This window comes from Anarrhichthys ocellatus, unplaced genomic scaffold (assembly GCF_004355925.1).
Source record: "Anarrhichthys ocellatus isolate YVR2014 unplaced genomic scaffold, GSC_Weel_1.0 scaffold2, whole genome shotgun sequence".
NCBI lineage: Eukaryota > Metazoa > Chordata > Actinopteri > Perciformes > Anarhichadidae > Anarrhichthys > Anarrhichthys ocellatus.
Window position 1 is genome coordinate 4,978,311 of NW_022280032.1, and position 60,948 is coordinate 5,039,258.

The 60,948-nt window shown below is 43.3% G+C and overlaps 2 protein-coding genes across 7 annotated transcripts in view; one reads left to right on the forward strand and one right to left on the reverse strand.

Moving 5' to 3' along the window:
• The window catches only part of ppm1h (protein phosphatase, Mg2+/Mn2+ dependent, 1H), a 26,109-nt gene extending 4,080 nt beyond the window's left edge, over positions 1 to 22,029 (forward strand). The window contains exons 2-11 of one of the 2 annotated variants that reach the window (XM_031861432.1): positions 2,815 to 2,980; positions 4,310 to 4,357; positions 6,106 to 6,462; positions 11,802 to 11,914; positions 12,060 to 12,144; positions 12,359 to 12,477; positions 17,092 to 17,155; positions 18,876 to 18,983; positions 19,693 to 19,844; positions 20,209 to 22,029. In XM_031861432.1, the coding sequence (XP_031717292.1) occupies positions 2,815 to 2,980; positions 4,310 to 4,357; positions 6,106 to 6,462; positions 11,802 to 11,914; positions 12,060 to 12,144; positions 12,359 to 12,477; positions 17,092 to 17,155; positions 18,876 to 18,983; positions 19,693 to 19,844; positions 20,209 to 20,356 (1,360 nt within the window). In that variant the 3' untranslated portion in view covers positions 20,357 to 22,029. The remainder of the gene's footprint in view (positions 1 to 2,814; positions 2,981 to 4,309; positions 4,358 to 6,105; positions 6,463 to 11,801; positions 11,915 to 12,059; positions 12,145 to 12,358; positions 12,478 to 17,091; positions 17,156 to 18,875; positions 18,984 to 19,692; positions 19,845 to 20,208) is intronic. The other variant, XM_031861423.1, reaches the window with a different exon arrangement.
• A 6,401-nt stretch (positions 22,030 to 28,430) lies between these two features.
• On the reverse strand, positions 28,431 to 60,560 carry mon2 (MON2 homolog, regulator of endosome-to-Golgi trafficking). Of its 5 annotated transcripts, XM_031860653.1 has the most exons (37): positions 60,323 to 60,560; positions 59,301 to 59,923; positions 54,226 to 54,289; positions 52,353 to 52,480; positions 49,628 to 49,759; positions 49,144 to 49,273; positions 48,709 to 48,806; positions 48,201 to 48,326; positions 47,809 to 48,000; positions 47,355 to 47,479; positions 46,653 to 46,792; positions 46,316 to 46,469; positions 45,169 to 45,359; positions 44,770 to 44,851; positions 44,311 to 44,492; positions 43,518 to 43,630; positions 42,527 to 42,631; positions 42,155 to 42,235; positions 41,965 to 42,038; positions 41,449 to 41,539; positions 41,136 to 41,237; positions 40,066 to 40,068; positions 39,037 to 39,147; positions 37,362 to 37,537; positions 37,041 to 37,203; positions 36,205 to 36,498; positions 35,858 to 36,056; positions 34,562 to 35,199; positions 33,892 to 34,035; positions 33,146 to 33,163; positions 32,489 to 32,617; positions 31,049 to 31,239; positions 30,905 to 30,965; positions 30,703 to 30,826; positions 30,228 to 30,435; positions 29,193 to 29,275; positions 28,431 to 28,713 (listed from the first exon to the last, which is right to left on the reverse strand). In XM_031860653.1, exons 2-37 carry the CDS (start codon positions 59,406 to 59,408, stop codon positions 28,550 to 28,552), a joined length of 5,124 nt encoding a protein of 1,707 aa, XP_031716513.1. In that variant the 5' UTR covers positions 59,409 to 59,923; positions 60,323 to 60,560; the 3' UTR covers positions 28,431 to 28,549. The 5 variants fall into 5 exon arrangements, with proteins under 5 accessions (XP_031716513.1, XP_031716506.1, XP_031716522.1 ...); XM_031860646.1 differs by having other exon boundaries at positions 59,301 to 60,560; XM_031860662.1 differs by lacking the exon at positions 40,066 to 40,068 and having other exon boundaries at positions 59,301 to 60,560.
• Between the last annotated feature and the right edge of the window lie 388 nt (positions 60,561 to 60,948).

The window sequence follows — 60,948 nt, forward strand, 5'->3', positions numbered from 1 at the left end:
TTGTTACGCACTTGCATAAGAACACCGTCGGATCATTCTTATCCTTATCTTAAATGACTTTTGTGAAAACTGAGACATTGCAGCAGAAAGTACAGTAGAAAAATAGATGCAAAGGAATATAGCAAATAAGTATTATTTAAACATAGCTAAAATCTGCAATAAGAAGTTATGCAAAACATTTAAAAGGGCCAATATAGATATAAAATATGTGGCAATGATATTGGAATATGAAGATAGGTTTCAGAATGTCCCATAAACGACCCGGTGGTGTCTGATAATGCCTTTGGAACAAAACTTCAGGTCATGTGTTGCCGAAATAGAAAGAGACTCCCACAAAGCAGGCACACGGTAGTTTACAGCTCTGACAGAGTAATTAAGGTCATGCCATCGTCTCAAATGGGAAGAAGTGAAATGGGGTAACCAAATATGACAGCCCTGCTCTCGGACACAACCCGTGCCTCAGGGTCTGGATGGCGTCTCCTCTCACATCAGAGATGAAAGGCTCCAAAGCTCAACTGTCTTTAATCTTGTGACCGTTCCAGGGTCAAATGACCGCGGCTCCCTGCAGCGCTTTGGTCTCAGACACGCATGATGGTGTCTGAGGTTTGTGGCCTCTATTCATCGTATGAAGTTAGGGGAAGGAGTTGAACACATTACCTACACATCACATACTGTATACTTGCATAATGTGACATGACATCATGATAACGTTATAATTGACACACCCAACACACGTTTTTACTGAATAGAGCAGGAACGCATCATGACATAAATGCATTTACAATGTAGTATTATCAGGGATCGGTGACTAGAAAGCATTAATGCCGATCTCTTGATCGCATATTTCTTACTGAATATCTACCAGTGACGATCGTCAGTAAAAGTTTATTTCACACTATGATGGTTAAACTGTGTATACACACTGTGATGGAGGATCCATACGGCTCACTGATCAACTATGGTCCGTGACACCACTGCTCAGTAGGCAAATTCGGTGTTTCATGTAAACCTGTCTTATTGACACACCGCAGGGAGTGTGTGCTATTATTAGTTTTCAGGACAGGGAAGTGGTGAATAGCCCATTGTGTAAGACTCTAATTAAAATCAATCTTACTGAGCGAAGGTCTGCCCAGTCAATATCCTGTCGCTTTTACAACCCACGGTGTTTTCTTAGCTGGAGACAGAGGGTCTGTGCTCTTCATTCCCAGGACCAATTAGGATTATTTATATAAGATCCTCCACAGGGAAGTAATCATGGCTGCCTCTCATATCAACAGGTAGCCTTATAATGTCTCATTTATTTGATGTGAGTCTCACTTGAGACATTGCTTAAAGAGACACACTACCAGTCTCTGAGTCTTAAAGCATAATAACTATGTATTTTTATGACAAATGTCTGTTGACATAAAAAGTGATAAAATTCCATTAACAAAAATATAAATTTAGATTTCGCATTTTGTCCCTGTCCATCTAACTTCTTGAGCTCCAATTATATAAGATACCATGTGCACCGTTTTAATAGGGCCACTGTAGACTTAGCATCTCCTACGGTGTGGCTAAATCCAGAATGCCCGGAGTATTGTGAAGCAGCGTGTGTTTGTCTACGACTACAGCAGCTCGCAGCAGCAGTACACCATCTGCCAGGGGTTGTATAATACATATTTACGTATCTTTCTGTCCTCTCACCTACATGCGTGGGTCTCAAATTGAAATGTGTATTCAAAGAGTGTGTATTTAGCTGACTTCATCTCACATTGTCTCCCTTTTTATTATTGGAAAAAAATATATGCTTGCCATGAAGGGAAACAGAAATTGAGTTTGTAAAGGGTTTATACTCCTAAGAATGTCATGTGGATTAAAGGTCACAGCTCGGAGGAGATTGCTATATGGAGGATATTGGAGCCCTTGAATTACCTGCAGCTGTGTCTCACCTTTCACCACCAACATTCAGGACATGTGCAAGTATAATCCAAGGCAGCTGTTACCAAACTGTTTTTGTTTCTGATGTGCTTGAAATGATTTGAGTGGTTGCATGCAAGGGGAGAACACTGTATTAACCATTTCTTCCTCTAAATACCCTTTTGATTTTGAATCTGTTTTCCAGTGCAGAGAAACGCAAGTCTTATTGAACCACAACAGTGCTGTTTGGCTCTAAATATAGTGGGAACCCGATTTGTTGTTGTACCCTCTGCAGTTAGATTGAATAGGTTCAAAGGGTGTTTTGTTAGCTGATATCGCCTGATCCAATTCCAATAGTACTAACCATCTATTTCCATTTGAAGTCTTAAGTGCAGCTTTGCTAAAACAGCATTGCCTGTTAATATTTCAGCTTGTTATAGGCATTATTGTACACTTGACACTGAAACAGGTAACTGTTCCTGTCTTGTCTTGTTGCTCAGAGTGCTTTGTCTCTTTCTGCTCTTTCCGTTGACCGAACCCTTGTTCTGTTTTTTAAAAATAATTTGAATAACTTTTCATAAAGAAGACTTTCTTTAGCCTAGAAACATGGAAGATCATTAAAAAATATTGAGTAGTCTTCTCAGCCATCTGATTGTGCGGAGTATTGTATTTATTATTCAAACTTCTGTTTAGTGCACACATCACTCCCGCCTATCTAGCACTACTAGATTTAGGGATTTCGTTAATTTATATGGTCAAAGGTATTGTAATATATAAGGCTTTTTAATGTCATATCCCTAATTTATTTAATATCATCTTATATTGATTTGTAATTAATTGTTATTATCTCTTTATCTTTTATGTTATGTGTGTTAAATTCCCTGTTTTCTGTCATTTTATCCCCTCTACATTTAGGGTGATCAATGCAGGAAAAAGCACATTAAATGAGGACCAGGCCTGCTGTGAGGTGCTGGTGGTGAAAAGGAGACCTGCAGGAATCTCCACACCCAACCGGACCCCTACGACCCGCAGGAGGTCTTCCCTGCCCAATGGAGAGGGCTCGGGCCCCCGGGAGTGCCCGGTGAGTCAAACACACAAGTCTGGTTCCATCAGGAAATATCCAGCTTTTCACCATCTCTGACATTCTGCGGACACATTTTATGACCACGGGAGGTGAGGAGTGAAAACTGGAGAACCAGCGTGCAAAATACCCGGTGGCATCGGGGGGGGGGGTGCCTAGTGCTCCAGTGTTGTGCTGAAGTCTTACACAGAGCCATTGTGAATAGATTTCATGGATGCAAGTCAACGCAATCAACTAGGCTTCATACGCTATGCACACACATCACCAAAGCTAATATCGTTAACAATACGGCCACGCACACAACCGCTTACTAATTAACTACTTGCAACAGAATTCACACAGCACCCTCACCTCACTCTCTCCCAGCAGGTCTATCACAATTCAGTCACAGCAACCATGGGCTAGAGATCGTAAAACATTCTGTTACCTTGAAAAGATCCACTGTTTTTAAGGTTGTACGGGGCAACATTAGGTTTTATAAAATACACAATATTCACACTGCCTGCCATTTGTAACAATGCCACCCACGGAGGAAGGCCTTAACAGAACCAACCCGGTATTCAATGGCAATTTAAGAGGAAACAGATCTTTCCCAAGACGCCCCCAAAGTTGAACTCTTGAGACTTTCAGAGGGTCTCGAGAGTCAATCAAAGTCGTATTTCTTACACTGTGGAGAATAAAATACAAACCAAAGTAAGATTAATTGCTTGGCTTGTACGTGGACAAATATGCATGCTGCTGACATCATGATTTCTGGGTATTGAAGAAAAATTTGAGAAAAAAACAATAAAAAAACTTCAGTGAGGTGAAAATTTTCTTTCTAAAAAAAATAGTTAAACAAGTCATGTTATTCCTTAATTTATTACATTTTTAAGTCGAAATTTTAAACATGGCTAAATAAGAATTTAAAAAATAATAATTTAATGTTTCAGTTCAAGTAAAAATGTTAATCCTGAGCCATATTTTTGATAACATGTCAATAGGGTCACAGACTCAAAGCGTCCACATTTTAGCATTTATTCACTGATGAAATCCAGGTAATGGTCAGAGTGGATGTAGTCCTTGAATGCCCCGGGGGGGTTCTGCTGTTGGGACCCACTGTCTCCTCATCCAGTCCCATCAGCGGTTTACTGGGGCGTACAGCACAGCGTCCTTCACACATCGCAGCCTCGGCCTCCAGCAGCTCTTGACAGCCACTAATATGGGCAGGCGGATACGAGTACATTTGCTCACAGAAACACACAGGCTTTAAAGTTCAACACGTGTCCTGCTGCAAGTACAGTATGTTGTGTACAATAAAGTAATACTGCTGCTAACATTTCTCCTCAGCCCACCAGTACTTTACTCAAGCCCAGCCAGAGCCTACAGCAAGCTCATGCAAGTACCTCATGACTCACTACTGCAGTGATACTAGACCGATAAGAGTAGTGTAGAGCCTTTGTAGTGCTTCTTTGCTTGCTTCATAGGCTCATGTTGTAGAACCTGCCTGCACTATATTTAGAAAATCAGATTTTTAGTGTGTGCAGAAATGTATGCTAGCAATGATCCCCACACGGTGACCAGAAAAAAGCAGTATAAGCTCTGCCTTTGCAGAACAAACAGCCCTCTATTTTCCACTTTACATAATTGTTATGTCATGATGAAATATGTGCAATAGCAACTCAATGTCTGTACTTTAATGTTGTTTGACGTAGAAGGGAGTTAAATGTGCATCTTAACAGAGTGGACAAAGCATGGCCATTGGCTCCAGAAGGGGGGGAAGGGGGACGGGAAAAATCACAGAGTCGCTGCACTTTTTGAAGGCGGCAAACTTAAAGATGTGCGACGATTGAACTGGATCACAAGCCACATTGTCTAAAATGCTATGTGGGAGGGAGCACTTTGTAGATCACCACAGATGACAGTATCCAGCTTTGGAACACAAAATCTGCGTATTTCAGCATTGATCCCAGAGCATTACATTAACATTAACATCATAGCAGACCAGGTTGGGCAACCGCTGCTGGATGAAGGGTACTTTTAGATCACAAGACGTCATTGAATGAGAGCCTCAAAGCGTTCCCTCTGAACACCTACAGCATGGGATGAATTTAGATGCAGTGTCAATAGAATGGAGCTTTCGCCCATGAAGTTTGTGCAACGTGTGTGAATCATTAATGTCTGCCTGAGGCGGCTTTGACACCTGGAGCGCGTAGCTTTCTGTTGGAGTCTCCCTGCACTCGGGGCTAAAGTCGGTCCAACCTGGCATTGAACAAGAGATTCTATTCTTCTGGTCACGGAGACGGTATACATCAGTGTTTCCCAACCTTTCTGCTTGTGACCCTTTACACAACTATCTATTCATTACCACCCGCCACATGTTGCATACTAAATGTTTTGTGTCGTTCCCCTACATGTAGAGTGCTTAAGAAGTACAACTATCCAGTATATCGCAATAAAAAAACAAAGTTTAGAGAAAAGCCACGTAGAGCTGAAATATGTTTGTTTTGTTTTTCTTATTTCCTATTTCTGAAATGTACAGTATCTTGAGATTGAATCCCTCCAGGTAAGTAACCACAGCAGTCATTTTGGATGATGAGTTAATACATTTCATTCATTTTGATGATCGTGAAAAATACTAATACAAACCTAACTCTTGGAGTAAGAAATATTTGATTGGCTCATGTCTACTTCTGACTGTTAGAGAACCTGTTGAACATTATTAATAGGGAACCATGTAGACACTGATTATTTAATTTTTTTGTGGACTACAGGTGACAATAAAGACTTCAAATACAATCCATGACTAGTATTCTCAGCTGACAAACGTAATGATCATTCACACAGTAGATGATGTTTCTCCATTGAAAATAAATGGATTTTCAGTCGCTAGTTGGATGAGAAGTGAGAATGCAAGGCCTGACAAGGTCAACAAGACAAACTTTTATCACGGTTGTCTGTGATTGTGATGCGTGTCGAGATGGATGCCTCGCCTTCTATTGCAAATCAAGTCTACTTACGGGTACAAATAAAAGTAACCTGACAGAGCTCCTCTGATTACATGACGCATCCCGTAGATGCAAATATTGACACAATGGATTAACGTGTCATCGTCTGATGTGTGTTTGACTCCTATCTGTATCCAGGAAAGCTCTGACAACCTCACCTTCATCTACTGGGCGATGTTTGATGGCCACGCCGGCTCTGGGGCGGCTGTAGTGGCTGCCCGCCTTCTACATCACCACATCGCCCTGCACCTTCAGGAGGTGATGGAGATCGTCTGCAATCCGAACCTGACGACCCCCACGTGCCTCGGGGAGGAGCCAATCAATCACCACCTCACCCCGACATCCCAGCGCGCCCTCACCAGGGCCGCGTCCCTCCGCGGCGCCGCAGGAGCTCCCGGCTCACCCAGCACCCCACCCACGCGCTTCTTTACCGAGAAGAAGGTCTCACACGAGAGCCTGGTGGTCGGAGCCATCGAGAATGCTTTCAAAGACATGGTAAGAGGCGTTTGCAATGAAAATACCGTGCACACCATTAAAATTACAGAACACGGAGGAACATTGTTCCCTTAAAGTTCCTTGTGCTACTTCAGTTAGTGATTTCTTTCAATTCCCAGAATAACACTGGACATCCCCCCCCTGTTAAATCGCCCAGAGTTGCCTCCATTCCTGGTTATATGTGTATTTGGAGAAAAAAGGCTAGGCATGCCCTTTTCTCAAAATGAAATTGCTTGGAAGCAACGATATGCTGGAAAAATGAAAGACACAGAAATGTCTGTTAAATGCAAGCCTGCAATCAAAACTGTAAGTGTTAGTCTTAGGTTTTTTTGATACATGCATTTGCCATTTCCTTTACAATGAGGATTCAAGCTCCACCTCACTATTGTTTTTATTGTGGAGTAATCCAGTGATTATTGTCTTGTAATCATTTACCAAACATTGCCCATCACAAGTTCACAGAGGCCATGGTTTACTCTCATGGAAGAATAACCAGAAACTATTCACAATTGAGAAACTGGAAACAGTATTTTTTTCTCATTATGTTTAAAAAAAGTACTTCAAACGCTAAATTGATTATGAAAATAGCTAATTTATATTCTGTCCATTGATTAAATCGACTAATATACACAAATTTACAATACATAATGTATTCATGAATAAAAGTGAAAAAAAATGAAGCAATATGCAGACTTTTGGGTATGGCATTAAAAATAGAATAAAACTATATTAACCAAATAATAAAATCATGAATAACATCTATTAGACGCCTACTTTTGTGTTTGACAACAGATCAAATGTAATCTGTGATGTCCTGCTGCTGTAAACCACAGCCGCCTGGTCTTAGAAACAGGTTACACCAGACACACAGAATTATCTTCCAGTAAGGTCAACACTGCACCAACGCTTTTGAACGTTTGTGTTGTGAGTGAGATCACTGGGGGAGGTTAAATCAGATCTGGCAGCTCAATCAAATTAGAAAATACAATTGCATAGTGTTTCCACCTCTTTACCACTAGATGGTAGTGTGCAATTACCTATTCTTACCAAAGTACATGGCCATAGAAAGGGAAATAAGAGTATTGGGGCAGTTATGGCGTGTGTAGGTGTAAGTAATGGTTGTATGAGGATCAGTTAATTAATTGAGGTCTATTGTGAATTTATGGTTAATGATGATGTGATTTTTGCTTCAGAGTCATGAGGATTGTGTGTTGTGAACTACAGTTGCACACTGTTACGTCACGATGAAATTTGTTAAAATAGCATGGCAGTAATCTGCACAATTCAGTTTTTTTTACATGATTCAGCATAAAGATTCAAATGTTACTGGAATTAGGATCCACTTTTAATAGTAAATAGTAGTTTCTTTGCTGCTTCTGTGTTTTTCTCTCTTTGTTTCCTTGTCAGAAACGTATCTACTCACGGCTCCGAGCTATCAGCAGACTTCTATGCCTCACTCTGCTTCCCGTCTCTTCACTCACGTGCCTCTCTGGCTCTTCGTCCCGCTCTGAATCTGCACTCTGTACCCTCTGTGTCCTCTCTCTGTCTTTAAGGGGAATTGCACTGAAATCCACCATTTCAAACGTTGCAGTCACAATGTACCTCAATCCCTGCAGCTACAAAGCTCTCTAATGGTGGTCTAAAGTTGTTCTTCAGAGAACTATACTTTCCAGTGCATTGCTCAGTGTCTCACTAATTGTAATTGGAGCCCATAGGCGAGATAAAATGCTGTAACCACCTGGAAAAACAGTGTCTACTTTCCTCCACAGCTGTCATTTATTTTTATTTCAGTAATCATTTTTGTGAAAATTGCAAACTGCTCCACATGGTACACATCTCCACTTGGAACCCAACTTCTACTTTTGCTCAGTAACTACCCAAAAGTAGATTTTGGCAGCATTCCCCCCCCCCCCGTCTTATTTTTTTTTAATGAAGCTCATTCTTTAAGAAAATGTCACTAGAATCCTGGGGAGGTTTGGTATCACTCTAAATCGTTGTGTCAGAGGTCACTGAGTCTCTTTATCTTATCAGCAGGATCCGCCTTTAATTTCTCACTGCATTCCTGTGGCAGTGGCCGGTGTGTATGAGGCGGCTACTGAACACTCAGGGGGGGGGGGGGTGTAAACACCAAAAACAACTCGGAAACAAAAGGTGGGCCCGTTTCAGAGAGAGGGGAGATGATTTCACCGGCCTCGTATGATCGTCTTTAGTATAGAACATTTATTTGTAGCCTCTCTAATTGGTATTGTGTATATGCGTGTGTGTGTGTGGGCAGGTTGAGCTCCACTTGTGCAGACTGCCACTTGTTGACATCTCACCATCATGGGAATGTTTGATGCCTCACTTTATGATGTGTGCTATCAGCATTCGTTGAACATTTTGGGAAATTTGCTTATTGGCTTTTATTCAGCGGACAGTTAGCTTAGCTTAGCACAAAGACTGGAAACTGGGAAACAGCTAGCCTGATCAGCCTATAAAGCTCAGTATGTCATGCCATATCTTATTTCAATAATCTGTACACAAACTCAAGTGTGAAATCATAGCGGTGACTGCCGACTATGCACATAGCCACTATACTGTATATGACAATAACAAAGTAAAAGGATAGATGACATTTTTTGGTCTGACTGTACAAATGTCTGTTGATTTTACTCATTTGTTAATTTTTGACAAGTAAATCTGGCCATTGGGCGAGTAAAACAAGGGCTTAATGTGAGGCCCTGTCCTACTAAACATAGAAACGTCAAACCTGTCAGTAGATCTATACAAGTTGGCTGTGCTCTTTTTCAATACTTCAATACTTGATCAGCGTCAGTCCTGGAGGAACAGGACGTACGTAGTCCGACAGATTAAACCAGACGCGCCATAAAACACACAAATCTCAGTTTTTTATTTGTCCCGCCCTCTTCCTGACCTTCGACCAATTACCACAGTTGACACTGACTGATACTTGCAGATAAATATCTCAAAACTAAAGGCACAATCTGTGTTTTTTTTTGTTACCACATTGTTTAGAACTGTTTCCTCAACTATTTACATCCTCCCTTGTTTTTATGCTCTATGTTAAAGTGGCTTTATTCCACATTCAGAGCATCATTATAGCAGCAAACAACTTGCTTTGTAAAGATATAGAGTGCTGCAGCGATGATGTATTTTTTTAGGCCAACCCGGAAGTTGGCATCGCCCTTAATTGCCCTTGATGAAAAGTGAAAGAGATTTTTCCATTGGATTTTGAATTATTCCTAACAATGTGTGTTATTGTGCTCTATATTAAAGGAGCATTAGCCGGAGAATTTGCCCAAAGGTGCTTCTGGCCCCTTCAAAAACAGCTGATGTGCCGCCGATTTATCAGTTGGAATGATTGATTCAGTTAATTACCGTCAGCAGAGCTTTCCATCTTTTCTGACGTTCGACCGGTTTTTCTGCCGTTGCTCTGTTTTCTTTCTCTGTTTTTAGAACTAATAGCTTTAGGTTTTTATACTGCAAACTCACTAATGGATAACGCAGCAAACAGCATGGAGACGGGTGTTTGGCCTGACCTGTGGCTCATAGGTAGTACGGTGACTCAACATCAGCTTTTGCCAAAGCAGTCGAACCTTCTCTTCTTCTTTGTTGCTGGTAAGCAGAACAGCTTCTACGAAGATGGTGGCCTTCAAGACAATATGTTGAATAAAATAGTTTATAAAAGCTATTAAACATTCACTCACATCTTCTATGAGCCATTGGACATAATGAGGGGTGTTCTTTGGTGTGTCCCTGACGTAGATTTCAGTTTACAGTTTACTACAGACTAGTTATTTTTGTTGTAATGGATGATGTGGTCATATGATGTCATGTGGGACTCTTGTGGAATTTGGTCATTCCTGATTCGTCAGTCCTTAGTCGTTGGTGTTTGTTTTTCTTCTTTCAAGGACACAATAAAGAGTTTAATTTGAAGAAGTGCAGACACCGTTTCGTCTCCACCTTTGGGTTGTTTAGCTCGTTGGATTCCTCTTGGCGGAAGTGGGGAGGAGAAAGGTGTAGATGTTTATGCAGACATTTTCATTATTGAAGACTTTGCCTGCAGCAAGAGGTATTGCAGGATAAATATGTATGGCTCGCTACAGATTCATAATTCAATTAGGGTGAAGGACACATTTGTTCACCCTCTCCAACACACACACACACACCGTCCTCCATACTCCTTCATGCCCCCTCCCTCTTTGAAAAATGTGCACAGCAGCAACAGTGGTATGTGCGTGTGTGTGTTTGTTCTGTAACTGGACAGGAAGATGGAGTGCAGGCCTTCAAAAACACACATATGCACCCAAACACACGCCAATTCTGTCTCGTATAAAACAGTCAGCACAAAAATGCACACAAACGTCTGAAGTCGCACGCACACACACATCCGGTCCCGCAAATGATTGCTTTCTATGCACACACATGCAGAACTGTCTACACGCACTTGGACTCTCACACATCCGTCTTTTCTGCCAGACACAAACACACGTACATTTATGCCCACGATCCACCGCTGTCTCCTGACTCTGCGCACACATTCACACGGTTGTAATCTGATACAGGTCGTCCGCAGCGGGAGCAGAAGGCGACGTGCTTTAGTTGGGGGTGACATCCCTCTTGGGAAAACTGGCTAGGGATGGCCCTTGCTGCAAATGTGTTCGCCAGCATTTTACATCCTAACTCAATCTGTTGATGGTTGTTCGTGACGGAGGGATGCGAAGGAGGAGGCGCCAGAGGGGGTCATGCATTTTTCCGGGATTACTTCCTGCGTCTGTTTTGCCATTAAAGGCCCGTTAGCATCAACGGTATCCACAGAGAGCATAAAGAGGGTTAAACCACGTGTAAAAGCAGCTTGGTTCAAATGTATGTTTGCATTTTGATTAATTTTCTGACAGGTTAATTATTCATCTAATTAATGAATTGATACAGTAGCATGGGTTTTTTTTTTTTCTAATCATTTTTTTTTTTTGGTTTAATTAGCAACAAATGAATCTGGGCTAATTAACCGGTGTAATGACCAACGGCTGTTCCAAACTTTCCCTCCTATCCCTTTGGTTTCCATTCTGCTTTATTGCTCCTTGACTTATGACGCTATTGATGAATGAATTCATTATGGTGCTATAATTAATAATAGCATCATGGTGGGTTTTAAGTACCAGCGTAATATTTGACTCGGTATCAGGTTCTTGCTGAAATGCTTTGTGGCGCTGCGTGATAGGAAAAAAGTTTTTGAAGGCTGTGATGATTAGAAACATGATGATGTGCAGAGTGTGGGTTTGGATTATGTGCTCTTGGTATTAATATGTGTGTGTGTGTGTGTGTGTGTGTGTATTTAGGATGTGCAGATCGAGAAGGAGAAGGCGGTCTACAACGTCTCAGGTGGCTGCACTGCTCTGGCGGTGGTGTATTTGCTGGGGAAGCTCTACGTCGGGAACGCTGGAGACAGCAGGTGAGACACTCGCGTGGACATAATGAGTGCACTTTCGCACATGCACAAGCGTCTTTTCTCTGTCGCTCACCTCGTCGTGCCCTGCAGCAGTCAGTGTCCCAGTTTGAATAAACAGAGATTTGTTGCGTCTGGTCCTCTCCCTCAGAGCTATCATTATCCGGGCCGGGGAAGTCATCCCCATGTCAGCAGAGTTCACGCCGGAGTCAGAGAGACAGCGACTGCAGTTCCTGGTAAGAAAGAACCTTTCTCAGCTGTCGGATATTAGCAGAGCTGACCTCCCCTCCCGTTGAGATATACCAGCTATGCTTTGCTCTGTCTCTCTTACACTGCCTGCTCTCTTTGCCAGCTTAATAGACTGGAATTGTTTTTCCTATCCCCAGGGTATGTCAATCTTATTCTTTTTCTGTTTTTTTTTTTTTTTTCTCCGTTCTTTCCGTATCTCAGGCCTACATGCAGCCCCACTTATTAGGGAACGAGTTTACACATCTGGAATTCCCGAGGAGAGTTCAGAGAAAGGAGGTCGGGAAGAGGATGCTGTACCGTGACTTCACCATGTCAGGATGGTGCGTGACTGATTTGTTGATTTTTGACTGATTTACAGATTGAATTCTTCCCTTAACGTCAAATGCAAAGCACAAGTGACTGTTAGGAAACTACACTAAAACATAGTTGTTAAAAATATGGTTACGTTTTTTACATCCTTACACTTCAAAGTAATTTCTGCTTGCCAACCTCATATAATTATGCCTTGCCAAAACATAACTTTGTGATATTATCTGCATTTGACGGATTTCCTATAATGTACCCTTTATGGCCAATCTCCATCCTATTGAGTGTGCAGCAGTGTATAAAAGCCATTCAAAGCTTCACTGTCAGAAGGAGCTCCATGCAGTCGCCTTGACATTTCTGCTTCTGTGTGTGAGAGGAAGGTAAGAAGGAATGTGTGGGCACATGAAGGACAGCTCTTTATCTTAGAGTGGAGAGAGGGGTGAGAAAGGAAGAAAACAGCGAGGACACAAGGACTGAGGTACAAATGGAAATGTGGAGAGGAGATAAAAGGAAAGGAAGAGACAACAAACTGAGGGAGGGAACGAGTGCAGGTGCAGCTTGAAGTGTAAAGTGGATTTTTTTCTCTTCAAAGTGGAAAGTTAACCTCCGTTACACACGCTGCTACTGAGGTCACTGTAGCTTAAATGATTATCGGCTGCATTCTCAGCAAACAAAGATGTTTAGCATTCAGCTCTATGATCTATGTCTGTGCCTGAATTGTACTTGGCGCTTTACCACAATAAGAAATACTCCATAACAAGTAAGTCCTGCATTCAACTATTTTCTCCCAGTAATAAGAGATGGTTGTAAAAAGTAAGTGTATTTACTCAAGTAATATATTTGCAGATGGATCTGAGATACTCTATGTAGATTCATGCTACTTCTACTCCACTCCACTACATTTATGACAGCCCGACCCTTGAGGCCTCCTTCTAAAGCCACTTTCCCAGAATTATCGTTATGCAAGTAAACATATAATAATGAATTTAATCACAAACATGGCTATTTAACGGGATCTCAGAGAAATATGTGAAACGACCACAACCTCATAACAGCACATTACGTGATGGTGACACGGAATGTGTAAAATTATGAGCCACCACCACAAAAACAATTTAACTTTAGCTTTAAGCAACAAAACCACTTAGTTAGGTTTAGGAAAAACATCATGGTTAAGCTTAAAAAAAGGTCTGTCAAATATCTTAACATGTCACGAATGTAACATCGCAGTAACTCAACATGGGACACGAACACTCGTCTTGAACAAGATCTCCTGGTTGAAAGTCCTGTGTTTATTTTTTCTTTTCTTTTTCTTGTCGGAGCATTTCATTCATTGATTGCTGTCGGTTTGTAAAGAGAATTTCAACAAATATAACTAGACGGGGTTTCTGTAATACATTGCCTACCGTAGCTTTAAGCACAGGACTTGGGTACCTGCACTTAAGTACCCATGTAGAACATGTGTTATACACGTACTGTATGTGTATGAGTGGGAGGTGCAGGCGACTGAGGAGAGATGAACAGAATGTGTGTTTGCTCGGTTCAGCAGATGTAGGTCAGTCAGTGGCTGTGTTCCTTTTCGGGCCCAGGACTCTCAGCCTGCCGCCTGCTTACTGTCTCCGCAGCGCAGACGGCCTGTGATGTATTTTTAATCAGGTTAAACCCATAACCCAGCTCTGCTCGTACCACCCGGACTAAGTCTGGGTCTTAAATTAGTACCCTGTCAGCCGGAGGGGCGGATTGCTCTGATGTGCGTGGGTGTGACATAATTGTGTCATCTTGTATAGGTGCAGTTCAGACGCTCTATAGGTACAAAGGATCTTCTTCTTCTTTTTTGTTTTTGTTTTTTTTTCATGCCTCTGCAGCTTTCTGCAGTACACTCTCCCGTCAGTGTGTGCAGCCGATGTGCCCACTTGCTGCGTGTGTGTGTGGGTGTACGCAGGCATCCAATTCCCTCAAAGGCATCGATGATCAAGGCCACGCTCTAATGAAGGCATACAGGCCACGCAGCCCACCTCTCTCTGTCTTCCACCCTCGCTTTCTTTGCCTCACCCTCCCTCGGCCAGTTGGACGCTTCCGCGTTGCGAGCTGTAATGGCGGTCGCTGTCCAGGATGGAGGGCGGCGTTGTATGTACGGAGTGATGGATGTTGAGCGGTCGGCCGCGGCCGACGAGATCCAAGCTCCACGGCAACGAGGAAAGGTGGGGAAGAGGGTGAGCTAGAGAGACAGAGAGAAATGTAAGCTGCAAAGATAGAGGAGAGGGTTGGGGATGGTGTTATAGGAGGGCAGTTATAAATGACAATGCACGGTGCTCAAGCTGTCTCTCTTTGGTGCACACGCCCAACTCCTGTAGACAATGAATGTCTCCTGCTCCTCCCTCTCTTCTTCCCTTCTTCTCCCATTATGCTTTCGTACCGATATGACTGATGCTATTTGGAGAGTCGTTGGATCACTGTCATTAACTCTGGCCTCGCTGTGCTCCGGAAAGCACCACTCAATCTTACACAAAAAAAAGCCCATCAAGGTTGGCCAGAATGTTTATCTGAACCCAGCTGTCAATTTGTCCGATCCATCCGGCACTGACACAGGCCCTCCGCAATGTCACCTCAAAGTCTGTCGACGCCTGTGTGTGTGTTTGTGTGTGTGTCTCTGCTTGTGTGCGTTTCTGAGATGTACAGCACACGTGCAGATCGGGACGCTGAGCACACGCTGCTAATGTTTCTCTGGCCCCCCTCCTTTGCGCCGAGCGGAGGTGACATCACTCCGCTCCTGCCTGTCTCTCGTCACCTGCAGAGAGAATGATACAACCCCCGTCCCCGTCCCTGCATCCCTCTCTTCCTCTCCCATCCCCCACACTCTCTCTCTCTCTGTCTCTTTCGGTCACACTCTGCAACGTATCAGGCGACCAAACAGCCCTCGGATGTGAAAGCGCTCAGTGTTGTGGTCAAACAGTGCGGTCCCTTGAGCAACTCTCCTTGCTGTTTTTTGGACTCCGTGCCCCAGAGCGGGAAGCAGGTATCATAACAGGATTAATGTGTATCCCTCTCTTTCTGTCACACACTCGTTATCTCAGGTCTGACAGGATGGATTGGCTGTAAACACAAGTCTCCAGAGGGAGACTGTCCCCGCCAGCAGGCTCTGGGGATTTCAACCAAGACCTCTTTGAAATAAGGACATAAAGAGTGTGTCTGGTTGTATTTTTTTTTTTAGGAGACTTCACTTCTTGAAGGTGAAATACTCCAATGAAAGAAGTTTTGAAGTGATATGGCAGGAGAAAAGGTGTTTACCTTCCTTTTATTTAAATACAGGGCGAGACCTGCACCAGCTTAATTAGAGCCTCTTTCAATGCTCAGTTCAAGTTTTGCATCATCAAACTGCTGTTTTTAGAGGTTTTTCCACACCATGAATATTGCAAACGTTAGTGAGGAAACTCTTCTACGACTCACCGCTCTGAAGAGTCTCAGGCCTGCAAACTGTATTTCTGTGTTTGCGGGCTGCGTTCGCCGCGATAGTCCTCGCTCTGCACACTGTTAAAAAAAAAAAGTGCTGAGTGCAGCAGTACAGCGCTCCCCTAAGGTGGAAACATATGGTGTCTCTGAGTGGAACTAGCAGTAATGTAAAAAGCATCCAGGTCCCTGCTAATCTGCTTCACAGCAGCTAAAATACATTGGATAAGGTGTGTGGGGCTGGCCTGGGTCACATGATATTTGCAAATGAGACTTTAGGTTTATTTGAATCAGCTTCTCAGACTACATTTGTAATGCTGTTGTTTCTTTATTTATCTAACATCAAAAGCATTACAAATGTACTGTAAATATTTGTGTGACATCTCTTCTTACGTTTCCTCCAGTATATAATAAAGAATAACTTCTGTTTCTAAATGTTATTCGATCCAGGTGAGGAGGCCAGATTTTTCTTGTGGGAGTTGTGAATGGAAAACTTTGTGCTGGCAGCTCTTCTGGAAATTGGCTCAAAATTTGCAATGTTTCTGGTACTTTATAGTAACACAGCTGCTCCTCTGAAGTAAAACTACACTCGCTATGAGCAAGACTGCTGGGTTTCTACTGAGCTCCAGTAATAGAGGGGGAAGTGTATCTTAATTAAGACCTGGCATGAATACATACAGTATTATACAGTCTTTTTCCTTGTACTGCAGCTCTGTCTGGTCCCAATCTGAAGACGGTATATTATTCATCAGATGGGGAAGTTTAAACACTGCTGAGAGCAGGGGAATGTAAACGTGGATACTCTTGCATCATTTAGCTGCTTTACATCCAGACCTTCAGACACCCACACACACATGCAGTCTTAGAAATTCCAATATTAAACCAAGAGTGTCTCATACATGCATAGACGTCTCTGTATTTGTCGCTAGGGAGACTTTTACAAGATCGGTTTGAAAGGAAAAAAACTATGCTAAAATATGCTAAGGCTCTGTGATGTCTGGGTGGATTTTTTTTTTCCCCCCTCGCCGTCTCTCTTTTCCCTCCTAGCATACTCTTTCTCTCTGTGCCAGTCGGCTCGGCAGCAGGGCCTACGGGGGGGCGATGTATCTCCAGGGCACGTGTGCGCTGCCTGTCGTAAACCAAAACCCCATTAAAGTGTCCTCTCTCTCTCCTCTGTGCAGGGCGTATAAAACCATCGAGGACGATGACCTAAAGTTTCCCCTGATCTACGGCGAAGGGAAGAAGGTAAGAAGTGCTCGGCGGCCGCTTGAGTTATTCCCTCAGACTTGTGCGCCTCGCCTGTAATCAAAGCTCACCAGGGCACCATTAGTCAGCCCCCCCCTCTCTCTCTGTGAGGAGGAGCCAGCCAGTGGAAGACCTTCCCGGCCTCTTTCCACAACGATTCCCATCCTGCACCAATATGGCACAGAGAATACCTCCGCTCTAATGGACTTTGTGCTTTTATGTCCCTCAGCAGGTAAAAACAAAGCACTAACACAGCTGAGAGTCAAAAGGTGGGACTCTCGCTGGAGCCACCCGTTAGATGTGATGAAAGGAATAAAGTGACATATGTTAATTGGAATATAACGTCGCTAAAGCACTGACTTGCAGGAGAATCTCTTTAGTGTAATGACACGTAGCACAAAAGAAAAGGTCAAGCTCGGCACAATGACATTTCCCCTCTGTGATGCTGCACATGAGGTGGCGTGCAGCATCTTGTCCTTGTTGCATTGTAAAGGTCAGAGGGGAAACATGATGGATCTGAATATGTTCTCACGGTGGCCTTCCCTAGTTTTCTATTTAACACAGACAGACGGTAGATTTATGGTTGAATGATGACAGGGGCAGATGTCGCACCACAGTGCTCTCCGCCTGCAACCACATTCGGGTTTACCCCTGCACAGTTGGCCGTGCCCACGTCGCGTCCCTCTCCCTTTGAAGTGAGACACGGAGATGGATGGCTAGATAGAGCGAGGGGGGCTTTGTGCGAGGCTGAGGAACGCCAGAGCACTTCAAAGCCCGGCGCGCAGCCTGCTGGGCCCCAATGCTCAACAATTAATCCCAGGATGTTTCCCCTTCTTCGCCGGAGGAGCTTTGCCGCCACTTTGAAACGCTCTCCCTTTCACCGTGTCTCCTTCTCTCTGCCTCCACTGATCCAGGTCCTACCAGGCCCGACTCGCCCTCATACTCCTATCCCCGGCCTTATGTGCTGCCCTTTCTCATGAGCTGTACAGTAGATTCAATTAGCCCAGTTCCCTCAGCCCTTCGCCAGCATCCGTTTTTAGAGGCGTCGGTGGCGACCTGTGCCGACAGTAGGAATCAAAAAGGAGTTTCGCACAGCTTACAAAGGAGTCTGATGGCGTCTGGGGCTCGGGGAACGAAACTTGAAGATGCCGACGACGAGCTTGTGTTTATCTGCCTGAAATGCTGCTCATCCATCCAGATAAAGATTCCCACTGAAAGCCGCCTGTATCTGTATGTATGTGTGTATATATATGTGTATATGTATATATGTATATATGTATATGTATATGTACACATACATACATATACATACATATATACATAAATATGTATGTATGTATGTGTATATATGTATGTATATGTGTATATGTGTATATGTATATGTGTATATATATATATATATATGTATATGTGTAGATATAGATAGATAGATAGATAGATAGATAGATAGATAGATCTATCTATATATCTCCAAATAAAATGGTTTGATTGTAATTTGGCTCAAACTGTTGGCTTGTCTGGTCGTCTGACTGCTTGTGTTTGAGTTCATTATAGCGATGAGAACATGTCCCCACATCTCAGAAATCACTCAAAGTACGATGTTATCATAACCGACAGATATGACGGCCATCAAAATATCAAGCATCATCAAAGACAAAATCATAGTTCTAATAAACTCTTCAATATCCGTTAAGCTTTACATGCCTCTGATGTTTTGCAGGCTCGTGTGTTGGCGACCATCGGGGTCACCAGAGGTCTGGGGGACCACAATCTCAAAGTGCACGACTCCAACATCTACATTAAGCCCTTCCTGTCCTGCTGCCCAGAGGTAGGAGTGAATTCTGTGCTTCATTATGTCTCGTTCACATTATCCTTTCTACATAACATAACATAAAGAGTGCGACTACTAATTTGAGAGATTGTGCCAGACAAGAGTTGCCACAGTAACATATCTCTTTGGATATCTTTGAAAGATTGAGGGGGAAATAATCACAGCGTAATCTGAACATTCAACGTAGAATTTATGCCGCATTTACGTCATGTTGTTGCAACCGTAATAGGCCCCTTTTTCACAGCAGCCACTTTGCCATTAATGCAGGGTAAACAGGTGTAATTAATAGAACTGATCATGGTCCTGGACGATTTATTTAATGTGTCACAGTCATTCCACTGAGCCAGCATGCACAACACCAGAGCCATGGCCCATCTCAATGGAACAGGGAATGTAGAAAAGAAGGTGAAAAGATCCACAGACATGCAAACAAACTGGTGACAGACTGGCTGCAAATGCACCACTGCTGGCAGCTACATCACAATTAAATCCAATATTAAAACTAATACAATAGATTCAGATATTCTATTCTATAATATTATTTCCTCTTGTATAATGCGTGAACACTTCCCATCCTGCCAACTTTGCGTGAATACAGCAATAGTGTCTTGTGTCACAACTTCATAGAAAATTCATAAAACAGGTCCAAATGATTCCTAGAAACCAAGCATCTTTCATCCCTTGCCCCCCCCCTCTTCACCTCCAGGTTAAAGTCTACCCTTTGGCGCAGTGCGAGCATGGAGCTGATGACGTTCTGGTGCTGGGAACCGACGGTCTGTGGGACGTGCTCTCTAACCAGGAAGTGGCTGAAGCGGTCACTTGTTTCCTGGCAAACTGCGACCCCGACGACCAGCACAGGCACGTTCGCTCATCACACAGCCGCCAGCCGGGGCTGAACTTCCTCTCACCTAGGGTCTTATTTGGAGAGGATGAACACTGTTATCTTGTTGTAATTATGCAAATTTTCAAACATTTAGATAAGCAATTTCTCTAATGTTAAGGAAAAGCTTATAAGACTGTTAAGGAGGTGCTCTGACTCTTCTTCTCCTGTGAGCTTAGTTTTTCAAAGTTCAAAGTCCCCCCCCCCCCCCCACATCTGTCTGCTCTCAGATGTACTTAGTTAAATACTGTGCTTAATTATAATCAGATTAGACCATTTATCTTATTGTTTATCACCATGCTATGACTGTGCCTTAATCATTTATCACTTTTGTTCTGGCAGGTACACAATGGCAGCCCAGGACCTCGTAATGAGAGCACGGGGGGTTCTGAAGGATCGGGGCTGGAGGATATCCAACGACAGATTGGGCTCTGGAGACGACATCTCCGTCTACATCATTCCCCTCATGTACGGCAACAAGCAGAACTAGCAGAGCTACGAAAATACAACCACCACCGAAACGTAACCCCTCCTTGACCCCCGCAGTTCCCCTCACCCCTTGGTCTCTTTATAAAGTGCTCTAGTGTGGACTTCCTCCTCTGCTGAGGGATCCAAATGTCTCTGGTCAGAAATGGGATTTTTCTTCTTTTTTTTGTCCAGGCTGTTTTCAGATCATCCTCAATTAGGGTGACCTCTTTGTCTGGTCCTTTTTTTTTTATAGTAAAGAAATGTAAAAAGAGCTTGAGTTGAAGGTACTAATCCCCCCCCCCCCCCCAATCCAGAGGAAGCCATCATGAACCTTGTTGCGGGGCGATGCCTTTAAGGCTGAGAGCATATAGACTCATGGAGGAGATGGTGATGTGCATCTCAGGATTGCAGTTACTAACTAATGCACAATTATTTATAAATGTGAAGATGTAAATACTCCAAGGTAAGACATTTGATAAGTGTGTTTACCTGTACAGTGTAACCCCCCCCCCCCCCCAAAAAAAAACACTAACCTGAAGACTGATGTCCTGCATATATAAATCACACCTCCTCTGTTCCGTGTAGAGCTGTTAAATTAGCCGCGTTCAGTCATCTGCAGTCGTGAGTCTGTTGTCCAAAAGAAAAAACGTGAAATCCTTCCATAGATAGTACGTCAGCTGTTTTTCCTGATACTGCATATTTGTATTCATTTGCACGCCTCGTAATTTGCAATTCAGTGCTCGCTAACTTAAGAAAATTCCTTTGAAAATGAAGAAACACATTCATGAAGAAAAACTGTAACGGAAGGAGCTACGAGACCCTGCTCTCATCATAGCATTACATGTAGCCTTTAGCTTTTACATTAATTCAGTTTTAAGGTGGAAACACAAAGAAGTCTTTCTGTTGCACTCATTCTCCGTCTGCCATCTACCTCATTATTTACTTCCTTTTATTGTATTACCCATTGTCCTCTTTGAGTGGCTGTTTGAATGCTACGTCAGGTGCATCAGCGGCTGCTTCCTGTGCCATTATTCAGCCATGATTTGCTCCCGTACCGGCACCATTTGTGAACTTGTTTTGCAAAAAAGCACTGAAGGAAAAACGTCCTCACAGGGAACTGTGGGGGTGTAGTGTACGAAATATATATTTGTATACATATTATGCTCAAAAGCCCCTTTGTCATGCACTCATGTTTACCTTTCCTCAGTAACAGTTGGATATATTGTCCCTATAAAGATAAAGATAAACCCATTCTTATGAATATAAGGGGCCTCTGAAGAGAATTGCTTTGATTTTGAATGTGTCATTTTACAGCAGGTATGAATAACACTATCAGTGCAGACAAATGTACAACACGTGTGTGTCTACAATCAATATTGTTGCTTGATTCATTGGTTTTCCACATTTCCGTTTGTTTAGTTGTAGTTTTCAGCTTCTACTAATTGTGGCACAAAAGTCTTAATGCTGTGCGAGTGGCTGAAGCTGGTGAAACATGGAACAGAGTGACTTAATTTAAATGTAAAAATGTAAATAATGTTTTCAGTGGAAACTTCTCTTTCTTTTGCTGTAAGCGATGTACATCTTACTGAAACAAAAGACGTCATTTGCACTGTTTTGGAAACCAAGGAACAGTGTAAATAATGGTTTAAATGCTCACTTTTCTGCTCTATTAAAAAAACGTTACCTTTTTTTCCACATTACTCTGCTGTGTTATTGAGACAAAGTTAGTGGACTCACTGTATAGTAGACAGAAAAAAAAACAGATACAAGATTGATCCTGGCCCAACAACAGCAATTGGACTTAATAATATTTTTCTAAATTCCTAAAACCAAAGTCATGGCCTGCCTGCACTGTGTTAAACTACTACTTAGATTTATTTAAATCCTGTATAATCAGATTTGACGGTCAATTCCAAAAGGGAATACACGTGTTAAAGGGAATTCTGTAGGAATTGTGAGTGCCAGACTTAAATGCTGGCAAACTCCCTTAGACTTAAGCAACTGTATAGAATAAGACCATCACCACTGACGAACTGTGTCAAGTGAGCCCCACCACTACATGATGAAGGGTATCGGTTCGCAGAACAGCATGACAGAGGATTTCATGGTGGAGGCTGCAGTCGGTGGGTGGGTGGGTAATCGGACACTGAAGCGCACACATAGTGATGAAAGACGACTTGAAAAGTGCACAAGATGTGCGTCCCTATTTCAACTGGTCTTTCCCTTCAACGTCTCCCTTAAAGGTTCCGTACACGATAGCATATCAGAGCATATCTAATGCCAGGGCTCTCAACATGGAGACGGCTGAGACAGCGGCTAATGGTGCAAACAGTGCAAACAACGGCAACAGAGCTAACAGTGTGATTTTTTTTTTTTTTTTTTTTTTTAGTGAAACTTTAAGTGCAATACCTTCGAGATCAAAGATGTAAATGAAGTCACAGGATAAAGCTTTCAGAGTTCATGACACAACGGAGGTATGAAAAACTATGTCTGTTTTTTTAGCACCAGACAACTTACATGATATACCGAACATAAAGGTGTTCGTGTGAAACAGCAAGATTCTTGTTTTGTTATGACATTTTTGACATGTCACAGTTGCACATTAATGATGGCTCTGTTATATTCAGGAGTCCCAGAAAGCTGTGGCAGTGACTCAGCGTGCTGATAATGAAGCAGCTATATGGAGTTCAGCCGGCATACATGTACATATTCACTCCTGTGCTTCGATAGGTCAACATGTCTGACCTAGTGGAAGATACTTTTGTTTCTTTTGCTCCTTGCAAAGCATTTTGTAACTCATCGCAAACCAGACATCAAGGCACATACAACTGGCATCATGGCAGCTGCAGCACAGATAAAAATGTTTTTATGCTGAGGAAATTGGGGAGATTAACTTTCAAGTAGTCCACACACATCTGAGTCATATCAGTGAGCTTAATCAGTGAGACTGTTTACACCTGAGACCAATTAAGAGGCACGGCTGCACAATACAACATATGTGCAGGTATGACTGAATTTTAGGATAATAAACACGATTCTGTGGCTTTTCCCAGTCATATTACCAGATGATTTGTTGTATTTTCACCCCTTTAGTTTATCAATTCTCTTTTTTATCTTCTATTTACTTCCGTTATTAATATTTTGCCTTTTTCTTGAAATTAGACACAGAGTTAATGCTCTGAGGGATAACAGAGCAGAGAGCCAGGAAAGGTTTATGGACCACCCATGTCTATGACAATCGTAAACAATCACTTTTATAACTGGCTTGATCTCCTATTCGGGAAGAGTATGATTATATCACACAAACATACATTTATGGATGCATTTACATCCTAAAGACGGTCATAAAGTGCTGTCGTGGGAGTCTCACACTGCTGGGTTCCTCTGCAGGAGCTGAAGGGGCCATCTGGTCCTCACAGGCCAGCGCTGCATCCTCCTCCAGTCCGGCCATCTCTGATCAGGCACCCCACTCCTACTCTCCACACGTGTACGTGTGTGGTCCAGATTGCATGACGGCAATGATGACACAGTCATTCCTGTGGGCGGCTGTTTTTTCCAAGGTTACAGCACTCCTCCTCCTCCCCCCCCCCCCCCCCCCCCCGTGGATGGATCTGAGGTGCTGAGTGGGCTTGCAGCGAGATACTCATCTCTTGTGCTGGAAAGGTGAGGTGCTGCTGTAGGCCACAGCCTTCGAGCCTCCTTTCATTGAAAATATACTATTCTTTATATTGATTTCAGCTTTTTCATCAAGGATTTTTCTCTCAATATTAATTTTTTTATTGGTCTAACTGTTCAGAACTTAAAGATATTCAATTTAATGTGTAGTAAAAAGAAAATCTTCACATTTGAGATGCTGGAACCATCAAATGTTTGGTATTTTTGCTTAAAAAAAATGAAATAAATCAAATTAAAAAATGTTAATTTAAAATGTTCTCCGAGCCCAAGATGACGACTCCACATGGCGAACATTTGGAGGTTACAGAAATGTAATATTTTGCTGCTTTTTTAAAATCTTATATTATAATTACTTTATTACTATTACTATTCAATTTAATTTAGGATGTTGAAATAAGACATTTTCACTGTTTTCTTGTGTTTTATAGATCAAGCTATTGATCAATTATTGGAGAAAATCATTTCCAGATTACTTGATAATTTAAATAGTTGTTAGTTGAAGCCCTATTCAAAATCCTATATAAACAAAAGGGAACCAGCAAACTCATTTGAGAGGCAGAAACAAGCAAATATTTTGTATCACATGACTATTACTGCGAAATTGTTGGCAAATTATTTTCTGACGTTCAACTCATCATTTAATCAACTAAATATGTTTGAGGAACTAATTCCACTCCAGCATGTTGGATTACAGAGGCAGCGTGTGAGGAGGTATTAGAGGCTCGACTGGACGAGGGTGCGGCCGCTTCAGCGGTGCAGCTGTGATAACCATCTGAGCGGGCATTTTTCCACAGGGTGCTCGAATTAACCGCTTTAGGGCTTCGGCTGCCTGAAGTATGATTTATCTGCGGCCCGGCTCAAATGAGAGCTCTGACGCAAGATGGATGAGGACGAGGGCTGCCTCTGAGCTGCTCACTGGCCCCGCAGACCGGCTCTCTTTACAGACGGGATATGACATATGATGTTTTGGAGGCTGGATTACATGCATGTCTTAAACGAGACAGACTCTTATTTGAATACATGTGATGCAGACCTGTCGGTCAGCTACTCAACAGGGTTGACTATAACTACAAGTCTAATGTGTGTGTGTGTGTTTAGGTAGTGTGCTGCTTCTGCGAAAGACAAGCACTGCTTTCCAACCTGCGTGTGGAGTAGAATTTATTGTTTGATATCAGCACAGATGCTGGTGGGCAGAGGTGTGGCCCGAGATGCATAACTCATGCCTAACACACTATCAAGTGTGAACTCATAAATAATGCATCGGGTGTCTTCTGTGGAGGTCAAACGCAGGATTCAATCTTCAGTCAGTCAGTCATTGAGTGAGCAGCGAGCTCTCCTCTGGGCTGTGGGGGTCTGACTCTGAAGTCAAGACTGCAGCCCCCCCGAACGGTTTCATCAACCAGGGCTGCCTGGCTCCTGCAGCCACTCAAAGCTCATTACTCATTCCGGTCTCCACCCCCACCCAACCATCGCGAGACCCCTGGCTGCCCATACTGTGTGATACAGAGCAACCAGATGCTGTTGGGCCGCAGAGGGGAGGATTTCAAAAGGTTAACCCTCAACGCACGACCCACATCGGCGCTGCAATCGTAGACCTCTGCGAGGAGGCTGCTGCTGCTAAAACCCCTGTGGGGGGTGAGGTCATGCGGTGCGCCTGTCTGCGCACACCACAGAGTTCAAATACACACACCATCCAGATTTAGCATAATAATCAGATTATTACTAGAGCAGTGCCTACAGCCCTGCACAGATTTATGGCTGAGCTCTGCCCTGCATCGATGAGGCGTTCAGGTGCAGAGGGGGGGGGGGGGGGGCAGCACGCGCTATCTGCTCCAGTGTCTGGTGGTATGCAGCATTATCAACAAAGGACGTCGGGGGGAAGAGAGCCACGAAGCCAGCTTGTGTGCATCAGAGCATTTGTATTGTGGGATACCTCTGTGGGCAGCGGGAGCCACGTCACAGCGACAGTTCCGTTGACCTACATGCTTTCTACACAGCCCACTCCGCCCGAGGTGGTGGAAATGCAAATCCATACAAGATGTCGACTTCCTCGTGCATTCAAAAAAAAAATTAAAATGTGCCTACAGATTACATAAACCTGCATGTCGGATATCCTGCTAATACATGCAAGCTCTCTGCTCCATCCTGCACACACAAAAAAGAAGGCATAATGGTACCAATTCAAATCAAACGCATGTCATGAGTCAAATATCACACCGTACAATAAAAACTGCATACAACAAGTGATTTTGTTTTCCTCCTCCTCAATGATTCTCTATTTTATTGGACGAAACACACGATACAGATCTCAAAAATTCAACAATGCAAGCACGAGCTATTTCCCGTTTAAAAGCAGTACATTACAGCGTTTAAATAGAACACGGGGGCGAGCTGCAACAGCAGCGGCGTGCATTACCTGTTCAGACCGTAAAACAGCGTTGGGAGCAGGGCTTTTTGTTTCTTCTCCTTCCTCGGCTGAAGTGGAGGAACCAGCACTAGCAAGGCAGTAGCTTGCGCAGTCATCTCCATAGCGGGCAGTGTCACAACCCAACCAACAGCACAAACTACTACCTCAGCCAGTGCGTGGTCAAACATGTCAAACGATAAAAAAAAAAAAAAAAAGAAAATGTACATATATATGTCGTAAAGTTGAAGAAATGCACCGTCTCGACTACACAGCACCATTCCTACAGAGCCGGTCCGTCCTCGTCCGCGCCGCTCCTCGCTCTGTGCAGAAGTAAGAGGGGAAACCCCGCCCAAGCAGACCTGCTCCCTCCGCTCTCTCCCTCCTCCTGCTCCTCCTCCTCCTCCTTCCTCTTCAAACCACAAAACGGCCCGTTCCCCTCGCATGACCCACTGGATGATGTGAGACTTGGTGCTCGGGGAGAGCCAGGGGACATTTGAGAGCGAGCCGAAGCAGTTATTTCGTGTTTAGACTACTGAGCACAATATGTTAAGGGTAAAACGTAAAGAAAAGGTGTTTTCTATTCGTGAGAGTTGTCAGCTATAACCCCACCTACTGTACAGATAAACCACTTGTAAAGTACAAGGGACAGAAACACTTCAACTCCATGTTCAAAATGTCCCTCAACTTTGGATAAAATCTGACCAGAAAATACAAATATGTTATACTTCTGTAATAGCACATCCTAATAATAATAATAATACACTTAATGTGTCCTATAACTGTTATTATATCAGTGTGTTCACTGAATAACTATAGTTGACAATATTTTTGTTTTAAGCATTTGACACAATAAAAAGTGTGGGCCTCATTACAATATGGTAATTATATTGTAAAATATTAAAATGCAGCAAAATTCATTAGAATTAAAGTGAAATTCCAGGTGTCCTGTGCAGTTTTAAATTCATTTCACTGTGTAAACTGGCTTGTTTTCCCAAGGCCTTTACACACCAGAGGCGGTATTTAATTTGCATGTCACAATCTTTTTTATTATTAAAAATTATGTGGCAAAAAAAGCGTCACAAATATTTTTCGTAATTAGATTGATTTTTTTGAGCTTTCCCACAGCAAATAAAGTCATCACGCAATCACATTATGTAGTCCACACAACGTGATTGGTTGATGACTTTATTTGCACATATATTAATAATAAAAAATAGAGACGGCATATTTTCTCATCTTACTCTGTGAATTAAGGATTCACTTCCACCAAACCAGAGCTGCTGATTGTTGGAACAGTGGAAAGTCTAACCAAGATGTGTTTGGCAAGTTTCTTTTTGTTTCTGTCCAGATTGAATGCCGGTGTGTTTAATGAGTTAACAAGGCAATCAGTCTTAGTTGGCGCAATGCATCCTGGTACATGTAGGCACATGAAGTCAATAAAGCACACAGAGGGGAATTTATTTCTTCAGTGGACTACATTTACCATCAGCACTGATTGGACATCCACATAAAAAAAAAAAAAAAAAAAAAAAAAGTGGCCAATGTTCCCTTTGCCATGCATTGTAACTGTTTATTGTATACAGACAAGTACATCCCTTCTCAGATGGCTGGCTAAAGATGACATGGAATGTTACAGCGAGATTCGTTTTCTTGCATAAAATCCTCACCGTTGAAAATGTTGCAAAAGTCTAAGTGTTCATTTTTTAAGATCATCAAAGGCCAGTTTTATTTTTTTGCAATTTTTTTTTTTGTTAATTACATCATCAACACTGTCACCACACACTGTACATCGACTCGGCCTCATCAGGGGAGAAAAACACACTAAACCCAGAGGCAACACTGCAATGTTAACACAAGAGTGCAGTCAGTCAGTACGAGGATGGAGGGGGCAGATGCGTAATCAGCTCACATGAGAAGCATACGATGATGCGTATGAAGGTCGTGGTCTGAGCGGGCCCTCGGATCTCCGTCCACCGCGGGGGGGGGGGGGGGTTCGGGGCCCGGGGGGGGGGGGGGGGGGGGGGGGCTCACATGGAGTTCATGTCCGTGCACTTGTGAAGCACGTGGGGGTCGAAAAAAGACACATTCAAGATTTCTTCATTATAAAAAACAAACAAATTTGAGTGAGCCTGGTCAGGACTCTCCGTTCTGGACTCTGGAGACGGGTGGCTGCATAAAGTCTTTAAAGGGCCCCAGGGCCTCCTTCAGGGCCGAGCTCACCTCGGGCGAGGAGCACGTGATGCACTCCACCAGCGTGGGGTACAGGGCGATCACTTGAGCCCACGTGTTGCCATCCACTGCAGACGGTAAACAAAAGAGTCGCAGAGGGAGATGAAACACAGGAGGAGGAGGAGGATTGGGGATTGGAGGGAGAAGGGAAGAGGAGAATGTGAATTGTGATAGAAGGCTATCAAAGAAATCATTGCCTTCATAAAATCCCCACGGGCGCATGAAAATGAGTTTTTGCTCCGACGACGTAATGCAAACATCTTGAAGGGCACTTCAAAAACCTAATTTTAGAACATCTCACTTCAATCTATTGCGGCGAGAAAAAAAAAAACGTTATTTCTTGTAATTGACCTTGCTGGAAACGTAAACAGCTCCTCCCAGATTGGAGATTAAACTCATTTGAAAAATGGTCCCAACTGTGCTCTGACACATTTATCTGAAATGAATAGATGATAGCTTTATGGTGGCATTGTTGTTTTCCCCCCCCCAATCGTGTCCCCTCTTTTTTTCAAGATCTATTTAATCCGTGACACAGTTTGGTACTCACCATTCTCTGGCTGTGTCTTTTTAAGAGAGTCCATCAAAGTGCTGATAGCTTTCAAGACAAAGATTATCTCAGTCACTTGTTGCCTGGAATGAAAAAAAAGAACCGTATTTGGCTACAAAGACTTATACAATACAGAAAATCACTATGAATATGTGTACAGAGATATATATATATATATACACTATATGGTATAACCACAGGAAATAATATTTGTATCTTACAAATCAATTTATTATATACAATTAGCATTATTTGTTTGTTATTTTGTAGATTTTTTCCCCCACATTCACAAATCCTTTTTCCTTGTTAAAAAACGGCAGCCATTACCAACAATGCAACTCTGCCTCTACAGTCTCGGTCGGAGATTCAGGTGTGCTAGCAGCAGCTAATGTAGCCTAAAGCCGCCGATAACAGTAGAGTGACATTACTTGTAGAAATGTGGAGTTCCTCTTCACATCTAACACAGATTTGTAAAATGTTACCAATTTGAGTGTGAAACCATTTCTCACTTTTTGTATCTTCATTTTACATGTTCTAAGAACGCAATCCATGATCTTATTATTCCTTAGTTTTCAATTTGTCATGGTTTATAAATGTAGTTTGTTTGAATTTAAGCAACCTTGCGTTTGCTTTCCATGTCTATTTTCTAATTATCCAATTTTTTCTGATATCCCCATGGGTTATCCCATGGGTGTCATTTAACTGCCATCGAGTCTTAAAGGGAGGAATGAAGTGTTACAGCCAACCCTAACATGTGGTGCCAGTGTGTAAAACTGAATAAGTACCGTGGTTTTGTGTTGTTTACAAAAGAGGAGAGGAGAAATGATGGATGCACAGGTTGAGCTGGGGTGGTCTTTGATTTGCAATGCTAAATAGCTCAGTGGTAAAATGATGGCACAAACAAAAACCAGAGTTTGGCACGGAATTGCTGATGGGGATATAATGTCTAAAAACTCAGAAAAAAACTGTTTTTGTTTTTTGCAAAAGCGAGTGCACCATGTGTTTTATTTCGCGGTGTATAGTGGGGGCGTGTACCTGGGCAGGGGGCAGCGTCCGCTCAGCCTCTCGTCCTCTACGTAGCGCCGGAGAACGTCCTGGGATCTCTTGAGGAGCACAGAGAGCGCCATACGAGAGATGTAGCCCTCCTGCGGGGTGGACACCTTGTTGCTGAAGGAAAACTGCAGCAGCGTCTCAAAGCACACCTTAGAAAAGTCCTCCCTCATCCGCACATCGATCTCTGCCTCTGGGAAGAGGAAAGCCCTTTACATGTGAGACATTCTGCTCTCAAGAGTGATTTACAAATGAGTGGACAAATTTACTGTCATGCTGAATGCATGAAGAGTTTGACATGAGGCATTGTTGGTGCTGAGACACGGGGAGGGCTTTAGGCACAATCCCTTAATGATTACAGAGTAATTCCAGCACTTGGCCACCTTGATGTCCCATCAGAAATACAAGTAAACAACACAGCTGACGCCACATTATTTCACCCGCCAAAAGTACATCTTACCTGTGAACGAGGCAGACTGCGAGTGAATGGATCCTCTGTTGAGCATAGTCATGATCTGGCCAACAAAGTCTTTGGGGATGAAATTGGCAAACGGTAAAATCTCTGTGCTGATCAGCTGGACCACCTAAAATAAAGAGGACACAATGCTGATATCGGCTCCCACACAAAAGCCACAGTGATGGGACTGGAAACAAGCATCTACCTCAACATCTACGGCTTCATTCTTCTGGAATTCCTGGATGGACATGTTATCTGGCGGTGTGCTATAAGAGGAAAAAACACAGAAACAATGAGCTTGGTACTCAGTACTTCAAAATTGTGCTTACTCACTTTTAAGATTCTGTACCTTTTGGTAAAAAGAAAGTCTTCAAAGGCATTGGCCAGCTCTGGCCACATAGTGTCAAACTTTCCAGACAAGGCATGCTGGCGTGCCACCGGCAGTCCAATAGACAGCACCTTGAGCAGGGACGACACGGCAAGCTTCCAGGTGCTCTCAGATGGACAGGAATACTTCAAACCCAAGGGCATTCGTAAAGTCTAGAGGGTGAAGGCAAAAACAATACATCATGAGGCTGGAATACAAAGACTTCAAGGTAAACATCTATTAAACTAATTGCAGTAGCCTGAATCCCCTTCTTCTCTTTTACACTGACATGTGGAGAGACTTTAAATCTCAGAGGTGACATCAAAGCAGTCATGTCAAGACGTAGCAATAGTAACAACTAATAGACAAAGTTCTCTTTTGAGAGAACAGCAGGGTTCCCCAATGTAGTACTGCCTTCTTGTTTTGGAGACAAACAAGAGACTGGGGGCCGGATTTAGATTTGTCCAAAGGGAACCTTCATCATAGCTCTTTGGCAAATTAACTCTCTTTAGTTTGTAGTTTCTTATAAAACAGACTGACGGGAAAAGAGCAGTTAGACACAGGTGTCAGAAACGAGATGAAAAAAAGGCAGAATTGGTGGCATCTTTAGGAAGTGAAGGCTTTCTGTGACCTGCACTAACAGAATCTCCTGGTTGAGAAAAGGCTGCCGATATCGGGCACCGCACTTCACGTTTGCTACAAGATTTAAAGCCTTGAGCTTAATACTATCAGGTCAGGGAGACAAGTGATGTGGAAGTTGAAAGCAAACAGAATTAAGATGTCAGAATATACCACACTTATTTATACACAAAGCATCTCCTGGACCTGTTTTTATAAATATATACATCCATCCTCTGGGAAAGTAACTCACACACATTCCTCTATTGGGTGCCAGAACATGTAATACTCTCCCTTTAAGATATTTTCATCCATTGCTAATCCAAAAATATTGATTATAGCAGCTTGAAGAGGAAAATCAACAGTGATGCCAAAGTCGGAGCTTAGTCTTAGTCAGCAAATGGAAAACACCTGCTGTGACATCATTGATCAGGTTCGTATGCCAGAAGTTCAACTCGCTTCGAGGTTTCATCACACAGATAGCAGTGCAGCGGCAATTGCCTCGCATGACTCTTTGTTAGTGTACACAACATCACAGCACACTTTATGACTGCATATGGTTAAGCAATAACTGATGCTCAACAGGCAGCCAGTAGAAAGACAGAAAACTTAAAGACTCAGAGTCCTTATTGCACTAAAAAAGTGATAAGAAAAACCAAACTTTAGAGGTGATTTGATATTGATAAAAACAAATTTGAAATGCTATATTCAAACCTATACTTTTGTTGCTTTTGATGGTTATTCAATTAGAGTCTTGGAAAAACCAAATTCCGTGACCATGAGTCACAATCGTGGTGAAAATACCTTGATTATGTTCTGCAGAACTTTCTCGTTGATGACAGCTTTGTGGCACGCTGTTTTATGGTACAGGTCCAACACCACCTCCAAGGAGCGCTCCGCAAAGGGCACATAGTTTAAGGCCACCCATTCCGCCTGCAGGGGGGCGACACGATTTCACAAGAGAAAAGGACAACAGGAGTGGATATTAGTCAAACAAATCTTAAAAGCATCACAGAGCCACAATGAAAGCAGTTTTTAAAGGCACACTTTGTATAAGTAGTAACACGCACATTTATTTAAAAAGTTACAGTGACTATTAGTCTGCTTCAAGTTTTGTTAGGCTTGTATGAGAACCACAGAGGAGATGTTTCAGCCAAACAAAAGACTTGATGCTACAAAGTGTGTCTTTAAGAAATATAAACAGAACCACACACGTGTGCATATGAACGTCACCAAAAACACAAAGAAATCAACTGATAATGGCACTGCACAGGGACTGTGCACACAGAGGCATAACCACCAGTTAGTGGCAGGCAGAGAAGGGGGAGCATGGAGTGAGGAGACGTAGATGAGATGTGAGAGCCTGCCGTGCGGTGTGATGTACCGCAGAGGGTAGGTCCTCACCATTCAGAACAGCTTAGTCAAACTATAGAGGGGGCTGAAGGAGATGACGGAACTCACCGGTGCAAAGAGCTGGATCTAAAACGGTAATCCAGTGAGTAGTCCCAAGAAACAGAATGAGAGAAGATCGCAATTAAACTGGTGTTTCCATTGTGTCCGATTTGCAGTGGCTGGTTGGCTATAAATGAGATTCAATGAGCAGGACTGGCTTAGGGGGATAAAGACCACCCCTAACATCTGTTTGGCTGGGTTTGATTTGAACTGAAAAGTTTCCGATTCCGATAGTCTGGACGCCTCATGCAGGATGTCAGGCACGAAAAGTGTTGCGCTAACATTTCTTAGCATGACTGTACACAGCCTGCCGGATCGAGACCACTCTCAAGACACCTGCCGAATTTTGTAACTTTCCACAAACCACCATGAGTAAGACAGACACTGACATCAGAACACTGTTGAGAAAAGACTCCCCTGTGCACGGGGAATCTGAACTGAAAAGAGGACACACATTTCTCTGGCGAGCTGCCAGCAGGAGGAAGCGTGAGGGAGGGAATATTTGGGAAAAGAATGACTTAGTGCTACTGATGGGGGGTCCAGAAGAACCTGTCAATCTCACGAAGGGCCCGTGATAGGGGCGACACAAGGACTAGAGGGAGGGGAGGTGCTTCATGAACTTGCTGAAAATGGCTGAAGACAGAAGGGCAAACGAATAACAAGTGCACACCGCTCAACGTGTTAATGAAACGAACCGTAGAAAGACATAAAATGAAGACCAAAGCAGTTTGACAGCCAATTCTATTTCCCCCTACCTGGTTGTATTTGGCATTGGCCACGTGTTTGGTTTCCATCCGGCCGTACTGAGGAGGCTTGCAGGAGAACTCCACGAAGAGTAGCAGCTGTTCAAAGATGGCCGGGTACATGATCTGCAGGTTCTCCGGGCCCACGCAGATGGCCTGCAGCAGGGAGGGAAGGGAGGAACAAACACTGCTGACATCCACCACGGGACTGCGTATTGCATAATTTAGCAGACTGACACGTTGTTTCCTGGACTGAGTTGACTCAAAATAGGAAGAAATTACTTTTGGTTGACAGGGAGAGTAAAAGGCTCTGCTTCTCTCATAGCAGAGAGGTCTGGAGATGCTAAATCAAGTCAGGATATCAAATAAAAACACCACATGGAAATCTTTCGTCTCCTGCTCCTACATAATCTTGCAATTTTCTAGAGGATAACTATGTTTTCTTCTTTTCAATTATCTACTTGGCTCTTTTAAGGTTATTTTTGCCATTGTGTGTGAAGTCAACAGATAGATTGTGAATTTGGGGAGAGGAGGAGGATGACATGCAACAAAGACCTCCTGCTGGATTCAAACTGGAACATCATCATCCGAGACTCCGAGGTCAACATCTAAGTTATTTTCAATGGTACATAATGTCTAACACATGTTCTCTTTTGGTACCAGTATATTTTGCTTTGCCCACCTTCTGCAAAACATCCAGAGCGGTCAGCACAGCTTCCTGCAGGCTGGTGAGCACCGCCTCAGTGTAGGAGGGGAGGATAAAGGGCGAGGCATCGCTGCTGATGGGCACAGACACGGCCCCGTGGAGGATGACCCCCAGCTTCTTCAGATCCTCCATGCTGAAGTTGGCTTTTATGTGCTGGTAGAGCGCGGGGAAAATCTGGATCAACGCCGTGAGGAAGGGCTGGCTGGGGATGAAGGAGAACTTCTCTGTTGGGCCACTAGGGGGTCTTGTGCTGTCTGTTCCTGTTCGGTACCACGTGTTCCACGCTGACCACCATAACGCCGAGTCCTCCAAGGCTGACTCCTCCCCCGGGGGAGGGGCCTGCAGCTCGGCGCCGTTGTATCGTGTCAGCCGCTCAACCAGTGAATCGGAGCGCACCAGGGGTCTGCCAGGGCCGGACGCTGAGAAGGGGTCAATGAGCACTGGGGGGACGCCCATAGCAGCGAATGTGTCACCTGCTGAGTCTCTAACAGGTGTAACGATCTGTAGGATCTCCTGAAAGCTCTTGAGGGCCGCCAGGGAGACCTCGTTGTTTTTGCTGAGAGCTGCTGACTGAATGTGGTTCAGCAGCACCTCCCAGGCCTCGAAGAAATCACCTGCAGATACACAGCACAACGACGAGAGAGCATGAGAGTCTATGGAGCGGTTAGTTTTTGGACCCTGGTTGGAGCTGGCCGTTGCTATGCTATGAAAGGCCAGTCTGCATTTGAGAGGCGGGACTTTGCAAAGGGTCAATTAGCTGCATGTGTTCCTGTTAACAGATTTTGCCAATAGGAATATGAAATACGTTCACCCTCAGAGGAGCGTACTGTGATATTATACTGCCAGAAACAGTTATATATTATATCTCGTCTGCATGTAGAAAGAGCAGCCTTTCGCTTCGTGATCTAATGTGTAGTAAGCTGGGAATGTGTTGTATATTATGAGTCACCTCTTGTAATTTGGCACTGGCTAAAATGTTAAGAGGGATGAGTGCAGTTAATGTGGAGCTCATGTATTATCATTCATATCTCCCGGATATGTTAATCCTCTCCGCATGGGCTTAACGTGACTAAATATGTATTAATACAGCAGTACAAACATCAGGGGTGTTACTGACCTTTTGCTACGCTTGGCACAAGCTTATGAATACATTTCAATATGTAACCGTTATTGTTTGCAATTCTGTGGCGCTGTGGCAAACTGTAGCAGTGTGTCACAGCCTACCTTATGTACAACAGCATCAGGTATCAGAGTAGATCATGCCTGGCTCACCTAACTGCTGGAGGAGATACCGTCTAGTGTTGAAAATGCGTGCCACTCCGGCTAGCGTCAGCACCCACGTCTCCGCCCACTGTTTTTCGGCTGTGTCGCGCGAGTGGTGGATGAGGATGTTCCCGCCGCCGGACTCGATCTTCTCTTTGTCCGCCGTGGTGGACGACGTCCTCACGCAGCCTAGCAGTTGGAACAGCACCTAGTGGTGACACCAGGGTAGTTCAACCAGCAGAAAGAGCTCGATAGCCTATCTAGTCAATAATCATTTAAAATAAGATAATAGATTAAAAAAATGATCTATAGATGACAGCCTTTTCTAGTATAACCAACTAATTCTTTAACGTTACCTTCCAGACCACAATATGCCATGTTGGCTGCTGCAGCAGGGTCCCGTGGGCAGCTATGGTGGAGAACAACGTCTGCCCGGCGCTTTTTCGCACAGCGGGCCGTGGGTCCACGCACATCTCGCCCAGCTTGGCGTACAGGCACAGCCACAGGCAATCAAAGGGAGGGGCGGGGTGGAACGGCCTGTTCAGGGTCTCTCCTTTCTCCTGGGCCTGCTTCTGCAGGGCCTCCTCCTCCCTCTCCAACTCCTGTATGATGGCTTCGCCCCTTTGGAAGAAGTAGTCCGAAATGTTCCACTGTGGGTAAAACGGGAAGTGGGGAGGGAGGGGGTAGGGAGCGCGGGCACAAATTGGAGAGGAAGGTTGGTAAAATGCTTCTGGCTGTTTTGCTATCCTATTACCATAAAGTAATCTCATAGGAACAGCCACAGTCCAAGAGAAATAATCCCGCAAACCACAGATCAATATCGGGTTTTGCATGTCCTGAATACTGTACAAAGTATCTGTGAAATGTCAGCAGAGTGCTTAACTGCTGCTAAATCAGATAAAACAATGTAAAAACAAGGAATTATGTGATATTGTAAATGTAATCATATTAAACATAATATGTTTTAAGATTTTACAATGACTGGAAAAGAACCATGTCCAACCTGTCAATCCCTTCAACAACACACAGTAACAACAATTACAGGCATTATTCTACTGATGGCTTCTAAAAGCCCAGTAGACGGGTTGATCAAATGCTCCATTAACACAAGAGCAGAGAATGAAATACGTGCAGGAGTGTGTGTGTCCAAGCAGAACACACAAAATGAAGACCCCAAAACAGGTTCTCTCACCAGCAGGCCAATGGAGGTGAGGCTGATGTTGAGCTCCTGGTTCTGCAGGCCGAAGCTGCCGGCTACATCGACTACGATCTGGAGGCACGTGCAAGGCATGGCGGGCAGGAAGTCCGTCACCACCAGCTGCAGGCACTGGAAGGCTGTTCGGATCAATGACTCACTGAAGGGAAACGAGACACATGGCACGCTTCTGGTTGTGTTCGGCTCCCAAAAATAAAACATTTGCTTTTAGCATAAAACAGGAACCATTTCAGCCACAGCTAAATAAGCGAAGCCCTGCCTGCTTCGTACATCCCCTCCTCCCTTGTGTGCTCTTACCCTTGATCATTGCGGATGGCTCCTATGACCCCCAAGACGAGCGGCCAACCGGGCCCCAAGCTGTCTCCCTGGCTCTGTAGGATCTGCAGGACACTCTCCAGCTGTTTCTGCCGGATGTCTGCATGCAGCACGTTGGACAACTCCTTCAGGGGGTTCAGCAACAGAAGCTGCAGCCGCTTGGGAACAAAAATCAACTGATTTGTTGACTTATAGACATCGAAGATAAAGATTTGAATTCAATTCCCAATTAATACAACCAAACTTTGTAACTGTTGCATCTTCATTAAACTCATTTATTAGGTCCAGTTTAGGGGACACATAGATGTCTTTTTGTTTTGCAAGAGTTAGCGTATTTCCAAGTAAGGGCAGATACAGTATGTCTGTGCTTCTGCTGACAGAGTTGTTAAATGTGAATCATAACTGTCTTTTTTCAATTTGTTCCAGCACAATGGATTCCCCCCAAAAACCGAGTTCCCTGATTAGCACGATGACATACAGACACGTAGAAAACAAGACATGACAGAATGACTGCAGATGTTTCACAGATCTCCGTTATGATTGTTAAAATATGTAAGTGTAGCACACTGAATGTATTTTAATATATAGCAGCCATTAGGGGCATTTTGGTCTTTTTTTCTGAAAAACAAAAAAATAAAGAAGTGACTTAATTTACCCGAGGAAAGCAGTTCAGAAAAGGGCTTTTAATTATTTAAATGTCTGATTTAACCCCCAGTTTTTTATTTGCTATTTAATAACACTTTCAGTATGTTTAAGTCTGACTTGAATGTCCCTGTTTTTGTCCTTTTTTATATCGTCGACAAAAAAACATTGCTTACCCAGTATCAGACCTGGCTGATAGCGGAGATGATCAAACTAAATGAAAAATGCATCTGCACAAACTCCTGATGTGTACACAGAATTATTGTGTATTCAACCTTTTATTGGTGTGTATATTGTGTATTTTCTATATTCAATGTGCAGCTTAGTTTGTCTTGACTCTCTATAGACACTGTCTTTAAAACGTGTAGTTCATTATACCCAGCACTAAAATCCCTTTGATGTTTAGCCACAAAAGTTCAACTGATTGACACGAGTGTTCTGCATTAAGGCGAATCAAGTGATGTTCCTTGAACCGTGAACGCTGCATTCACTTGCTAGGTCTCTGACCGCAGAGTCGCTTTTTAAAATTATTTTTGCACATTGTGTGCAAATACTCTTTTCATTCCGTTATATTGCATTGTGCATTTCTACATGACAGCCATCATTTGTATGGCTCCGTGCTGTTTCTATTAACCTCCACACGGCTCCTTCAGATAAGCTCGGTGCCGTTCCCTTTATCTGGCTCGCTAAGTTGAAGGTCACAGACATCGTGCATGTGAGTGGCGAGAGAGAGTGACATTTCTGTTTTCCACATTTTAAGCAGTAGGCACGCACTTTTATCTCTCGTGCCATACACCAACAGAGGAGCAGCTTTCTCAAATGTCAGCATTACAAACAAACAATATTAAAGGAGCTAAACCCAGGGAGGACCAATAATACATTGAATTAAACACTCCCTACAGTGTCTATACGATAGAGAATGGCAAAGAGCAAACATTGTGGTCCGCATTGTTTTATACATGCAATGTCCTACTACAGATTTGTGCTTTTCCTGCTTCTCTGTAATGTTACCTACCGGATTTTCCGCCAGTGGAGGGTCGTGTTTGTAGGCCAGGCTGGCCTTTATTAGTGCCGTCAACGCCTCAGCCCCCCACTCTCTCATCCTGGAGTTCGGGTGCTGGCAGACCTGCAGGACACATCACAGACGCACAAAATGCAGACACATGCGCACAATGACAGATCTGATGCAGAGGCTGTTGAGCGCAGCGTTTCCCAGCAGCGCTCACAGTGTGTGGGTGCGAAACAACAAGTGGGTGAAATACACCTCGGTCTGTGTGATCAGGACCGGGATCCCCTTTGATCACAAGATATCCAGTGACAGACGGTGTAATCATGAAAGCTAGAGTAGATATGCAGGAAGAGGCCGGGCTCAACAGAGAAAAGTACACTAGAGTGATGCAACGCCTGCTTTTTAGATCTTGAGTTCATTTGTGAGCCAAATTAAATCATCTTTGGTCTTTAGGGAAACATGTCAAACACGTTTTCACTGTTGTCACGTTATGCTTTATAATCCTAAGAGGAGAAAATGTTGTACTACTTAAAGGCATAAAGAGACTGCTTAGTAGATAGTGCATCCCTTCAGAGCCCAGATGGTCCATGTGTATCTATTTAATAATTTGGCTTTCATAGCCCTGCATGATCAGTAATGTGTCAGATTTTTATCTAAATTTTTTATCATATTGTACATCTGCAAATAAAGATACAATAAAGGTGATGTCATCACCACGTTTCCTTTAAATTACAACAGCATTTAAAGTCTGCAAAGAAGGATAAGCAGCGTTGTATCTAAGCAGGAAGTATACTTTGCAGGTGCAGCTTCAGATTCTGCGACAAATCAGAGCTTCACATTGCAAATCGCGCACAAGAAGGCGAGGTCAAACACGGGTAGCGGAGCAGATGCACTGTGGACACAATGTGACAGAGCGACCTCTCAAGTCCAACATGTTTAAAGCAGACTGAGAGCGAGCGAGCGAGAGAGAACAGGTCGGGAAAAAGAGAGGAGACGGGAAAGCAAACGATCATAGAGGAGGGAATCTGAGCTTACCTTCTGCAAAACAGACGGGAGTGCAAAAAGAGAAGAGATGGAGAAAATGTAAAGAAAACCTCTAAACACACGTCTTTACACACATAAAAGGAGAATCCTCTTACAGATATGACAACACGTTAATTCAACTTTACCGAGAGTATATAGCAGAGTCGATCCACAGTGCTTTAAACCCAAACACCTATATCGGTTTGTAACAGTGCTAATAAATGTGCTAGGGCTCTACCTTATGTTTGAACACTGTCGTCTTTCTTTTAAAATAGCAGAAATAAAAGTAAATTGTGCTCAAGACACGATGGGAATTTCCTTCTTTCTTTCTAAGAATTGCTAAACCATGAAACAAAATCTCTGTTCGTGTCCCATATAACATAGAATCAGATGTGCTGCTGATAATAGTGCTAAAACCGTTGTCTAAATTTTCAAAATGTTTAAGTGACTATTAATAAAAACAGTTGAACACGCTACAGATTCGAAGGTTTCACCAATACGTAAGAACAAACAGGAAAGAGAAGGATCTCGTATACACTAAAAACCTGTAATTCTAATTGAAACCTTTCATCCCTTCTATAACTCGTTCCAACTATTTTTCTCCTTCACGACTAAACCACATGTGTGCTCCAGAGTCCATGGAAAAATGTCATTATTAGAGCTTTGGTCCTGGGTCACGTAACCAAAAGGGTGGAAGGGGGCACTTTTGACATTCTTTTAGATTTAATTATTGTGATTATTATTACAGAGTTTGGTTCCAAATGTTTCAATGACCTCTCCACTGAGTTCATCAGCCTTGGGAAAGCTGACAATCACTGTTACCAAGTTCAGACAAACCTGAGCTGGAGAGAAACGCTTAACAGGTCAGAATCCTTGCAGTGAAATAAAGTCTGATCAAAGCGTAACCAGTAAAATAAATGAAAATTCTAAAATTATTATAAAAATATTACTGCATGACCTTGGTCGACAAAAAAAATATACCACATGTATAAAACTGTTTCTCTCATCTTTCACAGAGTTTGAGGGAAATGTTGGGACAGTGACGCTGCACCTTGTGGGATGTAGCTGCGACTAGATGTTACCTCCAATAAGTGACCGGTTAGAGGTCTCCACAGGATCTCTATACGATCCATGTTGACAAGGCCGGTCTCCAGCAGCTTGGCCACAGCAAACAGAGATGGCTCCTGAAAGAAGAAAACAGAAACTATAAATAAAAACTGGACACCTTACTGTATAGCCTGACCTTTATGATCAGAGCATAATTATGGTTAACACCCAAATCCTATACATTTTATCATCCTACATTTGACATTTAAACCAAAAGCCAAATAATGACACATCCAAAACGTCTGTGGACCAAGTTCCACCTTGTACTAAAACACAGGAAGTCTTTACCTTGTTGTTTCCAGAAGCCATTTCCATGGCTTCCAGGGAGAGGGAACAGAGAGCGTTGATCAGGTGATGCAGGGACACATCATCCAGGTACCTGGATCACATATTAAAACACATATTGCATATTTTGCATCGCATGAATGGTTGCAATTGTTGGACCTCTAATTCTCCCAAGTATTAAGAGAGCATATTGAGTATGTTATTCTTCAGGTCCTTTCAATAACTATTCATGAGGGTGAACAATCCTTCTCCAAACCACAGTAGAAAGACTAAAGATTGGGATTTATTATTCATTGTGTCTAGAACAAAGGTTTACTGAATTTGTAGCTCACAACAAATAATAACATAAATATTCAATTTATGTTATTATTGGTTCCGAGCAGAAAATGTAGCCCAATTACCTTTAGAAGATGTATATTTATAAGAAATACATCTACTGGTCTCTTTAAGAGCATAGGGATGAGTAACTGGAGCTTTGAAATGAGTGATCATTTTCACAGGAAAAGGACTCGTCCTTACTGGGAACTCTCAAATAGTCTGGACAGGATGTTGGAGATGACGGGGAGGTCCGTCATCACGGCTGTGGTCAGCACCTGTTCACGTGAAGGACACAACCACAGCCAGTTAAGCTCATCGCCTTCAAACACACAGTACAACGCATGTTCAATGCGCAGTTCTTAGTAAAAAAAAATTAAAAATAAAAGCTCACTGTGCTCGGTCCCTCCACGGCTCGGCCAGGCTTCAGGGCACCACCCAACCCCGGCTTGAGCCCCAGGATCCACACCAAGTGCTGGGAGACAAAAGTGAGACGCTGAAGGACAGTTATGACGAGCTACGTTTACTTCATCTAACGCGGATGTTTCACCCTACTGTCCATTGTCAGTTTGTGTGAGTTTTACAAAGCACTAAGAACAGGTGAAGTAACATGTATAAAAGTAATTTTGCTTCATGAGAGGAGGAAGTGTACATGCACGTGTTTGTGCGTAAGAGAGAATGTGGACTGTCTATTTTGCCATGTCTTATCTAAGAGTGTGTGTGTGTGTGGGGTTAGGTGTAAACGTGTGGTACGAGTCGGCAGTACCTGCAGTGTAGCCAGTACCAGCTGCCAGGAGGTGCCCAGCACGGCCCCATGGCAGTGGGCCAGGTTCAAGAGGGTTCGCATGCACTGGATGTTCTTGGCAGTTAGCTGACAGAGGGACAGAGGAACAGACAATCATAATACATTTTAATCAGCGTCATCGAGGATTTGGCTGATGCACTTCTCCAGGATAAAAATCACGATGAGTGAAAAGGAAAAAGAAAGCTAAAACGTGACGTCTTACACAAATTATAAGCTGTTAGTACCATGAAGCACAACAGTCACAGTCAATGGTAACAAAAAGAAGGTGAGGAAATATATGCACAGTGTAAGAGCTGAGACCAGGAAAAAAACAACACGTTGACATTATTAATTCTATGGGGAGATTTCTAATTACAGGATAATGATTCCAGGTTAGGGTTAAGGTTACAGCCCGTGTATTTTTAAAATGTTATTTCCCTCAAGGGAAATTAAGATGCACAAGCTCGCCTGACCAGCCTATGTTCATAACAGTTGTCCCCTACCTGAATCGTGCCTAGAGAGACAAAGTGTGTCTGTTTGAGTGTGGGCGTTTGTGCATATAATGCATATTAATAACATGAACAACCTGGTAAACAAATCGCTTTGCTCTGCATTTCACTCTCTCTGAGAGCACATGTGGGCGTCTTTTTGTACGATTCACTCTGGAGCCCATTTGGACCCAATCTTGACCTGACCCTCTTTTCAGACTGGTCACGAGTCGCACTTAACTGTGCTCCTTGTTGCGTTAGACTATGGTGGCCAGTGCTACAGCTCTCGTTTAGAGTATTCAGGGTATTTATCATTACAATTCTGGAAAAGTGTTGTCTGATTTCTCTTGATTATAAAATGTTTGTAGGCTTTGTTTTTGGGGGAAAACATGAATAAATTATCAAAATGTCAAGTGTACCGATTCATAACTGTGTGTGTGTGTGTGTGTGTGTGTGTGTGTGTGTGTGTGTGTGTGAGACCTTACCACCACAGTGCCCTGGGGCTGCGAGGTGAGCGGCTGCCCCACAGCCACCACCTGCTGATGGGACTCACTGGAGGGGCTGATAATCTGCACACTCTGGCCCTGGATGGAGTAGGCTGTGGAGAACACACACAGATATGAGCAAACAAACAAACAAACACAGGAGTCTGGTCTTTCGATGAGCACACAAACAGGTTTTGTAACAAGTTTACGACTTTCTTAATTAACTCCAAAGGCAAAGATCCATCGCGAGTTGAGACCCAATTTGCCGGCTTTATCTCTACAAGCTAATATGCAAATAACAAATGTCTGAGTGGTTGGTTTGAGAGCAGCTGTGTGTGTGTGTGTGTGTGTGTGTGTGTGTGTGTGTGTGTGTGTGTATAAATTCCCCAGACACATTCTCTGTGGTGTTCCTAATTAGGAGCCACAGTGAAAAGTTGAGGATTAATGAAATAAGAGGGACAGGCAGAGTGCCAATATTTCACATGTTAAGCCGAGTTTAGCAGCATTCACATCTAACCATATGGGAGATGAGAGGAGCTTGTTAGTTTAACATAAACACACACGGCCAGAGGCCATCCTCGGGGTAGGAAAGGGGGGACTTTGAGCTGTGCGTGGAACAGTTGCGGTACAAACATGCATACCAAACTCAGCATCAAATGGTTTGCAGCAGGTATTTCAGGTATTTGTGTGTGTGTGTGTGTACAGGCAATTAAGTATTTGTGCGACATCTTGTGCAAATAATACTGTGTTTTCTATGTAGTTTTAAGTGGCATTCCCAACTGAGGAGCTGCACCTTTGCCGGAGAGGTTGGCGGCGTTGCTGCTCAGTACAGTCAGGGCATAGTGCGGCGGCAGGGAGGCCTTGCAGATGGCTGTGATGAAGGCGTCACGGGGCGTCACCAGGCCCAGGCGGCCACACAGAGAGGCCATGGTCAGCTCTGCCTTTAGGATGTTCTCTGTGGCCGTCTCGTCAGTGCTGAAGTGAAGAGACGAGAGGGAGAAAGAAGTGAAGACTGTAGACTGTCTGTAGCAATCAACTTGTCGTTGTGGCATGTACTTTGATACTACAAAACAATTAGTTGAGGTCCAAGTTTACCTCCTGTCAGCTACTGACATTTTAAAACACAACTGTTTTTTTTCAACTGTGCACACAATTAAATAGATCAGTATTCAGTATGATTTTGGGATTTCCTTTGGGACAATTCATTCTCTCCTACTCTTACATGCAACTTGACTGCAAAATGTCCATTTACCTGGCGTCTAGCAGCAGAGACAGAGCAGCCAGTAGACCACACCAGCAGGCACTGACCATCTCCTCCCACACCAGGTGAACTCCTGAGACAACACAAAGCATTCATGAGTTCATTCAGGGATCACTTGGGAAAAGAACTAAAACATTCCTCCATTTTTTTTATATCGTATTTGAAAAGTCGAAGACATACGGGCAGAATACTGGCCACCAGGGGTCAGAGAAGTGCTACACCACACATTGCTAACCGGTTTGGATGCAGTAAAACATAAAGTGTGTGTACAGTTTGCACACATGCTTTGGTATTCCCCCCTTAACATGTTGCTCAAGCTTACTAATATCTTCATGTTTAATTTGATTGGTTTTATATATATATTACACTCCCCCTCCTGTTCATTCTCACCAGGTTGTGGCTGCCACTGCTGATCAGGATGAGTGTCCCTGAACTCAGCAGCCGCCTCCTCCTCCACGGCCAACTCTCTCTCGATCATCGAGGTGATGCCCCGGACCAGGTCCAGGAGGGCACTGAAGGCCACAGACATGGCATAGCCCTCCGGGATGGACGGGGGCTCCACCTTGTCCAGCATCTCCAGACTAGAGGATGAAGGAAAGGGACAGATGGAGGATAAAGTGTGTGTATGTGTGTTCTGGTGTGAATTGAATTGTGTCCATGAATAAATGAAAGTCCATAGATAAATGTAAATGTTTGAATATGTTCATGGTTGTATATGTTCCATTATGACATAGAAAAACTGTCTCCCAATACACGAATTACTGCAGTACAACAGTATAGTATTCATACTTCCTTCTTATGAATCTGCACTCTGTATTGAAAGCCCCTTCTAGACCGCAGGAACTTTCCCCAGGCACTAGGACACTTTTGAGGAATTCATTGCATTTCGATTGTGTTGACTACAGTCTAACTTCTGGGGATGTTTTACCCCCAAAAAGGCCCTGGTTGGGAGGTAGAATTGGAGAAGTAATCTCAGGACTAAAGTTACCAGGAACTTCTTGTTGGAAACGTGGTTAGGGACTCTAAAAGCATCAAAGCATTAACTCTCCTTCATACTAATGAAAGTCAGCCTCCAAAACCACCAGCAAGAATCCTAACTACAGGAAATACATTTAAATACCATCAGAAAGGGCAAGTTAGACACACTTCTCTTTGTGACAGGAAGGCCTCTGGCTAATGTAATTCTCTGTATTTCAAACCGTGTCTTCCTGTGAGACTCCAAAGAGGAATGACAAAGCATTTTTTTCTCCCCAAGCAGGGTTAAGCCTTTGATCTCTGCAGTATAATGATCCCCTGTGGTTTAATGCTAAATTGTTAATCACTGCTTGCAGGATGCAGCTAATGTAACAGCTATGCTAGGAGCTCATATTTATCCCACTTCGCAGCACCTTACAACTGTTCAATTGTTCTGTGTGTGTGTGTGTGTGTGTGTGTGTGTGTGTGTGTGTGTGTGTGTGTGTGTGTGTGTGTGTGTGTGTGTTAGGGATACAATTTGTGTGCACAAAATAAAGAAAATGGAGTCAGGAACAATACGTACTAGGTGGCTTTGGCGCTGCCCTGGACACTAACAGTCATAAGGGGGATCCAGTTGCCACGGTATTCAAACGCAGCCTGGGTGGTCAGGTTGCCGCTGACCCCTCCTGCCCCTGGGCCGCCCTGTGCGGCGCCTTGGCCCCCTGAACCTGAGCCACCTGGACAGAAAGTCAGAGTGTTATGGTGGAATGAGATTAAAAACAACACACATTTATGTAACTCTAAATATCCATCGCATTCCTATGACAACTTGTGTCTGTACACTTTAAAATCTATTAGTACCACAGTCTGAGAGAGCTCAAAATTAGGATTTGGTCACTCCTAAAAATCAGTGAACTGACCAGCAGGTGCACTGACAGCAGTACTGTTGCCCGCATTTGGGACGATGAAGAGGGACTGGATGAAGGAGCCCAGGGCGTTGACAATATCTCTGAATACCTTGGTGGAGTGCTGCTTCATGTCGTAAGACTGGCAGAACGAACTGAAAAAGGAAAGGAACACAGAATTTTGTGATGAGAGGTTAGCGAGAAAGAAACAGCAAGAAACTGTCCATTTGAGTGCAGACATGGTGCAGAACTATACTGTGAAAAAAAACACCATTTTAGGACATCTCAGACTCTTGGTTGGCTCAGGCTCAGCTCGTGCTTTGTCAGCCTCAGCTGTACATAGTAGCTAACATGAATATTGGTGTGTTAACCTGCAAACATCATCCTCAACTTATGGAACCATGAAAAATGACCACAGAGATCAACAGATGGAACGAGTCACTGACCTGACATCATGCTGATGGCATGGTTAAATATCTTTCATACCATTTAAACTATTTAGTATTCTGTTGACGGCACGGACATTATAAGTATTAAATAACGAGATGACTAACTAAATAATTAGCTTATATTAATTATACGGTAGTACGGCGTGGTATGTGTTTTAGGTTTCTTTTCCTGCTTTGCTCAATCTCTGTTGTTGTATCAAGAGCAGTAAAATAAATTACTGATTATTAAAATGTGCGGTTTGTTTTTGTAGAGCTCAACATTGTTTACCGTAGTAAATGTGGCTGCACACATAGCCTATGGACTGATTCCACAGCCACCGCCCTCAGCCACTGTGGCTTCTCCCCGTCCAGAAACTTCACCAGCAGAGACAGGAAGATCTCACACTCAGTCACCTGTAAAACAAACACACACTAATCAGATATTCTGTGGCTCACCACGCTTCTTGACAGATGGGCAAAAAGACAAATTTCCATTTCGAAGATTGATGGAATATCACCATAAAAAAAAACCAGCTGCAATGGTTAATTACTTAGATGCAGCTAAGCTCATTAAAGTGCCTGGAGCAGAACTAAGACAAAACTACTGCTACGCTAATCCAATGCTAATCAGACCAGATCAATTAAGAGTAACAGCTCCGTGCTGGAGAAAATCCCTTACTCGTAAAGCATCCGTCAGGCAACAGCTCTGGCCAGCCGACCGTCGCTGCAGATCGGCCCCTTACCAGTAAGCCGTAGAAGTGCTTGATGAGTACCGAGACCACGCGCAGCAGCCTCATGCAGATGGGGAAGTAAGGTTTCTCCACGGGCGCCGGTGAAGAGGCGCTGCTGCCCTGCCGGAACTTGATGTTGGGGGAGAAGAGCTTGATGACGAGGGGACAAACCCGTTCCTTCAGCAGGAAGCTGAACTCTTGATGCTGGGTGTGAAACAGAAAGAGAGAGAGAGGGACGTTGGGATCAGATCAAGCATAGTAACACCAAGACACACTTCCGGTAAAGAGCATTTGTTTCACTGCAGTGAGCTGTATGTACTCTGATGTTAAGATAATAGAATATATACAGGAGGGGGACAAAATATATATGTTTTTACACGTTTGTCCATTTGTGCTGCATGTACCTGTAGGAATACCCCCGGAAAATCATTAAGAACAGACTCCAGCAGCTCCAGACCAAATGTGCGGGTCATCTCTGTCATCCCCACCAGCCAGTAGGGGGCATCGGCATTCACCAGCTGGCACAAGTCCTGCAAAGGAGGCGCACAACAGCATCTCAAAACAATGGAGCGTTATGTGCGACACACATCACAGCGGTTGAAACACTGCAGTCACTGCTGAGCTCTGCTGGCATGAAAACAACGGTCACACAAGAGTGAAGCGTGGGTGAGGAATAATTTCGAGACAAGGGACCTCTTCACTTCTTCCTGCAAATGTCACTTCATTGCAGATATGAAAGCAATTTATCCAACTTATTCTCAACTTCAAAACACCAGCCCATTTAGATTTATTGTCTCTAGTCCATTAACGATGAGATCATGACCCCCCCCCCCCCCCCATTTCAAAAGCAACTTAGTCCTGAGAAGAGGGCATGACACTTTGTAGAAGGCTGTCGCCCCCTGGTGGACATACCTGGAACAGCATGTATGCATCTTTAGCACTGGGCCTCAGCGTACTGACAGACCGCCTGTTGGTGTTTCCCTGGACAGGAGGAGGATGCTCCACAATGCCTGGGGGGGGGGGGTACAAAATTTGTATTTTAGACATTAAAGCAATTAATTTAGCACTTCAGAGTAGCGATGTTAGCAATTAATCTGTATTAATGATCAAAGACTTCCAATGAATCTATATCTATATCTATCTATATCTATATATCTATATATATATCTATATATCTATATCTATATATCTATATCTATATATCTATCTATCTATCTATATATATAACTGAGACATCTCTCCATCTGCGCACCATGTTTCATGAACTGATGCCTCCACCCAGAGTCTCTACTGTTATCACTATATGAACTCTTTATTTTCCTCAAACAGGAACCGGCGCCCTCTGACCTTTGCAACGCTCGTCCTCAGCCACCATCCTCTCAAAGACAACAGTGACGACCTGTCGGACAGTGGCGGCCGCCGTGTTGTTGGTGATGTTGTCCTTGGTGAAGTGAAGTCGGAAACACAGCACAATGGCCTGGACAGGGGAAAAAAAAAAAATGTATAAAGTATAAACTGAACCTAAATTAACTTCTGCTGCATTTGTGGTCCATCTTCAGGAGAGGTGAAATAAAAATCATGTGTGACCTCAGCCATTACAGGTAGTCTTAAAGAGTTTTACAATATGTTGGGACATTTATAGAAATAGAGTGAACAGATTTAGTCCGTACAAACATGCACTGTGCTATGACACCGCAAATATATTTATTTATAAGTATGATAAAACAGTTTAACAACACTGTGTATATGGATACCTGCATGGTCCACTTATAGATGGTAGAAGGGAGTAAGACATACAAACAGTGTGTGTGATAGGAGTGTGTTCGTGTACCTTGGAAAGTACTTCATCGTGTACGACCGTGTTTGTAGTTAGCAGGACCAGGACTGTCTGCAAGAGCTTCAGCTCCTCCAAACCGTTTTCCATCAGCTGCCACAACATGTTGATGATGTTCCCCGCCGCTGCCTGTCACGTACACAAACACCTTCAACTGTTTACGGTGATCTTTATTTAAATCTTACCGGTGATCATTCACCAGTCTGCACACACAAGCACTTGTCAACTCAAGAGGCAGTGTCGAGAGCTGCTGGATTGTGACAGAAAAAAAAAAAAAGTAAAGTGAGAGCTCCGCCTGAGGAGACAACACTAAATCAAAGACATGCACAAAAACACACACGCGTGTGTGTGGGGGACCAGCTGGAGCCGCCTGTTTCGGGGTCACAACATCATTGAGGTTACCAGTTAATATGGTGCCACTTGATGCTCACAGAAAGTGACACTGCATTTCCTTTCTTAGGTCAAAATACAGCTTTCTCTTCATGCAGCGAGAGTCACAGGAAGACTCATTACTTAAAAAAAAAAAAATAAATAAATAAATCTAAATCAAGACATTTCATTTCCATTTCATTATGAGTTTCTGCTTTTTAGAAATGAATCATTTAGTCTTTGAAATGTTACAAAATTACTTTTGTCTGAGCAAAAGTCCAAAACAAAAAGATAAGACATACAGTAGATATCAAACAAAGAAAATCAACAAATATTCACATTTGAGAAGCTGCAACCAGCGGATGTTTGGTATTTTAGCTTAATTAATGACTCAATATGACCGATTATCAATTTGCGGTCTTATTAATTCTGTCTCATACAATTTGTGTCAGCTCTAAATCCACTAGTTCATTCAGGATACTTAATGTTTATATGCAATTAGTTTTGGATTAGCCTCTACGTGGTCTGTTATTGAGTCACAGAATCATCCAACAACAACTTGCTTGGCGGCACATTTTTCTAAGTAGATGTGGTTCAGGAGCATTCAATCATCATTAGCAGTGTCTTCATTGTAGACATTAATGCTCAGGTTTGGTAATGTTGACGGTCTTGCTCCTGAGGACACCAGCAGATATCTGCATGTGTGTGTCATCAGAAGGAAAATTCAGTGTGTGCTCTTTGCTTGTAAAACATTTTCCTTCAAGACGTTTGAACGGACCCCTCTCCTTCCTCAGGGAAAACAAACCCTGCAGTTCAGAGCTGCTGCTGGCAGAAGAAAAGAGAGGCGCTACAATGGCCGGCGGTCCCGATAGTGTGTGTGTGTGTTGTAGAATATGTAAAGTGTGTGTGTCTTTATCGAGCTGAGAAAATCTGCCTCACGTCACACATTCCTGTTGAGCTGCGCTTGAACAAGAAACTCAACCAGCACCCACTCACGGAGACCACAGTAATAATGTGTTTATTTCAGGTGAAAAACAAGCAGTTTCGACAATCATGGTTATTTATAAAGCGAAAAATGATAAACAACAGCTGGTCCCGCCTTCTCAAATGGAGGGATTTTATGCTTTTTTTACATTCAACAGTATATTGTAAGGTTTTGGACTGTTGTTGAGACAAAGCAAGCAATGTAAAGTAATGATAATCAGGTGTAACACAAATGTGAATAATATGGAATGAAGTAAGTAAATTAAAGTGGTTATGGAGTTTGTCAAAATGACACTGAATCCCCCATCATGTCACATTTATCTTATTCTGGGAGGGTAGAGCACTTAGACTCTCCTTCCACAGGAAGAAGCTTTGAAACCAACGTGAGCCTAATTAAATAAACGTCCGATATCAAAATGTAGGAAGCATGGGGCGGCTCCATAAGCTTTTAATAACTGTCTTTTACGGTGCATTAACGAGACAGTTGTGCTGCAGCTACGGGGTCCCGGCTCTAATCTCAGGTCGGACTCCAGCTGGGTTATTTTAAAAGGTTCAAAACCGGTTCACTCATCACATAAGCTTGTTAAAATACATTTGTAATTAAGAAATGATTCCAGACGCCCATTTCCTGAAAGGGAAACCTTATTCCATGTAATCATTCAGCACAGTTTCAAACTGTCGTCGCGCATGTAGATCATATCAAATCAAATACTAATAAATAAATATATATATATCCTATTGGTAGGAAAAACAAGCAGCTGTGAGGAGTGATCTGTCTGATAAGTCCTGTTCTCTCTTGTTTTCTTAATGACTACAGAGGGAAACTTCTCTCCACAAGGACATGTGTATTGATTCTCTCTTCACCTCGTGTCATTCTAGAGTGACAGAATGGATCTAGATGAGAGCAGGGGGGGGGGGGGGGGGGCGGTTGTCCTCTTATTGAGGTCATTTTTTTAAAACCACCAGACTAAAAAGGGGAAGATGGAGGAAGTGAAGCCTGAGAGATTTGGAAGAAAATCTGGCTCAACTTGATTTCAGCTGGATGTTTTTAATGTTTGAGGCTGGGTGTTAATCCTCTGGCTGACACTACATTGTTCATCCGTGACTAAAACTACGTCAAACAAGCTATATTTTATATTCTTCTGATATTGTACTGGCCTAATATTCCTTTAGAGTAAAAAGGATCTAAAAATGCCAAATATTTCCAATTACATTTCTGCATTTTATGAATTAGTACAATGCATTTGATCGTATAACCGTTTGCTTAGGCTTATAATATCGTATCGTTTGTCAGGACGTTTCTCAACCCTGAACATAAGCCTTAGTGTACGTGTTCACAGGAGATATGAAGCTAGCTCAAGGTGCTCACCTCAGATACCACCTCATGGGACATGAGTCTCTGGATGGCTGCCAGACACAGCTGGGTGATCTTTGGCTCTTTGGTGCCACAGCCCATCAGAAACGGCTGCACCACCTCTAAGCTGTTCTCCTTCAGAGCTGCAGAGAAAGATCAATGTCACTGAAAGTGCTTTTTTAATAAATAAATAAATAAATAAATAAATATATATATATATATATATATATATATATATATATACACATACATACATACATACATATATATATACATACATACATACATATATATATATATACATACATACATACATACATACATACACACACGTGTCACGTTTAGGGAGGAAACGTACAAATATGCCAACATTAAAATTACATAACTGATTTACATGCCTTGAAATTACTATCAGAAACAAATCACATTATGTTGTTTAATGCATCAAAAATATAGTTTATCAATATAATCTGAAGCCTTTCATGTGTTTAAATCAATATCAGTAACAAATACCGGTACGGCAGAAGAATACCGTACAAAGGCAGAGATGTAATGCTCCAAACTACAGCTTAAAATAACAAAAACAGACTTAAATATAATGTAAAAAAAAGTTAATCCAATTTATTTTAACTATCAAAAGTTGGAGGATGAATTTGAACTTTGTCTTTATGATAAATGGTTATAAATTAAAAAATGTGTCCTTGCTCCATTCTTGCCGTCTAATCACAGCTCAACAGTGAAGCAGTGCGTCTCATCCATCCACCTGTCATCATTTTCACCTTCATCACATCTGGTTTCCAGCATCATTTCTAACCTGCACAACAGGTTTCACTGCTCAATCTTTGTGTTCCGCCTCATTACGCCGCTCTGACAAATCCATTCTGAAAACAAAGATAAACGAGCTGTTCTGCAGTGCGTCGCTGTGCAGAGGGAGTCAGACGGTCGACGGCAGAACTCGGGAAATGTCGACAATGTGTCAACTCTGCAAATAATACTAAAAGCTGGACTTTGTTTATTGAGGGAGCACGGAAACAATTCCCCATTCAAGAGGCCGGCCACGTTTGAAAGAGCTTTGTAGTAGAGGTCCACCGACGGCTTTCAAAGGCCGATATAATCACGATACAGATAGACGATTAATCGGACGACACTGCTCGTAGTGTTGCGTTGTGAATTCGAGTCAGATATGACTCGTCAGCTTGCTGTAAAATCAGCTGTTCCCGGGAAGTTTTAGCCCATATTTTATAATAATGATAATATTAATTAATATATAATATATAATATAATAATAATTATATATTATAATAATAATTTAGAATAATGTGTTGAAAGTTTTGGTGGAGGTGGAGAATTGGTTTCGGAAAAAAAAAAAAAATCTCTCAAACAATCTAAATAATAAATGTGTAAAATTAATTTAAAGTCTGTCGTGCCAGCACTCTGCCACCCTCCAACAGTAGGTTAGATTACCATCAGGAGTTAATCACAAGCGCGCAGATATTCTCAGCAAAGGTGGCCCTCAAGTGTGTGGAGCCTCCATGTCCCGTCCCCCCCCCCCCCCCCGACGTGACTGCGCGGCCATCGGCCATTATCGGCCCCCAGTTCCACCGATAACAACAATTTGTCCTGTGGGCGGCCGGCCTCTACTTTGTAGTGAATTCAGAGCAGATGTCTAGTCGGCTGAATGGAATCCATTTACAAACAGAGCAGGGGGATGAGCACTGATAGTAATATGCAGGACTCCTTGATCTTATAGTGCACTGGGTTTTTAGAGGAATGGAAGGTAATGACTTGCCACAGACTGACTGCATAAACAAAACAAAAAAAACTACATAAAATCAAAATACAGTGGATGACATCCTTTAACCACCAGCCTTCTCAGTTTCTCACTCACCTGCCAGTATGTCCGTGTTCCTGGCAGCAATGGTCTTAATCTTCACAATGCCCGACTCTGCGGCCTTTGGGGGGGGGGGGGGGGTAAAGAGAGAGATGAGACATTTAGGGTCAATGTTCGATGTTACATGCATCGGAAGGTGCTGATGGTGCACAACACCACTGTGCTACACCTGTGGTAGACACAACTCCTTGTAATGACGCCGCAAGGAGAAACAGGAAGGCAGAGGGAGGGCTGGTAAGGCTGTTAACAACGGGCTTCAACTTGAGAGGGATGTGCGAGCAGAATGTGATTTCCCAAGTGCAACAGAAAAGACAGGAGGAATGTCGAGAGAGAAGGGGGGGGGGGGGGTGACATGGAGACAGACTAAATGTGAGTCAGTCTGTGTGACAGAAACAGAGATGCTGTTAATGCCTTTCAAGGTCTTCTCTCATATCGCTGCTCCTTCTCTCCCACCGCATTCTCCCTCTCTCACACTTTCCACCGCTTCTCCATTTTACTCAAATCGTCGTCTCCTATTGTGACGTTTATCTCAAATGTCTAAAAGATAAAGTTGAACCTTGAGACAACGGCTGTACTGCAAGCCTGCAGTGTAACGGACCATAACTGCATTATTTATGTCCTTATCGGTCTCTTAAGTGAGCAATTCTTTTTCATTCGGCAACCTGGCGCTGAGGTAACGAGCTTCTGCAAAGCCCACCGCACATCAAGAAAGGCTCACATGGTGAACAAAGGCAGTCTGTCCTGTCATCCCGTTAGCTATCGTTTCATCACTCTTGGTCTGACTTCCTTTCTCAAAAAAAAAAAAGAAAGAAAATGTTTCATTTAATAAATTTACAGGGGAAGCCTACATTACCTTAATGCAGGATCTGACTACATCCTGAGCAGGTCTTACTTTGGATATGACACCATTGATGGGGGGGGAAATAATGCAACTGCTCTTTACATCAGAGTGGCTGAAACAACATCTCACTATCACTCCAACATGTCATTTGAGCCACTGTGGAAAGCGACCGCTAGTCGGTGGGTCGGGCTGTTAAAACAAATGGAGCTTGCCTATTACCGTACACCTCCTTACAAAGTTAATCTCCCAAAAAAATGCCGGTCTCCCTCTGGTCCTTTGTCTCTCCAGCAGAGCCGGACGTCTTTGCAGGGCAGTGAGGAGAACACAGATAATTACAACCTCGCTGTGGTTACTTTAGATACGGAGCGCTGGAGGAGTGAGTCACAACAAAACACGGAAATTTGTGTTTAGCATTTTTGCACTTCTGGGTCCCTTGACTCACTCAAATCACAAAACGTTTTGTTCATTTGTTAAGATTATCTTGCCGAACACAACAAGTAAGTATCAGCAACTTAACACAATTCTATGGAAAGATCCCATTGGTGTTTAGTCGCAGGAAACAGTGTGATGCCTACAACAGTACGTCATCCCTGCAGAACCATGCAGAGGCCAGAACACACTACAGCCATCAATCTAGTCGACTGAAATGACCCAACAAGAACTTCTGCAGCCTGTGGCCCAAGGGCAGTGAGAGGCACGAGCAAAGTTATAAATAGCATTTCAAGTCCCCAATCAAGAGGCGAGAGCACAATAATGGGATGTTGATGACGGGGGTTGATGAAATTGAGGGACGACTGCAGGTTTGACTCCAGATATTTGGCCAGAGGATGTTATTAAATGATAATGGTGGCTGTCAGGGAGGCTGATGATGATGAGACACAAAAGTGCATTTGAAAGAAATGATCTTGAATAATCCTATCTGTCCGCTGCACAACTCCTCAAATAGTCGGTTTTTTATCCACTCAGTCAAACAGGACAAATAATCCAATAAATGCCTCTAATTAGAAGCAGACTGTGTGAGTTCCCTTTGTTCAGCCGCATACTCTCCATCACACTACTCAAGTCTCTCTCTTTGCATGTAAACACATGTTCCACCTCTCTTCTCATACAAAGTGCTGTTTGAGCTTTCTGTTGTCACGTCTAGACCTTGCATCTCTGACGACTGTCAGCACTATCAAGTCCCCAGCGTGTGGAGGGAAACACCACCACAAAACCAGTTAATGTGTCATTTCATGGATTCTTCTGTCTTTCTAAAAACCAGTCCATGGAGTTGTTGTCTTTATGCTTAGTTAGTCTAGGTGTCAACAGTACTACTGTGTTGGATAGTAACATTTGTTAGCATTTAATAGCCCCAAAATCAACTACTTTCAGCCACTGGCATGTCGTCAGTATAATGTCGTTGTATATTAATCCTTTATGTGTCTTCCATGTTGATATTACAGAATCCAATGAATTCAAACAACCAAGCACTAATACTGTGTCTGTAAAAGACCTGACATAGTATTTTTTTGTACAGTATTACTGGTTTCTGGTGCATCCAGCTCTTCTCCGGAGCCGTGTTTTTTTTTTTTTTGTGTGGAGATCCTCAAAGCGGAACTGACCGACGTCTGAGTGCAAAGCAACATTAGGGAAGCTCATCACAGATTGACTTCCTTAGAAACATGCTGGGAGTCTGTAAACTCAGCAGTTTTTTTTGGGAACTGACTGGAACCATCAAGAGTTTCAGTGCAACAGTGTCAGTTCTCCAAACCCCCTCTCCCTGTTGCTCCGTCTCTGTGCATCCTGCATGACCTGTCGAGCAAACGAGCAGCGCCAAGTGACACAAACAAAAAACGCTTTCATTAATTCTGCAGGTTCCCACCCAAGACAAGCAGGCACATCTCACTGTGAGCCACATGCAGTTGACAGCACCCGACTCATCCACAGAGAGCTGCTGCTGCTGCTTGATGTTTTTGTTTGTTTGGTTTTTCACCTTTAGGCAAAAGCAATCAGAACACAACAAACAGCAAAGCCTTGGTGGTTTACCGCCTGCTACTCAATGAAAAAGAGATTCTGCGAGGATGGCTTGGCTCCTCTTAACCCAGAGAAACCACCGGCTGTGGAGCAGTGTCTCTGTGGGAGATGGATTGGGAAATGGGGGGGGGGGGAACTGGAATGTAGATGGGCTGGGAAATGAGGACGGGGCTTCTTCGTTCTTATGCAATAAGGATACAATGCTGTGGTATTGAGTTCTGAACATATACGCACAAAACACAGTAACTCGTGTCTACGCGGCTAATTCCTTTAAAAATGGTACGTGCTGAAAAATGTTGAGCTCTTGTTAAATAAACTCACGAATCTTGAAAATAAATCGCATTCTAAGAATGGACAGAACGAGGATTACATTTGTAAGCTATGAAAAAAAGGCCCTCAAAATGATTTGAATTCACAACACATGCCACCGGTACTCGACTTGTTTGTCGCACAATAACACCGCATCCAATAGAACCATGACGGCTCAAATTGAAGGAAGGAGAAAAAAAAAAAAGAGAAAAAAAAGAAAAGTGATTTCAATCACAACTCCATCAACCGGAGCGAGAGTGAGCTCAGGTTGCGGGGAACGTCAAAGAGGCTCCCTGCTCTGCTGTGATCCCTGAGGGGACGATGTTGATAGGGAAACACGGGTGGTGATAAATCAATACCGAAGGAGATGTTTCATGAGGCCCCTAGGCAAGGGTCAGCCAGCAGCCTGAGACGTGAGACCAGGTGGAGGCTACGCTGTACGCAGTGACAGAAGCACATACAGGAAGTGGAAGCACTTGCTGAGCTGTTTCTCATTGTCATTGTGATGTTGTCTTTAACCAAGGTGAGCACTGAGGGGAAAAACAAACGATGTCAGCGTAGGATATGTATTGCCCCACGCCGAGCTGGATGGCAAATATTTCCATGGCCTCAAAAAAAGGCAACACACAGCCTACAGTGCAGCGCTTCATCTCAGGACCCGTGTGACCAAATGCAAGCAAACAGTGAGCTTGCTATACCTGGGAATCACTGGGAATTAAGGTAAAGAGGATCTGACCGAGATGGTGTCAGCTGAATCGCATAACATAGGCAAACACTAGGTGCTCTCTGTGGGCATTTCAGTGCATAAAAAAGCATCTATCTGTCCAAACAGTTAGTAAATAGAGCTCGGCCAAACCATAACAGAGAGTGAATGGAGGTTGTGTTCATCCACCGCTGTATGCCGCAAGCCTCATGATTCAGTGTTTATCTTTAAGCCAAGGAATTAAGGTTCAAAAGAAAATAAACGCAAAGACATTCCTGATATGAATGAACTCTGACCCTGTGGAGTGCTGAACGCAGATCGCATAATAAAGAGGATTGTGTTGTGTGTGGCAAAATGAAGTCATAAAAGCTGGGTGGACTGGGCTGCCCTTTCAATATGAATCCAACAATGCAAATACACTGTCAACGGCGCCGACACTGCACCTCGTTGTACTATTCTGCTCTGAAACTAAGCCATCCAAGACGGCTACACAACGAAGCCTCTCAACACCCGCAACCAGTAATTCATTCCCAGAAATAGAAGATAAAAACCACTTGTATGAAATCGCTCTTGGCTGTGTCGATACTGGCAAAGCTTGTTGCAATGTGAGCTCCTAGACAAACCTATTGAGGTCGTGTCTGTGACACGTTTTTAAAAAACAAAAACATACCTCTAAAAATAGCACAGCCGATGATTGTCAATGCACCGCTGCCCTGCTATCAAAATAAAAGCCTGGTTCTCACAAATCAGTTAGTGGACATTCTGAGATGCCCATTTCTAGATCATATATGTGGGATATATTCTAACAATAGACTGTAAAGCACCACGCTCTTGTAATAAGTGGGGCATAAAACTATAGGCTGAACTATAACTTCCAAAAGGCAGACATTAAACAATATTCCCTCTATGAATACCTAATTTTAACCACATTAACCAAAAGGTGTAGCATTTTTCAAACACCTGTATATTGCTTTAATTGGACGCCTGGTTGGCAGGGAGGCCCAGCAGCTGACACAACTTTTAATTAAGAGGACAACTCAAGTGTCCACAGAGTAGGGCCCCGGTGCATGATGGGGGAACGGGCTCAACCAAACCAAACGTATAGAAATCTACAGTATAATATAATATATATATAATATATAACATGAGAGAAGCTGCTGAACACCATGGTAAACGGCCCAGTTAGGCTAGCTATCCCCGACTAACCTCTTTGACTGGGGGGAATTTCTTCTTGCACTCCATGGACAGAGACCGCAGGTCCGTCTGCATGTTCTCCAGCAATTTCTTCACCGCTTCGGGGCTGCTGATCGACATCTTTGACGGCGTCTTCGGACAGAAATCTCACGAAATTTTAAGGAATGCGGACGCGCAGTCGCCCCCACCCATCCACAGCGGGGATTATAATCCCGTTGCTCACTTTATTCGGCTGTCTTGGAAAAGAAAATAAAAAACGCCGCGGTCCATTGACACAGTATCCCACTTGTTCTCTGCTTTGTGCGCAGGAGAGCAGCGATGACACCGGCATATGTTCTTCTTCTTCACACCCGGTTGGCGTTAGCTCCGTGAAGTAGCATCGCTCCCCCTTGTTTCCTGGTTCTGAAGGTTGCTCATTTATCGAATATATTTTGTCAAATTGAGCAGTCTGCCATCAGCGGCCGCCAGCTCCACTTTCCTTCCCACAATGCTTCAGTGGACAGTGACACGTCACTTGGACTTCCGTAAACAGTGACAGATTCAGAATAATGACCACAGCGACCCCTGCTGGAAAGAGCAGAGACAGACAAGTCGCGTCTGGGCACTTCTGCGAGTTGCATGTCGACATGCACCACCTAAAGGCCAGGAAAGACGTGACAGCAATGCTTTTTAGACACAGCTGCTTTTTAAAATGATTTTACTGTATAAATTATACAGCGATGCAACAAGTACCTCCTGTAAATAAGCATAATTTTTATGTGTTGGTAGGCCTGCTACTAGAGCATTTAAATGTTCTGCTTCTTTACTCTTACATTTCAGAGGGAATATTGTGTTTTCCTCCACTACATCAATCTGTCAGCTGCTGTAGTTACTGTGTTTGCGTGCAGATTACAATTTTTCATCCAAAACATAATACTGGTTTGTGGAATATGATTTATCATTGAGGTTAAACTTCCCAAACGCGAGACAATTTAGTTATGTGAGAACCAGTGAACAGATAAGCAACCGCTTGCTAAGTAGCTTCACTAATTCACCTTCGTTGTATTTGTTAACTTGCGTATTTGGTCCTGTGTTGATTATTGTCACAGACGTGTTGTTGACATCCAGTCTACCGTAGTGCTGGACGTAAATGGGCGGGCCTTAGCACTTCCTACTTCCGTGTTTTCAAATAGTCGGCTTATGTTATCTGCACCGAGGAGCCCTCTGTATGCTGCTTTTTAAGGCTTTTCCTCTCTGATCCCGGGTGACTGACATGTGCAATCATCTGGTAGGGTGATCATTTTAGCTTTTAAGCTCAGTCATGAATGCGATGTGTTTTACCCTCTTGTTTGATACCGCCCCGCTAGCGGGCCCGCCTCCACGTGACAAGCAGTATGGATAGTGCGCAATATTAGTGGTAAATGGGAACGTTATGTTTGTTCATATAATGCATTTGTTTGGCAGTGTCTCTATTCTGCATCTCATCATCAGAGTCGAGTTTGCGTTACTGCAAACAAACCAAGAACGGTAAATGTCAGTCGGGTGTATCAGAATGAAGTGAGCAGACCTGTCCAACTACACCTTTCCAGTGCAGGGCCGAGATCCTTCTTGTGGCACTGGCTCTCTGTGGCACTTCAGCGGCAAGCGTCAGCTGATGCAGGCGAGCGGTACTAGTTCGGAA

What these genes read in the sequence shown, in the direction of transcription:
- mon2 (XM_031860653.1), bottom strand. Translation starts at nt 59,408, where the DNA reads ATGTCGATCAGCAGCCCCGAAGCGGTGAAGAAATTGCTGGAGAACATG. An exon ending in TTCCGGGGGTATTCCTACAG is followed by an intron (nt 48,001 to 48,200) that starts GTACATGCAGCA and finishes TTTCACACCCAG; the next exon opens with CATCAAGAGTTCAGCTTCCT. An exon ending in CCGTGGAGGGACCGAGCACA is followed by an intron (nt 42,039 to 42,154) that starts GTGAGCTTTTAT and finishes TCACGTGAACAG; the next exon opens with GTGCTGACCACAGCCGTGAT.